The following is a 64,267-nucleotide window of genomic DNA, read 5'->3' as shown; positions in this document are numbered from 1 at the left end:
GCATTTCTTTCTAAAAGTTTTTTCCTAGCATGTTTTTTTCTTTTTTTTACTGATGAAGAAAACTATATTTTTCTCCTTTTTTTGCTTTTCTTTTCTCGTGTGTTTTTTTGCCTGTTTTCTTGCATGTTGTTTTTGCTTGTTTTTTTCGAATGCTTTTTTTCTTTTTTCCAATACAAGAGAATATATGACGAAATAAAGCCATATAGTAGTTGGCAAAAAATCAATGATCCTATCCGATTCAAGCATCCATTAATTTAGCTTTTTTCTGACAATTTTTTTAAAGCGATTTGTTTTTAGTAGACGGTGTTTTTCTTCTTGTGCGGTTTTTTAAAACCATTTTTTTAGAAATGACGCGTTATTTCAGACAGGTTTTTCCTTGCATGTTTTTATAAAAATATTTTACCGACGATAGAAATAATTTTTCTCGCGCGTTCTTTTTTTATTATTAAAGATGGAAAACCTTTTTAGCGTGTTTTTTTGGTGTTTTTTTCTGACTTTTGCCTCACGCATTTTTTTTGAACCGTTTTATTTTCTCGTACATTTTCTCTTTTAAAATAGTTAGATTAGATTAGAGATAGAGAAGAGATATATACTGGTTAGAAATCGGATTTTGTTTCACCACTTTTTTAGGGAATCGGACGAACTCTTTTAGATATTTTTTTAGAATTTTTTTGGCCTTTATAGGAATCAGACTTTTTTTCCGTTTATAAAGGAATCGGATCTAGCATTTTTTTTCACCACTTTTTTTTTTGCCTTTTATATAAATCAGATTTTTTTCCGTTCGAATCTACAGTTTTTTTCACCACTTAGGGGAAAAAGACTTTTGTTGTTGTTGTTGTTTTTCTTTATTTTCTTTTTTGTGCGGCTTTTCTTTTTCTTTTAACGCACCTTTCTGCCTTTGTTCTCTCTCTTTTATTATTTTTTTAACAAAAACGACCTCAAGTACCTTATTGCAAGATTATAGGGACTTAAATGTAAATATAAAAATTACAGGGACTTAAATGCAAAAGTACAAACCAAAAATAAAATTCATATAAAAATGGAACGCTCTCGACACATATGTTCCGTTTTTGCAAAAAGATCTTCAATCCAACACATCAGTTTTTTTCACCAATGTAGAGTTTGGAATCGGACATATTTTTTTCACCCTCCTTTTGCCGCGTTGACAGAGTTGGATTCGTTTTTCTTTTCACTTATTTTCGCCCTTTTTTTTTTTGGATCGGACCGATTCGGTTTTTTTTTCTTTTTTCGGTTTTTTTTCACCCGTTTTTTTGGATCGGACATTTTTTAACGCCTGGTTTTTATTGACGTTGGTTTTTCTTTTCTTTTTCCGGTTTTTTCGCCCGGTTTTTTGATCGGATAGATTCGTTTTTTTCCGCCCGGTTTTTTTGACGGACAATGGAAGCACTCTTATTTTTTAAGTAGTAGAGATATGCCACTAGCTACCCCTTCAAAATATTTGCAAAAATTTTAGGACCAAACTATCCCTTATCTTCTTCCTCGTTCTCTTCTCTCTCTCCCATGTTCTATCTTCTCTCTCCTTCGTCCCTTCTTCTCTCGAAGCAGCAGGTGCTCTCGTACTTGTGCAAGGCGGCTGCGAGTCGCACAAGGCATGACCGCCAGCGATATTTGCTCACATGCACGCATGCTTGATCTTCGTCGGGCCAAAGGTGGAGTGGGTGGTCCTTGTTTCCTTTTTCTTTAGTACAAATTCTAGAGAAACAAAAACGAGAAAAAAATAAACAGGAAGTTGTTGATGATGGCTCGATGTCGTTGCTGGACCTTCCTTTGGGTGCGAGAGTACATGAGTGGCCTTGCTTAGGTTCAAGCGAAAATGGGTGAGTAGATGAGGAGGAGAAAGATAAGCTGCCAGTATCAGATCCAAATCCAAAAAGAAAGAAAGGAGAGGAAGAAGATGGACAGTAGAAAAAGAAAAGGGTAATTTGGTCTAAAATGTTTATTGGATGCATCAGATGGGTATGTAGTGGCATATTTCAAATAGCTAAAAAATTATAATGGTATGGTTCTAAATATGTGAATAGTAATGGCATATTTCCAAACCAAATAATTTATAATGGTATGGATCTATTTAACCCATTATTATATGGATCTGACTCGTTACAAGGCATAAACATAACATTCTCTGTAAAAACGGAGTCGTACTTCTTTCCTCCCATAACGTATAGGCAGGGGTAGATCTAACTTTGAATTTGGAGGGTTTGCTCTGATTCTCTCCAGTCTTCTTCCTCCCCTTTCTTTTCTTATTCTCTATGGTGATCTAGCGGGATAGAGAGACTTGGGATCGAGATCCTCTGACTTTAAGTCACTTAAGACTGTGTTTGTTTGGCATGGTTGGGAACCAAACTCCTCCGCACGGAAAACGGAGCAATCCATTAGCACGTGATTAATTAAGTATTAGCTCTTTTTTTTTTCAAAAATGGAACAATATAATTTTTTTAAACAACTTTCGTATAGAAACTTTTTGCAAAAAAACGCACCAAAATAGTAGTTTGAAAAGCGTAGAAGGGAGTTGGGAACCAGGGGAAACGAACTGAGCTTAAGATATGGACTTTCTTTGCTATGGATCCATGTACATGTCAGTGACTTTAAAGTTACTTGACTTAAAATAGAGGACCTCAGTCTGAAGACTTAGCCCCAGCTCAAATAGAAACGATTAGTTAAAGAAAAAATATTAATGGAGAAAAATAGAAAGAAAAAATATTGATGGAGAAAAATAGAAAAAAAAAGAAACGGTTAGTTCAGAAAGATCATGTGCTTTTAGGATATATGACAAATTTACGACTAACCCACTCCCAATAGTGTTGGCCGTGCAATGCATGGCATATTTAGTTATTTACTGGTCCAAATAAAAAGAGAGTTAAACGCTCATACACAACCAGTGCAACAAAACGAGAAAAAAAAAAGATTGCAACACTTAAAAAAACGGATATGCTAAGAAATCGTTGACAGTTTTTTTCACCAAAACTTTTCAAGTTGTAGACTATCGGATGCATTGAGATTTGTGCAAAAAAGGGTGAAAAAAAATATTTCACGTCACACGCACAAGGCAGGTACAAAACCCATGAACATCTTCGGCGCAAGCATGCTATACTAGCCTACTACCTAGATGTAATTTTTAGTTGTGCATACTAGTTGCATGCACATAATTTGCAATGTAATTATAATGTTATTACATTCTAAGCATACTATACTTATATTTTGAAAGTTTTTTTTTTCAAAACCTGTCAAATTTTTATATAGCTACTAGAAAAATGATATCTATTATTTAAATTATTTTTATTAAGTTTAATATGATAACTTCCTTCCCAGCTTAATACAAGTATCCCTCCGGTTGATATAGGTACTAAAATCCAGTCCATTAATTTCATAATTTATTTATTATATCTAAAAGGTTGGAGATATTGAGCTCGTTTGTTTGAGCCACTTTTCAATCAATCGTGGTTGTGGCTTGCTACAGTAAAGTACAAAGCGAAAGCCAATACAAAATGGGTTAATTAGATCATACCATTACAAATTATTCGGTTTGGAAATATACTTTTACTATTCACATATTTCCAAACCGTATAATTTAAGATTGGTTAGGGGGGATAAATCAAAATTAAAATAATGATACTATTATGGTTACCCGCACATGATGGAACATACGGAAGGAGAACGAGAAAACAAAAAGATATGACACCAGTTGTTCTAATTACACCAGTTCTAGAGATGTTGCATGCTGACAATCTGACATAGACCAACTCATGATTTTTAACAAGCCGAACTCACCTGTCTAAACGAATCTAACAACGGAATCAAATCTTGCAAACGTACTCCGTACATGAATAGGATGAATTCATCTTCTGGAACAACTCAAGGGGACTAACAGCACACAATCACAAGACGAAACAAAATTGAAAAAAAAAAAACCTTGATAATGCAGTCCATATAGTCAGGTAAAAGATTTGATTTACTAGTAAGTAATACACAATTCTGTGGAATACAATGTACAGGCTGAACTTTCTTTACCCTATGATATATGGTACAAATCACATGTACATACATTTTTGCTAGAAGAGTGTTAGTGTACACACTAGGCAGGGCAGGGCCTTCACCCCTCCTGCAGGTTACAGCTACGCCGAGCTTCCAAGGAAATATTTGCTGAAAGCTTCTTCGTCCTTGCAATGCTCGGACATGACCTCGTAGACTTTAATTAGCAGCTTTGGGAATCGGCTTGAGAAATACTGAACAAATCCCTCCGGCAGCGACCCAAGTAGCTCCTGGAATTTTATTAACATGAATATGTTAGCGTCTGGGATGATGATTGCATGGTCACAATCTGTAAGTAGTATCTCAAACTTGATAATATTCTTCAGAAAACTGAAAATGTATAAAATAGTATCTCAAACTTTTAATATTCTCCAGAAAACCGAAAAGGCAGAGATATATCCTAACTCCTAGGAGGAGGTCAGCAGTAGTGCCCACCCTTGTGAGGAAGATAAGACTGTAGAATCAAAATCATCACAAACTAGCACACTACATAGTTTAGTTGAACCTTACATAAAAGAAGTAAACTAAGAAACTATCTAAGATAATACAGAAGCAACTAATATAACATTCATGACTGCAACTAACTACTTTTCCTATATACTACATTCATGCACAGCAACTAATATGAACATCCATTGAACACACAACAGCATTCATGCATACTACAGCACCACCTCTTGTTTGACCCATAGTTTAGCTGTATGCAGGAAAACTAAAACAAAGCAAACAAAACAAGAAATGCAGCAACAGACCTTGAGATCATCTGAAAATTCTCTGTAATGTCCTGATTTGTTTCTGATCAATCTTAGAAGGTCACGAGTGGACTCAAAACTATATTTTCTATAACGTCCCATGTCTGCAAGCAGGGCAGCATCTAATTTCTCTCCCCAATTTTTACCAAATGCTTCAACATTTATGCCTTCCAAAGCATCTATGAGATCAGTTTCACTGGTTTTCTCAATTCTGTCACTGGTATCTCGTAGAAATGAAAGGCACAACTCAGGGCTCCAAAAGAAAGGATGATGCATCACATACACGGCCGTTGGTCTGTTAACATTAATAAAAAAATGCATTCAGAAAATCAGGAAGCCTTTTTAAATGTTCAGGGCATTAACGATGTCAAAATACCAAATTATTCTTACCTCTTCTCTGGATCTGGATCTAACAGTTGAGAAATAAGATGCACTGCTTCTGGTATGTGATCCACTATGAAGAGATCAAATTGATTGTTTATGATTTTCATGTCCCGTTCATAGTACTCACCAAACGGATGCTTGCCTTTAGTAATGCAATAGAATATAAGGCAGCCCAAACTAAATAAATCTATGGCTCGAGTCTGACGACCATGACGAAGCTGTTCAGGTGCTTGCCAACCAGAGCTTCCAAATCCTGCAGTAAGTTGACAGGGATGAAATGGCTAGTTAGAGAGAGAGAGAGAGAGCATTGCAATGACTAAAAAATGCACTTAAGAAAGTTGACCTTTACAGAAAGTAATTTCTCATATTGCATATTCGCAAGCAACTTTGAACCTTACCAGTGCCATGATGACTAACAGAAGTCATATCCTCCTGCAAACGCTTACTGATACCCATATCTGAAAGTTTTGCTCTGAGAGGTCCTTCCTTGCTTATCAAAACATTCTGAGGCTTCAAATCACGATGTATAATTCCCAAACTATGCAAATGCACAATACCAGCAACAACATCTCTGCACATGAAAATTCACAAGGGCAACATCAGTGGTGGTCTGGTGGACACGCTAGCAACAATACCAAGAATAGGCAGGCAAATAATATCAGCCATTAAGGAACTTTGTAATAGCAAATGGTGGATGTTGGTTGTTGGCAAAGTGTTCTTAGCAAAAGGGCATCAAGTTAAGCTATGCATAAGCGTGACCTTAGTCAATTAATCTCAAAGTAAACAACACATGCATATACTGATAGACATGGTGTGCAACATGAAAGGGCACCAGTGACCAGTTGTCACATACCTCATCAGCTTTAGAAGTTGTGCCGAAGGAAGTCCATCCTGCCTCCAAAGTTCAATGTCTGTTCCCTTAGTATTTGAAAATGGTGGTACCGAGTGCAGTTGGATTAGATCAGCCAAGCTGCAGCGACACCTCTCAAGGGAGATATAAACAAAATCATTGTCCTGCTCAAAACCATACATTCGAACAATATTAGGATCCTGATCAGATGCAATCAGATTCTCAATCTCTTTCGAGGCTATATCATTGTGAGAGCGCAGCAGACGTTTCACAGCAACTTCCCGACCACCATAGGAGCCTTCAAAGACAACTGTACCATTGCTCCCTTTACCAATTTCTTTACTGTAAACACAAAGCTTACCAATCTGACGCCCATTGAGGCCATTAGGGAGTTCCACATTTGTTGAATCATGTGCTTTATTACTTTGTGCCTCAGTTGATCCACCAGTTCCATTCCCCTCTTTATCAGATGCTGAAAAGATCTGAGTGCTATTGATAAGTCCATCTTTCTTCCGCACCTTCCTTCTTTTTGATGTTCCCTCTGATTTGCCTCTTGGGTCCATCAATTTCTCATCACGCATAAATGGCTTCAAAAATCGAATCACAAATTGCCTGCAATATTTGCTTGCATCGGCCAATTTCACTAGACAAGCCATGATCAACAACATGAGAAACGTGGGGAATAGCCATCTGTAAGAAAATTTAGTGACACTGTTGGTCAATTCAGTGTCAGCAGGCACAAAATGACCTAGGGCAATGTCAGCAGTCTGGTTTTGAGCACTATCCAAGGCCACATTAGACTCGCCAGCAGGTTGTGGTAACTTCTTTGGAGGTAGAAGTGGTTCCAGAGCATCCACAGCAGAAACTTCGTTCACAGGTCTCAAGACAATTGCATTATCTGAACTTGAATCAGGTAAATAAAGTTTAATTGGTGGACCCTCAGTCCTAATGCATGGAATATTTCCTCGCAGACAGGACGATTGGGCAAGCATGTCTTGGTGGCCATACCTCGCATAGTAATTTGCAGTGAAGGAAGTTCTTGTCCAGTTGAACAAATGTTCCCCAAGATCCGATGCACTGATAGAATAATCAGTTCTCACAACCACTATGATATTAGCACTTGTACCACTTCTAGCAGCATCTAACTTGGATGGAATTTCCTCAACCAGGGGGCCACCTACCTCGTTCAAGGCCACTGGCAAGCTATGCTTGTAAATGATCTCACCGCTATCAGCATTGACCACAAAAGTAGTTGAAACCTTTGATCCAATCGTAACAAAAGAATCCCGTATATATGGAGTCTCAGCAATAAACTCCTCCAGTTTCCAGGGAAGTCTCTACAGGAATAAGCCAGTGATAGGTGAGAAACAAAGCAAAACTAGACAGGATGTTGAGAACTAACGCAATTGTGCAAAGCATACCACACCACTGCCATTATGAACTTCTATAAGGTCCGATGTTTCTGACCCATCAAGGTATATGACATAGTTCAAATCAGGTTTCGAAGTAGTGATATGCTTTGAAAGAGGGGGTCCGGTGGAGAACTGCCACCGAGGCAATTTTGATAGAAGGTCCACTAGTTGAATTGTACCATTGTCGTAAAACTGGAGTTGGGAGCTGTTCACAATAAAAACAAGCAAATAAGTTGCAATTTCAAATGGCGGGACAAAATGGAAAGTACACACAAGAAATGAACCAAACAGCTCAATTTGAATCATAAGTAGCACCTCTTATACTAGGAATAGTAAGTGCAAAAGCTGCTCATTTCCATAAATTAATTCGTAACTAATACTAAAATTGAAGTGCAATGCAATCAAGCAAAGTCATGTCATTACTAATGCTAGTGAGAACTACCAAAGCAGCAAGAAGATGCTGTTCCAACCATGGATCATGCATGACCTAAGCAGCTAGAGAGCTCTCTTTTCCCCGCATTTCCCCACTCCATTGCAGCACGAAAGCAAGAAAGTGACAAAGGAACCTAGCAAGCCTCCCTAACTACAAGAAACCCTCTTTAACACTTGGCGGGATGGGAATCCATTTCGCTCCTCCAAAAGCCAAGGATAAGAACAGGAGGCAAAGCCCCCCCCCCCCCCACCCTGTCCCGCTGCACAAGCCAATCGATCCACCTCCTATAGACTCCATAGCCTCCTCCTGAACAGCATCGCAACTGGAAGAAGACGGAGGGAGGGGGACCAAGAAGCTCACCCGAAGTCGGCGGCCGGCTGGACCACCGCTCTCGCCGGCTGGGACGTGCTCCGCGGCGGCGTGAACAGGCCGTGGCGCCCCGGCCACGGCGCGGCGATGATCTCCGTCGAGGCCCCCTCATCCCCGCCGCCGGGGAGCGCGAGAGTCGGGGACGGCGAAGGGAGCTCGAAGAGGTCTGACAACCCCTGGGCGGCGGCGGCGGAGTCGGCGGCGTCGTCGAAGCGGACCCCGCGGAAGGCGACGCCGGCGAGGAGCACGAGCTGGAGGAGGACGCGGCGGAGCGACCTCATCGGGGCGGCATGTGGATGGATCTCCCTAGGGTTTCGAGCGTAGGGGAGAGGGGAGGGGATGGGGGTTTGGATGGAGTCGGGATCCGGAAGGGGTTGGTTGCTTCGCGGGGAAGGAGGCTTCTGGAAGCGATCTGATTGGGGGAAAGGGAAGGAAGACGAGGGGAAGGGGGATCGATGCGGCGGCGGGGGGGAAGAAGACTAGTGAAGCCGGATTCGCTGCTTTGCTTTGCTACGCGCCCACGCGTGCGTGCGTGACAGCCAAAGTACAGAGAATGCCAAAACGTTTTTTTTTTTTTAGAGGTTGAAAACGGTACATCCGAAAATTTTCGGATACTTCTGAAAAATCTCGGGGGTATAAAATCTTCTTTCAATCCGTGGGTTTTTTTCTCTCTCTTTTCACTCCTTTTCCTACAGGTTCCTCCTGCGACTCCGCTCCTCTCCGGCGACCAACTCCTCTCTGGTGGCTCCCCGGCGCTCCTCTTCACTCCATCCTCGTGGGAGCAAGTTTGGGGCACTTCTTGGAGGCTAGATTGTCGTTCTTCACCGAGCTCTTCACGTGTTCTTCGTGTTCTTGAGGTATCCATCTCAAAATCAAATCCCCTCGAATTAAATCTTGTGATTTCCTTCGGTGGAGTTGTTCCTCTAGTGCCATAAGACTTGTAGATTCAATTTCACAACTTTTTGTTGGAGGATTTGTGCGGGATCTGAGTTGTAGTGTTCGGCTAGGCATTTTCGGAAACTTCCGAAAATTTTCGGAATTATTTTCGGAAGTTCCGAAAATTTGTGTCTGAACCCTCCAACCTTGGTTTCGCATGATTCTTGTCTCAAATTGCTTGTATTTCATCTCATTAGCCTCCTTATTCTTATTGTCATTCTTTTTCTTGACTTAGGATGCCTGCACGCAAGTCCCTCACTCACAAGTCCGAACGCGCTCGGGATCGGTCTCCCACTCCTTCTCCATCCTCCGCGGAGGACTCGGACCATGCTTGGTCCAGGAAAGGGGAAGAGGAGACCGGCCCTCAGGTAGCACGTGTTCCTCGGGGTTCCACTCAGCCTCCTCCCACTCGTGAGCGTCCCTCTCCTATGGCTCGTCGTGAGCCGTCTCCCTTATTCCGCATTCTGCGAAGTCTCTTTGACCTTTGCGCCGCGGAGGCCAAAAAGAACCGCAGAATGCGGAATGGGATCAAGAAGACGGCTCGGCGCATCAAGAACATACAGGCGCAACTCAATGAGCATTTTCACGTGGATGTCCCTCCCTCCCCACCGGGCTTTGAGGCCGAGCCCGATGAGCCTAAGGAGGAAGAGATCGAGGATCCTTTTGCTGGGATACCTCTGGACTACGATTTCTTTGGTTTTGGCCATGGCTATGGCTATCCTCCTCCAGAGGATCCTCCTCAGGCGCCCTTCGCTTGAGTCTTTGTCTCGTCATCCTTCCTTTTTGGTGCTTCGATGCCAAAGGGAGAGAATACCTATCTATCTTATTTAGCTTTAGCTATCTTAGTCGAACATGGTTGGCTTTTTTTATGAGACTATGTGTGGATTTTAAGTTATTGCCATATTATAAGACTTTATTGTTTAATTATGGATGTGTGAGATGTAATGACAATTATGTGTTATATTCATATGGTGCAAATGTTCTTATTTCCTTCTTATATTGTGCATGTGATGAATGAGTCATGAAATGAGATGTATGTGCTATGAAATGATTTGTATCTCTTGAGCTTAAATGTGGATGCAAAGATTTAGGGGGAGCTCTCCACTTTCTTTAATGCACACTTCTAGGGAGAGCTTTCACTAAACCTTTGCACCAAAATCATCTATTATATTCACTCTCTTGTAATCTAATTGTATTGCCATAAAGCACAAAAAAGGGTGAGATTGAAAGTGCATATAGGCACCAAATGATTTTGATGATTGATTACAATTCGATTAGGGAGGACTAACTTTTCTATTCAAGTAAATGTGAAGGTTGATATGTCCTCGACGTGTTGTAATGTGATGCATACCCCGTTGAATGCGATGTCAGGACGTAATACGACAATGATCAAATGGTATATTGCATATTTTACCTTGCATTGTGTTATAGGAAAGCCATACTATTAGGGGGATGATGCATAGACATATAAGGAGTGATGCGTGTGCTCAAAATCTATTTTTCTTGGAAGCATTTCTTTGTTTGGTGTGTTCTGTAAATTTTCGGATGTTCCGAAAAGCATTTTTGGAAATTCCAAAAATACACAGAACAAATTTCAACCTTCAGGAAATTTTCGGAAGTTCCCGAAAATGTCTGCGAGCCAAATATGCTCCTGGAAATTTTCGGAAGTTTCTGAAAATATTTTTCGGAAGTTCCAAAAATCTATATAAGGTATTTTGGGTTCTGGATATTTTCAGAAATATCTGAAAGTACTTTTCGGAAGTTCCGAAAAATTGCATTGACTTTGTTTTTCTCAGATTTGGAATTTTTGAAAGTTCCGAAAATGATTTTCGAAAGTTCTGAAAATCACTTTTATTGCGCTCTAACGGACAGAATTTGTGCTGTGGCTATAAATAGCCTCACCTCTCCCCTTGAGAGGGCTATTATTCCTATTGCAAACTTGTGTGCCCTTGCGTTACTTCTCTCTCTGAGTCATTTGAGCCTTGTGAGTACTGTGTCTGCTAACTAGCCGCGGCCGCGGCCGCTGGCCGCAGCTAGATGAAATGAACATGACATAATAGGATAGGCCTTTATCGTCCCTTTTTAAAGATATGGCGCTACAAAGGTCTATCCTTTTACAAAATTAAGTTTATATACTCTCTCCGTTCAAATTAATCACACATATGTATGTGGAACTTTCAATAGAATTTTAATAAGACCAAGAATATACCGTTGGTTTCCATCTCTTCGAGCGTGTGTTAGGGGCATATCTGTGGGTGCGTGAATGTGATGTTACGCCTGTAATGGTGTGTGCGTGTATATACTTTGTGGAATAAAACAAATTATCTCTTAAATAAATATTTAAAGTAAATTTCACTTTGGATCACCTTTTATTACTAGTGTTTTACTTTGGATCAACCCTTTAACCATTGTTTTTATTTTGAATCGAATAATCTCACCTTTGTTCCACTTTGGACTACCTGACTCTTTTATCAAGCATATAAACAATTTCAAGTAGATCGGCTCCTACTCATCGATGAACTCCCACAGCTATACTTAAACAATTGACTTAACATATGATGAGTTGATGCATATGGATAAAATAGTTAAATGTGGTATAAAGTACCACAAAGTTAAATTTACCCGGTTCAAAAGTAAAAAAAAAACATTCATTAAAGGGTACTCCAAACTAATATTTACCTTTTAATTTATTATAATAGAGTAGATAATCCTTGGTAATAATTTGCTCAGTGATGCAAATCAAACTGGGCCTTACCCTGCCGTAGGACTCGTTTGGGCTGGGGGCCCAGTTACCAGCGACCATTCCAAGCAAGCATGTTCGTCCTCTCACGGAGCGCCACCACCACAACACCTCGCGAGGTCCCCCGCCATCGCCGGCGGCCTTTTGCCCCATGAGGAGGTAAACGCCGCTCGCCGCCACCGCCGCCGCCGCCGCCGACGCCGTCCGCTGGCCCGCCGCGATGATCACCCACGTCAAATCGGCTCTCCTCTCCGGCCACCGCGGCCCGCACCACCTCGCCGCCTCCGCCGCCGCCGCCGCGTCGTTCCACTCCACCCCTCCCCTCCAGCGGAAGCGCAAGACGCAGTGGCACCACGTAATCCGCCTTCTTTCCTCCCTCCCCTCTCTCTGTTGTGTTTGTTAGCGGATCCTCGTCTCCGTTGAGGAAAAAAAGATTGCTCCCTTTTTTGTTTTGATCTGCCGGAAGGTGTGGGTTGGGTTGGTCGGTAAGGTGTTCGATGAAACGCCTGTGTGTATTGGGGGGGTGGGGGAAGCCTTGCGAATTCAGTCGTTTTATTTCTCGTGCGCTCGTGATGAATTTTTGCGCGAGGAGATCTGTGAGCTCGCGCTGTGTAGCTCCTGCGTTTCATCTGCTGGGATGGGTTTTGGATGTGGAACTGATTGGCGTTTGAATTTGATTCTCGTTATAACTGACATGCAGGGGATAATGCATGCGAAAATTGAGGAATTTATTGTCAGTGCTCGTGTGTGTTCCCATGGGTAAATTGTTAGGCTGTTTTGTGTATTGCTCAGTGTTCTTAGAAAAATGGTCTACAAGGTTGCATAGATTGAAGGAACGGTTGTCCTGACCTAGTACCACCCCTAAGGTACCGCATGAGCGCTATAAAGTGGAATGCCTGAAACAAAACATCGCACTACCTTTTAGAACATTGATATTGCGATCTGCACTTTGTACATTTTGTAATATGATACTCCCTCCGTTTCAGGTTATAAGACTTTCTAGCATTGCCCATATTCATATAGATGCTAATGAATCTAGGCACACATATATGTCTAGATTCATTAACATATATATGAATGCGGACAATGCTAGAAAGTCTTATAATATGAGCAAGTCTTATAATATGAAACGAAGGTAGTAATTTGCTGACTTTGTTAGCTAATTGTACTTGATTGCAGAGGCTCGAGCGTGGTTAATTTTCTGTTGTGCTTATTAAAATGATTAGTTTTCCTTGATGCTATTTTTAGTTTGCTTGTTTCAGTTTGTCTGGTCATCACGTAATCATGCTTTAAGTTTTACTATCCTCTATCCCTTTGTTATGTTTGATGTTTAAAGTAGCAACAATTGACAAGGGATTATTGTTTTTTGTTGCAAAGTAGTTCATGTGATGAATAGAGCTAACATTTTTTTTCTTTTGCTCCCCCACAGAGGTTCAGTTATTATGAGAAGCGCAGGAGAAATAGAGAATCAAAAAGGACCATGCTACGGAATATGTCTGAATATGCTGAGTACCTCTTCCAGGTCAATATAATTAAAATTTTGACACATCTTTTAGCTTTGAATTTTCTTTTCGGTGTAACTGAAGTAAATAGATGAGGACTTTTAGCCATCACAAATCCTCTAAATCTACTGGTCTTGTGGTTACTAAATTTGGATCAACACATTATTACTATCCTTTGTTATCAGAAGTCCTATACCATTATTACCATTATCTGATTTTTTAATTCCATCTTACGTAATACAGAAACAAAGCTAAAGTCTAAAGAAATGGTTCTGGAAAGCATAAGAACAATATAAGTGCCATGTGAAACCCTGCAATATTGTTTGGATGTTATGAAGAAGATTACAGTGGATAAGGTTTTTATGTTAACACTCTACAGTTTAGACTAAGCTTTATGTGGCACGCAGGATTTTTTTTCTCTCGAAAATGCAGGAGAGCTGCATTTCATTTCATTAAGGGGAAGAAAAAACAAAAACAAAGATATTTACAAAGTAGGAGGACCCGAGCCCTCCTACCGAGACCCACACACCCAAGACCACCCGGAGAGCTTAGCTGCCCAGGTTTGCCGTCCCACTAAGGAGCTTTTGAAGGGAAAAAGCTCCTGCAATACACCAAAGATTACCCTAATTTTCTATCACTTGCAAGACTGTCGCAACTCTAGGATTGGTGCCATTAAAAACACAGTCGTGGCACGCAGGATTGAAAAAAAAAATCAGATAATGGTATAGAACTTCTGTTTTTCTTCCCTTGGCATTTTGGAAGGAATTAAGGATTATAAGAACTGAATTGGTTACTTGTATTTTTCTGTGGTTCTGTCACCATAAGTCGCACCATTTCAGCTTTGGAAAAGTCTACCTTACAACATTTAACTATTGCAAAGTCTGAACTACAAAAGCATTTTATTACATTAAACTGTTATAAAACCATCATTTCTCATCCATAGCCGCTAGTTGTTTTTGCCACATTAACAGACAACACATATTTTCAGCTGTCATGGCAGCCCATTTAGTACAAGTCTCCACTACCTTTGGTCTTTTGTTTTGCTGTAAAATAGACCTTTTTCTTCAGCCTTTAATGCAATTTTCCTTTTCACTTTGTTCTTACTGTAATGTTGGTTACAGTTTTTTAATCCAATTGATTCCCATAATTAAATGCTGATGTAGAATGCTCTTGACCACAAATTTATTTATATCAATTTTCAGAGTTGGCGGGATGAAGATGACAAAAATGATGAATCAAGTGGACCTTCTTGGTTCAGGGGACACCGTTGGGTCAGGAATCCAAAGAATAATGGTTTCCGCCCACATGATTTTTATTTTGGAAACTTCAGAAGCAGGGGTACATTACTTCATTCATTTTCTCTATCTTATTAGCAAATTATTGTCCTGTTTAGCACTTCTATTTTCAGAATTCACATATTTTTAATGTAGTCTGCTTATGTTATAAATATTTCAGTTACAAGAAATATTTTAGCTGGATATGACACATGCATAATGCATAAGGTGAACCTTATAGAATTTTGTTGTTTCTTGTTTCGAGAACAGGTGGATTTGAGTTTTGCACAAGTGATGAAGATGAACCGGAAACGGTGTTTCGCAATGCTTTCCGTGGGCAACAGACATTTTATTGGTCTTTTGATTCTGATGATTTTTGTCGGAGAAATCACAGACGTTCTCATTCAGAAAGTTCCAGACGTTGGAGTTATGAGACAGATGATGAGGATGAAACACCCGCACAGACGGAGGTATCTTTGGCACGGCAGGCACTTGGATTGAGTACTTCTGGTCCACTGAAACTCGAAGATGTTAAAAGCGCGTAAGATCTTTCAAGCTTTCAACATTTTCCAAGATTTATGTGTTTTTTTGTGATATTAGACCATGAAGCCATGAACCTTAGTAGATTTCACTTATTTTCCTTTTCAAGATTATTTTATCCTTTATTTATTTTTGTTTGTTTTCATACTAGATACCGGACATGTGCACTTAGATGGCACCCAGATCGTCACAATGGCTCAACGAAGGTGAACTTGTCACATCTGACTTTATTCTATTTTTCTCTTTGCATGTTTTTTGTATGCCAGGCTGTTCGGTGAATAATACACTTGTTTAGATAGTCTTGCCACAAGTATCTCGAGTTCACACAAGATAATTGGATATGATTATATAAATTGCTGGAATGGAAATTGCGGACCAAAATCCCCTATATCTTCAGTATTTCATTTGCATCTCCAACCTTCATATGAAGGATTGGTTATTAGCTCACACAGAGACAAGTTTACCAGTTTCCACCATCTTCCTTTCTTTTTTTTTTCTTTCTCTGAACGTACCTGTATCTGATTCAATAGAAGGCATGGTATGAAATTATTGTTTGAACGAACAGATGCAGTTCTTGGCAATGGAATATTGTCTTTTTTGATGTTTTGAGCTTATATCTTAAAACTACCAGAATCACTTATACTGTTACACCTATTTGTTTATGTAACTCATGATTTTCTTAAATGGACAGGCTACTGCAGAGGAGAAATTCAAGCACTGCAGTGCAGCATACCAAACATTATGTGATAGTTTGGCCTCTGCATAAACAATTGTGATAAAATCCTTGCTACTGTGGTCTCGTTCATCCACAGATTAACTTTATACTGGCAAATTCCCTGGACGTTTTGTCACCCGCCGATCAACATCAGCCTCCAAACTCAACTTGCTACCAAGAACTGCTTTGTTCTTGAACAAAACGATAGAACCAAAAGTTGATCAATAATGGAGGAAACTGTACCATGTAACATTTTTTACACAGGGTCATTGTTGTATTTTTAGAGCTAGGAAGAAACTATTTGTACCACCCAAGATTTTTTTTTTTATGGCTGGGTTATGGTACCCCAATTCAGTTAGTTTATTTGGAATATTAATATTAGTTGAGTACACTACAATCATTGTTGCTGATGCAGAAGTAATCAAGCTTTTTTGGTCAATCTGGAATCTGCGATTTTCTTGTCACGCATCCACCTGTATATTTGTATACTGTGGACGTTTTCTTATGCCTGAATGCACTCCTGTGTACACATGAACTTAATTTGCTTGTAGGTTCTGAACAATCTCTTGTTACGATATAAGCATTCTTAACAGTTTCCTCATGGTTTTTGTTGACTGATTAATGAGCACAGGCAGCTGCTACCCTTATCAAATTCTTAATTAAATCAGTTGATATTTATATAAAGAACTGAGTGAACGTCCAAGCCAATTGCAAGCAAAGGTTTCCAAAATCAGAAATGCAGAACCTTATTCTTATAATATGTATTATCATGGTCATCACCAAAACATGTGTAATGTCGTATCATTGGAGAAAAGGATTGAGCATCTGCAAACCTCATGCGAATCTATAATTACAGGAATCTTACTATTGTACTGGTAGCGGTCAACTACAACGTGTACATCTGATCATTGAATCCAAAGATTCTCAGTGATGAAGTCAAGCGATTTCTTCATAGATCCCTACATTTTAGTTTTATGTTCTATTTGCAATGCGTACATGGACAAGCTTGTGTTGGTTAATATTGGATATCCTTATCTTATTGTCAATATACCTGCATGAAATTTCACAAATATCAGACAAGCATCAATTCTGTTTCAGTTGTTGGAATGTGAACCCAAACTTACAATATTTCCGTGGCAAATTCTCCTCGAGCATCCAAGGGAAACTGCAACCCACCAGCTTGAATAGCTCCTTTATTTATGGACAAGTTAAAGTTATTGCCATCCTCCATTTTACTGCAAGTTTAATAAAGAAAATACTTAGCTCGCAAGCTCGGTATTGAACAAAACACCACATGAACAGTCAATTTGGTAGTTGTAGTAGTATTGTAATAAAGATAACAATCAAGATCCAATAGGAAATTTCAAGGAAGTTAAATTTAGATTAGAAATTGAGGATTTACCCTCTTGAGCCAATGACATGTGGGGTCATTTAAGGTCACATGTGGGTCAGGAGGGTGAATCCTCAAGTTCAATCCAAGGAGAGGGTATATGATCAAAATTTACAATTTCAAGAGTGTAATGTGGATTTTTATATGTAGATAAGTAGGTGGTAACAAACTGTGTTCTAATATATATGGTCTTGTTTCCTCAAAAAAAAAAAAAGGTCTTCAAAGCTGTAAACTCTCCCAAACAGGAAGTACAGCATTCATACAGCTCTTCGAGCTTACCATATGTTGCCACTTGCATTGAGGCTGACACCTGGAAAGGGTCTTACCAAATTCTTCAATTGCCCATCTTCTTTTATGATCTGATTGAAAAGCCCATATCATTTGTAAGCCATATCGTGTGCAAGTAAAAAACCAGAGTGACATTTCATCTTTTTGCTCAGTCTTCAGACAAATCCTTCAGAGGTGGTTCTGAAACTAACCTGGACACCCTTCAGACCAGCAGATGCAACAAATGACCAGCTTTCATCTTCGGTCTGCGCATACAAATTTGGTTATAGGTCCCGTTCGTTTCTGCTATAGGAATTGGATGAAAAATTTCATCTTCGTGGCACGCTGTGGTATTCTATTTTAGTAACGCTTGAAGGTGTATGCAGGAATAACCATTTCTCATTACATTTGCAGCAGCTGTCAAGTCCTTTCACAAACCAGAAAAGGATCTGTTTTGTTTGATGCTGCCAAGAGTCCTAATTTCCTTTCCATAGAGAAATACTTCTCCCAGTCAGATTTTATATAAAACAGTTGATAGTAAACCTAATATAAATAATACTAAACAAAATATAGAACTGTGAGATGCCTGCCTGAACGATTAAAGCCCAGGTGGTTGGCATCAGAACTTGTGCAAGATAAATTACAGGGAAAGAAGAACAAATATACATAAAACATGGTTAGTTGCGCAGGTCTGATCTAGTACTGCCATGTGGTTGATTCGCACGTCAAATATTTCACAATATAACCAACCATTGCTCAAAAACAATATTGCCAAATGATGCATAGACATTAGAAATATGAAATATTGCTTGGCGTTGTTTATGAAAATGTAAATGCTAACCTTTGAGGACCATAATAGCTGCCATTCTCCCGCTAGAGTGTTCAGATCAGCTTCAATTCCTTGTCTGCTTGAAGTGAGATCATCTATAGCCTTTTTAGCAAGCAAATATGTTGTAAATACCACTTTGTCAAATACTCAAAGTACTGCCACAATGGACAATTCAAGCTATAATAACATACCTCTTTTACTCCTGTTCCTGCAGATATAGCTGACAACAGCAATTGCCGTTGGTCTGCACTTTTCTGGAGAACAAATGTGGTTCCCTGCACTACAGATTGTTTTGAAAAGCTAATGAAGTACAAACAGGTTTGGGAAAAAGCAAAGATTTCTACAAACTATAAAGATATTACAATTTTCTGTACTGTAGATTCATAAAAAAAGAGAAAATCAATTATACAATTCAAAATTTTAAATGCGTTGCTGCATGGTTTCAGTTGTGAAAACCTTACTGCAAGTTAGGCAGTAAAATAACATCAAGACTATGTAGCATGTACCTTGTTTCCCCTTGAAATACGTATATTCCCAGTTTGAGACAAGTACGTAGTGTCAAGCCAACCCTTTGCCTCATCTCCAAGAAGCTTGAATGGCACTGGGTATGGAACCTTAAATGGCAAAAACTTGAAGTTGAATGCTGCTCGGTCAAAACGAAAAAGAATGCGCTTTCCGTCTTCAATAGTTGCTTCTGCCTGGTATATTTTAAATAAATCTCATCATAAAGTCATGTAGAACATTGTAAAAGCACTATAAATTTAGCAACTAGCAGTAATCGAAGTTAGTTGACTAGTAGAAGTATTTATCCCCCTTCATACAGAATAAGCACACTGTTCTGTCAACTCTCTTTAGGAGTGTAAGAGACTGCTCTTACCAACTTATTCCATGTTTACTATGGAATGGATTAATTAAACAATGAAGTCTCCCAAAAGATAAAAATGCCAATGATGTTTCTGATTTCGGCTTTACCAAGTAGTCGGAGCAATGTACAATATATTGTTCTTCAATATAATGCCCAGCCCTCCAGAACTATCAGTCTTAAGGTCGTCAGGATTTTTGTTCCCGACAAGATAACTACTATTTATTAGATGATAAATTAAATGGCTTGAGAAGAAATGGAGCTGGAGGAGGGCACACTATAAAATGGGGAAGCAATAGGCAATTAGAGGATCACTAGAGAAATAGAGAGTGTGCTATAGATATCTAGTTGGAAGAACTTGTTACTGATGATGACCCACTCTATTTATCTAAGTGTATCCCTAACAAGAGGAATGCAACAGTATGTTTTTTTTTATTTTTTTTAGAGAAGGGTAATATTTTACCTAGCCTCTACATCCATCCGGATATATGCAGCCATTTAAATTGGGAACTTAGCCCCGCAAACAACTCAATCTGAAATTCACTCCTATGGATATTTGAACCCAGGATCTTGGGGTGCTACTTAGGTCACTGCAACCATTAGGCTACATGCCCTTTCGCAAATGTAGGCAGATTCCTATAGGATGCAACAGTATGTTGGGCATCCTGTAGTGTGATGGTCTTCTCCCAGAGGTGCATGGTGACACTTCAATGGTTACACGCAGCGGCTGAGACAGAACACTGGTGACAGAGACAACTCATTGGCAGGTATCAAGGAAAGGGTGAACAGGGATCAGTGTGACCTGTCGAACTTCCCAGTAAAGATGGCTGAGGTGGAGGTGCTTCGGGACAGGGTAGCAATGTGCGGTCAGTGCTGGCGAAGAAGACCAGTGAGATAGCAGTGCTCTTGCGAGAATCTGAAATTGGGTGAGGTTTTTCTTGTCCATGGAGGTGATGCAACGGAGGATCTTCATGGAAGTTAGATGAAGTTGCCTGGTCAGGGAGGATCTCAGGGTACCAACCAAAACAATCCTCAGGCAGATTGAAGGTAGCAAACAAACAAGCCCCAAGTAATGCAACTAAGACTCTACCTGCAAACATATCCACACTTGAACAACCAACGAGACAACCAGAGGCACTGCACGAGTCATGCTAAATGTAGACTAAGAGGACTTTATTATTGAATTGGACTCTGTTCATGCACGGTTCATGCCAATAGCTTTGTTCCAGACCAGTCATGGCACAATCTGATGAGTTGCTGGCGCTGTGTGCTGGCTAGGTTAATCCATGGGCACAACATTAACAAACAGGAGTGGTCAACAGAATTTCTGTTTGCTAATCATGTGTCTCTTTTTGTCATACTATTGATTCAATCATTCCTAGTAGTGTATCTCTTGCAAGTTTACTGTAGGCTAATCAATACCTCTACTTTCAGTTCACCAATTGATTCTGAAAACTTCACTACATTAATCACCCTGGGATCATCTGTTCTAAGGTATACTTCCTGAAAGATCTTGAAAGAGTCAACTCCAACAAATGTTCTCTGCAGGCAATGTGAATGAAGAATAAAATCAGTCATTTATCTATATGTGGTCGGCCTGAAAATCCAAAAAATAATAGAGATAAATGGGAGACTGAACATTATTTTCAGTGGGGCATGCTGCTGGTATTTTACCTGAATGGGGGATGCCGACCCTGGTCTTGTAGTAAATATGAGCTGCCAACTACCTTCAATTAGACTTGAGTTGGTCTGCATATGAACCATGAAAGATAAGACGACAGCCTTTGTTGCATAGAAACTTTCCAGCTACGTCAAATACATGTATGATAATGGGAGCACTAGCTATGTTCAATTTTGTAGATAAGCCAATCATATCAAACTTTGATAAGAACATACTTTCCCATAGTAAGTAAAAGTAACACCCTAACATCATCACATTTATGGAGTTTCTGACCGTAAGTCCAAGATGCCATCTAGCTCGTTCAGCAGAAAGTACTTTCTACTATGCTCTATGAATCACTTCAATGGCAACTGGCAAGCTTCACTTGTAACATATTTATCATATAATCTTACGATTCAAACTCCAGAAGTTCTCTGTTTAGCTTCAACTTATTTCAGCAAGAAACTCAAGCTTACCTTGCACTGATCAAGGTGCAAAACAGCTTGTTTCTCAATTAAATTCAGATCGTTAACTATTGAGATGCATGCACCTCACCTAAAATCTTCGCCTTATAAAATCGTTAATTCAATATTAACTACTGCTATATTCTCTAGCCACCCAACAATTACCTAGTTAAATACTAGTATAATTCAGACAATACAAATGAAAAGAAAAGGCACCGTGCACCCACCGGATCGGGCAAACCTCCCAGTGCTTCCAGAGCCTGAACAGCGCTCTCCACCTCCTGCGCACACGTAACAACTCGAAATGTCAGCAACACCGCACAAGCATTTCAACAAGCACCTAGTGCGCTCCATGCTTGCCTCGAGCTGGCGCGGCGCGACGCCTCGCCCGCGGCCCTGGACCCCGGCGAGAGCATCGAGGAGCTCCGTTTCGGCGCCCGTGTACGCCTCCTCCGCGGCCGCCACCGCGAGCGGCGGCGGCGCCCGCCGCCGAGGCTGGCGGCCCCGCGCGCACGAGGCCCCACGAAGGCGAGGCGCAGCGCCAGCGGAGGGCCGCCGCGACGGCACGCGAGAAGCCCCCAGGTGCAGGAGGCCTCCGGCTGCTGCTGCTGCTGCGGCGGCGGCGGCCATGACGGTGGCCGGCGGCGAGCGAAGAGGTGAGAGAGAGAATGGATGAGCGGTGCCGATTCGTGGACCAATAGGTGAGTGCCACGTGGATGGAGGATAGTTTGGCGACCGTTATCCCCTCTAGCCTCTGTCTGGTCTCTCGCCAACGCGCCTGTTAATTTGCACTTCTGTGGCTGATCCTTGGCTTGGTTGGTTTTCTTTGTTTCTTTCTTTTCTTTTGTGAGGACAATGAGATTTGGAAATTTCAGATATTTGGAAATATTTTGAAAATCTATGCTGACTAAGTGCAAAAGTTTACCCAGCAAAGCTATAAGAAAAAAAAATATGTGTCTTCTTATAGACTAAATCGTAGGAGTTTTGACTAGGACATGTTAGAGTTGTTAGTTGATACATACATCAGTTTTAATTCGACTATGTGCCTAGTCAATATAGACATCATAGTTGGGAAACTTCATTTTATCTAAAAAATAACCCATTTACCTTTTTAAGAGACCTCATTCCTTATAGAGGGGACGGTCACTTGCTATGTTGGAGAATCATGTAAAGTTTAGAAGTTATGCATAAGTATATTGGGTATTGATCACTCTAAAGTTGTCTGAATCTTGAACATATGACTGGTACACTGCAACAAGGACCCATGTGATAGTGAGTGGTGGTCCACCACCACCATTGGAGTCTTTTAGAGTGGTAGATCATATTTTCTGTACCATTAAACAATGTATTTTCTGATAAAATATATAAAGTTTCTTTACAAATAATTTATTTCTAAATTTATCATAATTAATACTCGATTAATCACATGCTAATTATTTATTAAGTATCACATGCCAGTAAAAGTTTTCGTCTATCTGCCCAATAAAATTATGGGTCCTTAATATCAAGATGACTAAATGATACCTCGTGCGTTGTTGTGGAAATTGTAAGAACTAAGAAGCAATCATGATAAAAGTTCTATTTGTGACATTTTGGGGGTAAAAGAGCTTTTATAAATTATTTCTTCGGTCATATTCAATGATGAGAAATCACAAATTAAATAAAAAATTGATTGTAGCCAACCATGCAAGATGTAATGGTTAAAACCTATAGAGAAGGAAATAAAGAGATATGGAATATAATGCACACAATATTGAAGTTGTAACCAATATATTTATTAAATGACTGTCAACCAGAAAAAGAGAGAGAACCTTATATATATCTCAATATAACAATACCTTTGGCTTTATGTGCTTCACACGCATGGTGCAACATACCTAAGCAAACATCCGTAGATCGAAAACTTTTCACATTATTTGCATATCGTTTCTCTCTTTGACATCTCAACCAGAAGTGCTTGGACAGAACCATGGCTAACAGCAAAACACTACTCAATCATTATTAGGTTCCAAATTGAATAAAGTCATCCATAATAGAATGGAGGCACAACATAACTATGTCGGAGTCAAGTCTTTATGCCTTGAAATAGCATAATTGAACGCTTAATCCTGATCACCTTTGCAGCGGAGGAACATCACAAGGGATTTAAACTATTCCCTATGAAAATGCAATAAATTCTCATGCATTTCAAAGGAGACCATAATATATCATGACTCTCAAGGTTTTTTAGAAATATGAATATAGCGTCGTGTAAACGTCTTTTGATCTAGTTGTTGGAAATCAGTTCTTTAGATTCCTGATTAAACTTTATACAAAGTACCTCACCGGCCTGGTCATGAGTCTAGACCATAACTTGCAATCCATCATGAACTGCATGATGGCTTGATAGGTGGCTCAACATTAGGCATTCCACGGATCTGCGCCGAGAAAGAAACAAACATCCACGTGTCTCTCCATTGGCGCGTCGCTCCAGGGCTCGCCATAGCGCGCGCGCTCAAACCCTCCCGCAACCGAGCTGTCTCCTGAACGGATGAGCGGCGCTCCAGAGCTAGCCACGAGTTGTGCGCTACCCTTAGCCAGCGCTGCACCACGCGTGGTGCGCGCTACGGCCCCGCCTACCGCCGATGGAGAGACCGAGAGAACCAACCGCCGCTGCCACTCTGACTCGGGAGGAGGAGACTGTTAGATTAATGGGCTAGGCCCAATAATCCTAATAAATTCCATTGGCCCATATTAAATGCTATGGGTACTAATACCATTTTGGAATTCTAAGGGAAGATGTCTCAACTTAAATATAGAGCTAGTGGAGAGTCCCTATTGACCGGTTGAGATGGTGGGCGATCAGCCATACGCGCACGCGAGCGCGCCGAGCCGGGCCGACTCGGCGTGGCGAGGCGGCGGCTCTCTCTCTTGTTTTGTAACTCCGCAGAGGGATGGCAGTTCATCAGTTATTCCCATAGACTCTTGCACTTGCACGCATACAAACTCCGCCGTAGACTCTTGCACTTGCTCGCATACAAACTCTGCAGAGGGATGGCAGTTCATCAGTTCTTCCCGTAGACTCTTGCACTTCGGGTTCCTCCTACTCCTCTATTCCTGCGCTGCTACTGCTTCTTCACTGGTATAACAAACATGATCAGAATTTCTCCTAGGTGGAAGTTCAACTTAACTGTCTCCACCGAAACACTGGTATAATAAACAGGATCAGAATCAAGAGCATTTCCTGTGAGCCATGAAATTTGGTGGGGATTGTTACATTAATGGGCTAGGCCCAATCAAATCCTAATAAATTCCATTGGCCCACATTAAGTGCTATGGGTAATAATACTATCTTGGAATTCTAAGTGAAGAGGTCTCAACTTAAATATGGAGATAGTGGAGAATCTCTATTAACCGGTTGAGATAGTGGGCGGATAGCCACATGCGCGCGCGAGCCGAGCCGATGAGGGCGAGGCAAGGCACGCGGCGGCTGCTCTCTCTATCTATCTATCTATCTATCTATCTATCTATCTATCTCTCTCTCTCTCTCTCGCTCGTTTTGTAACGGACGGCAATAAACACAGAGATCGCCGTGGATTGATTTCGTGTTAACGAGCTGTTGATGCAAAAAACACACACTGGCCTGGGAGATCTGCTTAGCTCCAGTGCAGGTCCAAATCTTGGTGAGGTGCGGGCGTGCCAGTCAGTTTGATCCTACAACTGACAAGACCAGTGAGCTGATCGAGCCGATCGACTGACAAGCCGATGAAGTAGTCCAGCTGATATCGATAGGGTTTTGAGCTATCGGCTATACATCCAATGTAGATTTTGACATGATGTAAATAACAATATAGAGGCAATCGCTCGGCTGATACTGATGTAATAAAATAGCAATATAATCAAGTAGAAACCAATCGGCTAACAATGATATGATAGAACAAGTATTGATCTGAAGATTAAAGAATACATCGGCTGGAGGTCCGATGTCATAAAATCCACATATTAGATTAAATGGTGAAATCTTTGTTACCATCGGCTAAATCCAACTTATATGCAATCCTTGTAAGCCAATGCAACGTCTAGATACCTCATCAGCTGAAACCCCGATGAAACCCTTATTAGCTGTCAGAAAGCAGGCTAGGGATTATGGTTCTAAACACAACTTAGTAGATCAAACTTAACTGATGCAGTACTAAGTATAAAAAGAAACACAATATCTAGAGAATCAAGCCGTTGACTGATTTTTAGGGTGGTAGATGCCTTGGCTAATCTAATCTAGTAAAACAATTTAGCCGATACCGGTAGAAACCCTAAAGCGAGAGACAACCGATAGAGCTAAATTGAGATACTAAGACTAAATTAACTAAGACATATGATAAATAGGCAGACACATATATCATCCAAATCGGAGCAATCCAAGAGGTCGAATGTACTGATGCAGCCCTGAACGATGCCGACGTAGACGAGACAATTGCTTGGACCAACGGAACATTGGACTTACCCCTTCGCCGGAGATCGAACGCCGATGCAGCCCCACGTTAGGTGCTAAGTCCCGCCGGATGATAAATAAAAAGGTAGAAAAGGTAAAAGGTGGCGATGCGCCGAATTGTATTGATCGTGGATATATTTTACAATGACCACGGATATACATATTTATACCCATGTGGAGATACTAGTCCTCGTAGGATAAGAAATAAACTTTCCTAAAAGATAAAAGGAGAAAATAAAGTCCTTATAGGACACTAAACACACTTTCCTAAAGATAAAACGAAACTAACAAATACTGCCTAATTAATAGATAAACTGCCATGCCGCATCCTCCTTGAACTCAATCACTTCTAGATAAGATTCCTTTAACATATTAATTTCCTTAACCAAATATAGCAGGAATCCGGCTATTGGCGACGTGATAATTCTCTTAGGGGCTTACCAAATTTCACTGTTAACATGAGCGCGTTGGTTACGGAATTAAACAGATCCGAACGTTACTCTCGCTCGCATACAAAATCCGCAGAGGGACGGCAGTTCATCAGTTCTTCCCCCAGACTCTTGCACTTCAGGTTCCTCCTACTCCTTTGTTCCTGTGCTGCTACTGCTTCTCCGGTTCCGTTCACCTGCGCGCACAGGTGTACGTGCTTCCAAAACTCCGTCCGCTTGAGAACCTGCACGGGTAGGCGGGCGATCAAGTTTTTGGGGAGCGCTACGCGCGCGACTGCTCCTACTGTTCGTTCTTGTTCGTCTTCGCCTGCTCTTGTTCTTCCTCTGCATCAACATGTTGAACACCGGAGACAACAACAACACTAGAGATAAGGAGAAGGAGGTTTCCGTCAATACCAACGGAGGCAATACTGCCACAAACTCCAGCGGAGGGCCATTCTCGGGGTATAATCCTTTACTGTTACTGTTCGTTCTTCGTTTCCTGTTATTGTCAGGCGCAATGTTATTGCGTTCTCATATCTATGTTGATGCTTATTTTATATTAAGCATGCTCAAGTTGTTTACATCCACCACTGTCACTAGATATACTCAAATTGCAAATGCCATGTTTATTGTCTTAATATTTTGGATAAAAATATGCCGAATTATGACCAAATTTCCAACAGAGACCCCACCGAACCCTATATCCCTCACTATTAAATTGGGCCGCGATGGAATGAGATGGGCTTCCCGTGGTCGAAGCTATACATGGGTCTCACATGGTGGCTGTGTGTGAGATGGGTTGGGTTGTGTTTAATCTGATCATATGCTGTAGTTTTCCATCCAACGGTTTAGAGCCGATCTAATCTACCTATCCAACGGCTGAGAATTGACGATGATGTGGAGCATTGATATTTGAGCTTTAGGATCATAATTACAGTTAGTGGGTGATAACTTTATGTAGTATGAAGGGATATATAAGATCCCTATAGCCATAAGGGGTAATATCACAACTGTGTTTTTGCTACACCGTACTCTTTTGTTGCTATAATTTTGATGTAGGACGTACACAGGACTATTTTGTTGGTACGTTCTGTACTGTTGCCATTTTTTGAGATGCCAACATGATAAGATTATTCCTGGTGCCACCCATTCTCTGCCAAGCAAAAAGCTAAGAAATTAATTCTCCTAAATTCACTCATAAAAAATAAAAAGTCTAACAAAGGAGAACAGCACAAATATGTCCATTAATTAACTTGTGTGCGGTCACGACTCACGAGTATGCAGTAATATTGGCTAAGCTTTGGCCCGGCTTTAGCTTTCTTTCTTCTGTGTTCCCTTTAGGAGTAGCAAAAGACAGCACATAAAGAAATACTGATAGTATACCTTACATATAGCAGCTGGCTATTCATTTTGTGTACATATATAATTTATAATTAACGTGTGGGGAAAAAGTTAAATATGTAAGTCGCAAATATATAATTTGGTGTGGTACTAAATAAAGGTTTTATTTTTTTTGCAACCCGCCGCTCTGTTTGACAGTATTTGGGTATAGCTCATTGTGCACATAGATTGATCAAACTCGGCAAAGAAGCATAAAGTCGAAGAAAATATTAATGAGAAAAGACGATAAATAATCCTATTGGGCATATGTTCGGTGCAGCTTGCTACAGCATCGGTACTTCATGCAAGCAAAAAGTGAGGGCTGCCCCATGAAAACACGCCCATTACAACGAAATGAATGTATGTGTGACTGAACAGGATGATCCATCCCCACCCATCCCCACCGTTGCAACTTGAAAGCAACACAAGAGAGTTCTTCAACCATGCATGATGCATCCTTCCGGTCCTCTCGAGTAGTTTTTAGCTATGGAGGGCAGCAAATGACGCCCTAAGTTCTCTTCTGTAACTAACCTCGAGCCACATCTTTTTTTTGGTATGTATTCCTATCGCCACCCATTCTCAACTAAGTGTCGGTTCATGCTGTTTACCCAGAAATGTTATTTTCTATAAGTTTTTCTGCAAACATATAGAGCTGTAAGAGAAAATAACACCAAAAGGTAATTATGATGTACCGCCTCTATTCGTTTTAGGCTGTTTTCAATATTAGAGATACAACTATGTCTATCATCACTGGTGGAGAAACCATCTTTCGTCGGTCAGGCTAATTCCACAATAGTCCCGGTTACAACAAAAACCGGGACTAAAGATGATCTTTAGTCCCGGTTAAAAAGGGTAACGGACATATTTGATCTTTAGTCCCGGTTGGTGATCACGTCTCGGTTCAAATGCTGTCAGGGCCTGTCAGGCCCCCCCGGGATCTTTAGTCCCGGTTAATAACACCAACCGGGACTAAAGATCGTAACTTTAGTCCCGGTTGGTGTTACCAACCGGGAATAAAGATCCCGGCGATCTTTAGCCCCGGTTCCTAACACCAACCGGGACTAAAGTCCCACCCCTATATATATATATGTCTTCTTCCTCCTCCAGCCCAAGCAAGCTTCAAAATTTCTTCAAAAAAGAGGGGAGGTCATGCCAAAATTTCTAGTGAATTTATTGTGTTGATTATATACAAATCGGAGGTGCCTAAAAGGTTAGCAACTTCATCCTCCAATGTTTTCTTTTTCATATTACATTTGGAGCTATGTTTTGCACACTTTTTTGTCTCCAAAATTTTGTTGTTAGTTGATGAGAGAGAAAATTTGTGTGGAGAAGAAAGAATATATAGAAATTTAGTTTATTTGGTAAAGAAGGTTTTATAAAAAAGTTGAGAAGGAAAATACAGTGAAAGTTAATCTCGAATAATAGAAAACAAAGTAAAATGAAAAATTAAAATAAGTACAACACATTAATATTAGTTTAAAATATATAATTATTCGGTGTAATATTTCATAATATTTGTATGAATAATGATATGTCATTATTGTGTGACTGTTGAAAGAGTTTGTAATTATTTTATAATTATTGTATGACTGTCATTATTGTACGAATAATTATGTGTGTACGATTTTTTTTCATGTCATGTAGATGGATCGGCAATGGATGTACGCTGACCGGCGGTCCAAAGAGTTTATTGACGGCGTGCATTATTTTTTGAGAGTGGCCGAAGCTAACAGGTAAAAGGATTTTATTTGTTGTCCATGCAATAAGTGTAAGAATCAGAAGGAGTATTCTGCATCCAGGACTATTCATTTCCACTTGTTTGAGTCGGGGTTCATGCCAAGCTATAATTGTTGGACATCCCACGGAGAGCAATGTGTTGAAATGGAAGAAGATGAAGTGGAAGACGACAATATTCCGGACTTTGCTTAGTACGCTGGATTTGAAGGAAATCAAACGGGCGAGGAGGAAAGGGATGCTGATGGTAACAACGTTGCGGATGATCTTGGTCAGATGTCGCAGGACGCCAAGGAGGATTACGAAAGTGAAAAGGGGGCCCATAAATTGGACAAGATGTTAGAGGACCACAGAACGTTGTTGTACCCAGGTTGCGAGCAGGGGCACAAAAAGTTGGATACCACTCTGGAGTTCTTGCAATGGAAGGCAAAAAATGGTGTTAGTGACAAGGCATTTGGCGATTTATTGAAACTCGTCAAGAACATTCTTCCGGAGGGAAACAAGTTGCCCGAGACAACGTACGAGGCTAAGAAGATAGTGTGCCCTCTAGGACTGGAAGTTCAGAAGATTCACGCATGTCCGAATGATTGTATCCTATATCGCGGTGAGGAGTACGAGAACCTAGAAGCATGCCCTGTTTGCAAAGCGCTACGATACAAGATTAGACGAGATGATCCAGGAGAAGTTGACGGGCAGCTAACGAAGAAGAGAATTCCTGCTAAGGTGATGTGGTATTTCCCTATAATACCACGGCTAAGGCGTTTGTTTAGGAACAAGGGGAACGCTAGAATGATGCGGTGGCACGCTGAAGAGTGTCAACAGGACGGGATGCTGAGACACCCCGCCGATGGTTCGCAGTGGCGAAACATCGACAGAAAATTTAAAGACTTTGGAAAGGACGCACGAAACATACAGTTTGGTTTAAGTACGGATGGCATGAATCCTTTTGGAGAGATGAGCAGCGGCCATAGCACTTGGCCCGTTACGATGTGTATCTACAACCTCCCCCCGTGGCTATGCATGAAGAGGAAGTACATAATGATGCCGATTATAATTCAAGGCCCCAAGCAACCTGGTAACGACATCAATGTGTACCTAAGACCACTGGTCGAAGATCTTAAACTGTTGTGGAAGAAGGAAGGTGTCCCCGTGTGGGATGAGGACAAACAGGAGGAGTTTAACCTACGAGTGCTGCTGTTCGTAACCATCAACGATTGGCCTACACTTAGCAACCTATCCGGGCAGTCCAACAAGGGGTACAAGGCTTGCACTCACTGTATGGATGAAACAGAAAGTACGTATCTTAAGCACTGTAGGAAGGTTGTGTACATGGGTCATCGTCGATTCCTTGTAGCAAACCACCCGGTATGGAAGAAAGGCAAGCACTTTGAACATAAGGCGGACCACCGTACGAAGCCTAAACATCGCAGCGGGAAAACAGTGTTTGCTATGGTTAAAGATCTTAAAGTAGTGTTTGGAAAGGGGCCTGGCAGCCAGCCTATAGAGAGCGAAGATGGTCACACGACGATGTGGAAAAAGAACTCTATATTTTGGGAGTTACCCTATTGGGAATTCTTGGACGTCCGCCACGCAATCGACGTGATGCACCTCACTAAGAATCTTTGCGTAAACCTTCTTGGCTTCCTAGGTGTATATGGAAAGTCGAAAGATACACCGGAAGCACGTAATGATCTGAAGCATATGGAACAACGCGGTGACCTTCACCCGGAACCAAAGGAGAAAGGAAGCCATTACTTGAGTTCAGCCAGCTACACTCTTAGCAAGGCAGAGAATGAAAGTATGTTTGAATGCTTGGAGAGCATCAAGGTACCGTCTGGATACTCCACGAATATAAAGCGAATAATAAGCACGAAGGAGAAGAAGTTCACAAATCTAAAGTCTCATGACTGTCACGTGTTGATGACACAGCTGCTACCAGTTGTAATAAGGGGTGTCCTCCCAGATAATATCCGGGCAACAATAACAAAGCTATTGTCACGCCCGGAATTTCTATCCAAAATTCCAAACGCTTACATGTGTGTGAACCCTCGTCCAGGAATCAGCCGAGGCACACAATAACAAATTGATAATAGAGTACAATTATTACTCTAATTAATAAGCGAATAAAATGTCATTACAGAGGTAGATAGTTCCTCTCAATCAATAAAGATCTAAGCAGCGGAAAAATAAGATAAATGGCGCAGACGACTCCACTCCACAAGCAGCTTGACCAGGGTTACACCTAATCCTCCACACCATCAGCATCAGTGTAGAACTCCTCCTCTGATGGATGATTGCAAGGTGAGTATATGACATACTCAGCAAGCCACGCAGCAATTATGCAAGTGCACAGGATAACAAAGGATGGCATAGTAGGGTTTCATTTGCATAAACAGCATTTAATAAACATTTCAGAATTTAATAAAACAGTTAAGTAGTAATTAAACAATATTAATCCAACACTATACAACATACCCTGTTGCATAGGCCCAACCATTCTGAACAACCATCCCGGCTGCACAGTTCTATCTCCAAACCAGGAATATACCATTCGAAACCAGGAGCTAATCAAATTATTACCAGTTACAGCATCTTTTATTATGGTGACAAGTGTGAAACTAATCACGAAAGACATTGTTAGACCCGCCCATAACCGCGGGCACGGCTATTCGAATAGTTTTACTCTGGCCAGAGGTGTACCACTGTACCCACAAGACACAGCCCCACGACATGTCACCATGCGCCTCGATACCACCACGGTACCTCGGAAAGGAGCTGTGACAGTACCCCTCGCACAACACAATCCACCACAGCGCACCGTTCCTGGATCATAATCACCCCCTTATAAACAAGGCATGGACTCCCCAGCGACCCACGTGGGCTTATCTCCGCCACTTCTCAGTCTGGTGCCCCGCAATGAACCATGCTATACAAAAGGTAGAGCCGTTGCCCACGCTGGCTTGTGGTTGGCACGGTTAATGTTTCACAACCGAAACTCGTGAACCGGTCCTTAATTGTCATGAGTACGACCAACAAAACCATGTGCTCACAACCCACCATTATCAGGTTTTAGTTGGCGAATTAATTAACCAATCATGATTAACCATCATGAGCTATCATTAAGCCAGCGTTAAATAATAGTGAGTCATAAGTTATCCCAATAGTGTGCTAAAGTTTCTAAGCATGGCTAAGCAATCACATCTAATATCTAGCTAAACCAATATATAAAGCTCAACTAGTCAATTTATAATAACCCAAGGTATCAAGGAATAAAGTAATCAAGAACAAAAGGGCTATAACAAACAATAGGTTAATTCCACCCAATGACATTCGAAAATAAATGCAATAGTTGAATAGAAACAATAGCTTTAAACAGGATCAACATGCTCAAAGGGTTGTTTGGGATCTATGTGACTTGCCTTGCTGGCCTTGGAACTCTTCAAATTCTTCTCCTGCAAACTCAGACTCTCCGAGAACGTCGGAATCTAAAGAGAAAAGAGCAAAAACACCAAAACAGCACATAAACAAGCATGAACAGTACATGTGGATATTTTTAACATGTAGATCTCAATTTTAGAAAAATTTAGAAGCTTGAACGAACTAAATCCGAGCTAAGATGAATTAGTTATGACTTTTTAAAGATTAAATCGGATTAAAACACTTATATGGATTTTAATTGAATTATGACGCAATAATGAATTATTTTTGAAAAGGAAAAGGGAATTATTGCGTCAGCGGCTAGGGTTTGCGGTGGACCGGGTGCACGGCAGCGGTTCACGGGAACGGACGGCCGAGATCTATCCAACCAAAACGAACGGTCGAGATCGATCGGATCTACCGTGGCTCACGGGAAACGATGACGATGATGTCAGCGGTGACGTCACCACCGGCGGCGGCTCGGGCGTGCCTGCTCACCGGCGAAAGACGGCGCGGCAGCGCGAACGGAGAGCACCTACGGGTAGCGGACGACACGGCGAACTCACCGGTGACCAAAGCAACGGCGGAAGATCAACGGACGGTGACGGCGTCGAGGAAGAAGCGGCGGCGACCTCCGGCTTGACGACGGCGACGGAGTTCCGGCGGTCGACAGCGACGGCGGAGGGGCGGACGAGGATGGCGACGCGACGGCGACCACGATGGCGACCTTCCCGAGCAACGGCGACGACTGGAGCGACGGCGGCGCACGGCTGGAGCGGCGGCGACGACGACGGCGCAAGGCTACACGGTGCTAGAGCTCTACCGGCGACGAGAGGCGAAGGCGAGGGTGGCGGCGGGTAGCGGAGACACCGGGGGTCCTTTTATAGGGGTTGGAAGGCGGCGGCGAAGGCCCACGGCGACCGGCGACGCGAAGGAAAGTCTAGGGTTCGGGAGAGAGAGACGAATCCGATTCGAGATCGAATCCGTGAATTTCCAAAGCGATTTAGACGATGATTCCAAAAGGGAAAAGGTAGAGGAGATCCCGGGGATCCTTTCCCCTCAATTGATTTCACCGAAGAAGGAAAGGGAACGGACGGCCGAGATCTATCCAACCAAAACGAACGGTCGAGATCGATCGGATCTACCGCGGCTCACGGGAAACGACGATGATGACGTCAGCGGTGACGTCACCACCGGTGGCGGCTCGGGCGTGCATGCTCACCGGCGAACGACGGCGCGGCGGCGCGAACGGAGAGCACCTACGGGTAGCGGACGGCACGGCGAACTCACCGGTGACCAAAGCAACGGCGGAAGATCAACGGACGGCGACGGCGTCGAGGAAGAAGCGCGGCGACCTTCGGCTTGACGACGGCGACGGAGTTCCGGCGGTCGACAGCGACGGCGGAGGGGCGGACGAGGACGGCGACGCGACGGCGACCACGATGGCGACCTTCCCGAGCGACGGCGACGACTAGAGCGACGGCGGCGCACGGCTGGAGCGGCGGCGACGACGGCGGCGCAAGGCTACACGGTGCTAGAGCTCTACCGGCGACGAGAGGCGAAGGCGAGGGTGGCGGCGGGTAGCGGAGACACCGGGGGTCCTTTTATAGGGGTTGGAAGGCGGCGGCGAAGGCCCACGGCGACCGGCGACGCGAAGGAAAGTCTAGGGTTCGGGAGAGAGAGACGAATCCGATTCGAGATCGAATCCGCGAATTTCCAAAGCGATTTAGACGATGATTCCAAAAGGGAAAAGGTAGAGGAGATCCCGGGGATCCTTTCCCCTCAATTGATTTCACCGGAGAAGGAAAGGGAACGGACGGCCGAGATCTATCCAACCAAAACGAACGGTCGAGATTGATCGGATGTACCGCGGCTCACGGGAAACGACGACGATGACGTCAGCGGTGACGTCACCACCGGCGGCTGCTCGGGCGTGCATGCTCGCCGGCGAACGACGGCGCGGCGGCGCGAACGGAGAGCACCTACGGGTAGCGGACGGCACGGCGAACTCACCAGTGACCAAAGCAACGGCGGAAGATCAACGGACGGCGACGGCGTCGAGGAAGAAGCGGCGGCGACCTTCGGCTTGACGACGGCGACGGAGTTCCGGCGGTCGACAGCGAAGGCGAGGGTGGGAAAAGGTAGAGGAGATCCTGGGGATCCTTTCCCCTCAATTGATTTCACCGGAGAAGGAAAGGGACGGCCGGATTTGGAAGGAGACGGCGGCTCGGCTAGGGTTTCGGCCGGGCGACGGCACGACGAAGACGACAGATCCGACAGGTGGGCCCACCTGTCAGCGAGCGGGAGTGCGCGCGCGCGAGCGGCGGCTCGGCTTGACTTGGGCCGACTTGGGCCGAGGAGGAGAGAGAGAGGGTTTTGGGCCGACTTTCGGCCCAAAGCCAAAAGAGACTTTTAAAAACCTTTTTCCATTTAAATTGTTCATTAAATGCAATTCCATTTATTAAAAATACTTCCTTAGCTCAAATAAATCCCAGAAAAATCTAGGAATTATAGAATCAAGCAAAGTATTTAATGAAATTTTATCTGGCCCCATTTTATATTGGAATTTATTATTTAAAACTAGATCTTCTTTTCAACGCTTTTAAAATCAATTCTAATAATTCCAATTAAACAACAATTTACATATTTAGGATTTTTAGGGTGTGACAGCTAGGTGCTTTCATGAACGCAATTTCGCAGAAGGTCATCGATCCTGATAGATTAGAAGCCCTGCAGAATGATGTGGTGCAATGTCTTGTCAGCTTTGAGTTGATATTTCCACCTTCATTTTTCAATATAATGACGCATCTGCTTTGTCACCTTGTCAAAGAGATCGGTATTCTCGGTCCTGTGTACCTACACAACATGTTTCCTTTCGAGAGGTACATGGGCGTTCTGAAGAAGTATGTTCGTAACCGTGCTCGTCCAGAGGCAAGCATCGCCAAGGGGTATGGAACAGAGGAGGTCATTGAATTCTGCGTAGAATTTATCGAAGCCCTTCGCCCAATCGGGGTACCTAAATCACGCCATGAAGGGAGACTACGGGGAAAGAGGACTCTCGGAAGGAAAGCAATAATGACGGTAGACAACAATTTATTCCGTAAAGCCCATTTCACGGTTCTGCAACAATCTTCCTTGGTGGCTCCCTACATCGAAGAGCACTTGGCTCTAATTCGCGCCAAAAACATCGGTAAGTCCGATGCATGGATTACAAGGCATCACATTGATACTTTCTCCACGTGGCTGCGACAACATCTCATGGGTAACGAGACGATTAACCAACAACTGGCCTTCCTGGCGAGGGGACCATCTAGCTTGATCGCGACATTCCAGGGATATGAAATCAATGGGTACACATTCTACACGAGGGCCCAAGACATGAAGAGCACGAACCAGAACAGTGCTGTTCGTATCGATGCCATGGGACACGATGGTACGACTGGCACGTATTACGGTGCCATCGAGGACATATGGGAACTTGACTATGGACCTCTCAAGGTCCCTCTGTTCCGGTGCTAATGGGTTAGGTTGACTGGTGGAGGCGTAACGATTGATGACAGTGGGATGACAACGGTTGACCTTAACAAGGTTGGATACTCGGACGAACCTTTTGTCCTTGCCAATGATGTAACCCAAGTTTTTTACGTCAAGGACATGTCTAGCAAAGGAAAAAAGGGCAAAGTGACTGACGAGCCGAAGCGCCACGTGGTTCTCCCGGGAAAAAGAAAAATCGTCGGAGTAAAGGACAAGACTGACTAGGATTACGATTAGTTTGATGGGCAACCCCCTTTCAAGGTGACAATTGACCCTAGCATCCTCCTATCAAATGAAGACACTCCTTAGTCACGTAGCGATCACAAGGAAGGAACAATAGTGAGGAGAAAGTACGTCCGGTCAACCGTCACCGCCGATGTATTGCCGTAATTGTTCTGTACACGATGTAAACTACGTTGGATGTACCGAATATCTATACTAATCAATTGTTGTATGGCATATGTAAAATATGTATGATTATTAGAATTTTTATCAAATTGAAATCATCCAGATGCTAGTTATATATGATTATTAGATTTTTTGTTAATTATGTATGATTATTAGAATTTTAATCAAATTGAAATCATCCATATGCTACATATATATGATTATTAGAATTTCTAAAGGTTTTAAATCATGCATGTGGTATTTACATATGTTAATTAGAATTTTTAACAATTTAATATCATGATATGCTAGTTATATATGATATTAGATTTTGTATTAATTTTAAATCATGCATGTGCTATTTACATATGTTAATTAGAATTTTTAACAATTTTAAATCATTCATGTGCTTATTATATATTATCCACGTATTCTACTACGTACAACAATAATTTTTTGAAGGTTTTATCATTAATTGTTCGAATTTCAATAATTATAATGCATTATTTACTATTTTAGAAACACATATGCAGAACTGCTATTATCTTTACTCCTGGTTCCTAACACTAACCGGGTTTAAAAAGAATTTGGAAATAGCGGGAAAAGATCTTTAGTCCCGGTTGGTGAGAACAACCGGGAGTAAAGATATCTTTACTCCTGGTTGTTGACAACAACCGGGACTAAAGACTAAAGATCCGAGGGTATATATATTCCGGTTGCGCCCTCGTCTTCTCCACCAACACTTAGCCGTTTTTCGATCTCGGCTTCTCCTTCGCCGCCACCGTGCCTAGGGCAATCCCGCGCCGACACCACCGTCGTTTCTCGCCGTCGCTCGGTGGTCCTCGCCGCCTCCGCCGCAGACGTCGCCGCCGCACTTCTTGGGTGAGAGCCGCCGCTGCCTCTCTCTCTCTCGATCTCGATCTCTCTCTCTCTCTCCACGGCCGACGATCGACGCGGCCGCCGCCGCCGCCGACGACGTCGCCACTGCCACGAACGCCGCCCCCCGTCGAGCTCGCCACGCCGCTGCGCCACGCCGCTGGGCCGCTACGCCACGCCTCCGCGATGCCACGCCGGCCGTCGCCACTGCGCCACTCCGCCGCCACCGCCTCGAGGTCGCCACGCTGCCGCTACGCCACTCGGCCGCCACCGCCTCGAGCTCGCCACGCCGCCGCTACGCCACGCCGCGGCCGCCGCGCGCCGCCACCGCGCCCGCACGCCGCTGGTCCCCCCGACGCCGCCGTCGCGCCCGCATGGCGCTGGTCCCGACGTCACCGCTGGGCCCCCACGCCGCCGCCACCGCCGCGCCCGCACGCCGCCGGCCGGCCCACGGCGCCCCGACGCCGCCGCCACTGCACGCCACTGCCGCGCGCGCTCGAACGTGACCGAACGCGAAGAACGTGAACGATACGTGCACGACCTTTGAACGAACGCGAACGAACATGCACGAAACGTTAACGAACGCGGACGAACGTAACGAAACATTAACGAACGCAAACGAACGTGAACGATACGATTACGAAACGTTAATGAACGCGAACGAACGTAACGAACGAACGCGAACGAACGTAACGAAACGTTAACGAACGCGAACAAACGTGCACGAAACGTTAACGAATGCGAACGAACGTGCACGAAACGTTAACGAACGCGGACGAACGTAACGAAACGTTAACGAACGCGAACGAACGTGAACGATACGATTACGAAACGCGAACGAACGTGCACGAAATGCTTACGAACGTGAATGCACTTGTACTAAAAGTGTTAGAACAAACGCGTTTCTACTTATACGATTTACTGGTAATACATATATGATTATATATGTAACTTGGCCCATTTAGACTAATACATTTTCCTGGTAATGTTGCAGAGAAGACGTCGGCGTCGTCCCTCAAGCCGAAGTGGTAGCTAGCCATCGAAGGAATTCGCGCAGGCAAGTGATGTAAATAAGTGATTGTTAGAGATTTAATATAAGATTGTTAGTCTTTATATATATAAATGATTATTACAATTTTAATATGAGATTAGTAGCCATTTAATATAAGATTATTAGACTTAGCATATATATATATGACTATTACAATTCTAATATAAGATTATTAGAGATTAAATATAAGATTGTTAGAGATTTAATATAAGATTGTTAGACTTAGCATATATAAATGATTATTACAATTTTAATATGAGATTAGTAGCCATTTAATATAAGATTATTAGACTTAGTATATATATATATATGACTATTACAATTCTAATATAAGATTATTAGAGATTAAATATAAGATTGTTAGAGATTTAATATAAGATTGTTAGACTTAGCATATATAAATGATTATTACAATTTTAATATGACATTAGTAGCCATTTAATATAAGATTATTAGACTTAGCATATATATATATATATATATATATATATATATATATATATATATATATATATATATATATATATGACTATTACAATTCTAATATAAGATTATTAGAGATTAAATATAAGATTGTTAGAGATTTAATATACGATTGTTAGACTTAGCATATATCAATGATTATTACAATTTTAATATGAGATTAGTAGCCATTTAATATAAGATTATTAGACTTAGCATATATATATATATATGACTATTACAATTCTAATATAAGATTATTAGAGATTAAATATAAGATTGTTAGAGATTTAATATAAGATTGTTAGACTTAGCATATATAAATGATTATTACAATTTTAATATGACATTAGTAGCCATTTAATATAAGATTATAAGAGATTTAATATAAGATTAGCAGAGTTTCAATATTACAGTTAGCAAATACATCCTATATACCTAACAAATATTTTTGTATGCATAGATGGCTGATCGCGATGAGGAACAGATACTATACGATACAATCGCAGAGGGAAGCAGCCAGTACTGGAACGAAGAAGAGGGGAACAAGGATCCAAACCAGTACTTGAACGAGGAGGGGAACGTGGAGAGGGATGCGGAGGGGAACGAGAAGGGGAACGATGCGGAGGAGGCTAGTGGAAGTCAGCCCTCTGCTGGACAGAAGAGGGCACGCGGACAACGAGGTGCCGCGAAGAAGATAGAGGGTCGGCACATCATAACTGAGGTGGACGAAGACAACCGACCTAGTGCACCGGCAGAAGCAGCCAAGAATTTTGTATGCCACAGCGGTTGGGTTGTGAGGGACAACGTGCCTGTCAGCACGGTGTACTGGCGCAAAACAAGGGCACGCGGGGATGATGACAGCTTTGTCCCGGACTCAGAGAAAGAGATGTTGTGGACCACAATGCTCGAGACGTTCACGCTACCCGCGGGTACGGATAACTTAGTGAAACAGTGGACTCTGAAGAAAATGGCAGAACAGTTCCAGAGCTTCAAGGGAGATCTCTACAAGAAATACATCCTGAAGGGACTAACACCGAACTTCGACGTATTCCCAAAGCTAAGGGATCATTGGGACGAGTTCGTTGCTTACAAGACAGGGCAACAAGGGCAAGCGATGATGGCCAGAAACAAAGAAAATGCTGCCAAGAAGAAGTACCATCACCACTTGGGGTCAGGCGGATATAGCGTCGCGAAGCCGAAGTGGGAGGAGATGGAGGCTAGCTTGCTTGAGAGGGGTATCGAACCGGCCACCGCTAATTGGCCGGATCGATCGAATTTCTGGTACTATGCTCACGGTGGAACGCTTAACCTAGTTGATGGCTCCCTTGTCTTCAGCGATCAGATACGCGAGGCTACCAGTCGACTAACGGACGCAGTGGTAGCCTCTTCTCAGGGCACATTCCGACCCGATAGAGAGAAGGATGAGCTGTCACTCGCCCTACAGACTCCCGAGCATCCAGGACTAACACGAGGGAAAGGCGTGATTCCCTGGAAGATTGGATTTACGGAGGATATCCACACGTACAGGAGTCGGATGAGGAGCAAGAGAGATACCGAGGCGAAGATTGCAGATCTTGAGTATAGGGTATCGAGCTACGAGCTCAGCATGCAAGAGGAGGTGGCAAGGAAGGTGGATGAATGTATGGCCGCACATCGGTCCCAGGATCCCCAGCCGTACATTCATCCTGCAATGGTCAGCCCATCAGGCAATCGTAGTAGCTGCGCCTCAACCGGGTAGGTCGGATCACAGAGCATGGACGCCATGCAAACCCAGGACGAAACCTCCTGCCCCGTTGATGAGATCACGCAGCGGACACCATGTGAGCTGCATATTCCCTTCATGAACTTATCAATCAAGGTATGCTCGTAGTTTGATGATTTTTGACTTGTACATTCCGCAAGTTGCTGCTTAGGTTGATTACTAATAGATAACCTCTCATCACGTGAAGGTGGCGTCGGGAATGGCCATCCCAACGGACCCTTCCGGAACTTACCACTGCAGGCCGATTCCAGCAGGATACTCGAGGGTCGAAGTTGAGCTGGTGGAAGCCGCGTACGAGGACCTCGAGTTGGACTACCCAGGAGGGGACGGTGAGACGCATCTACGAGACACAAGCCACGCCATCATACTATGGCGCAAGCGGTACATCATCCTTCCTGGGCGACAAGCGGCATTTCGTGCACCATCTCCTCCGGCTCTGCCATCTCCTCCGGCTCCTCCGCCACCTCTTGCTGCACCATCTCCTCCGGCTCCTCCGCCACCTCCTGCTGCACTGTCTCCTCCGGCTCCTCCGCCTCCTCCGCCTCCACCGTGTCCGCCTGCACCTCCCAAGACAAGGTCTCGCCAAGCTCCACTGCCTGCCCGCACAAGGGCAACGAAGAAGGCGAAAGTTGACGCCACCAAAAACAAGGAGCCACCATACGATTGCAGTCAAGAGGAGCTTGATGCTTATGTGGCAGGAGAGGTGAAGAGGCAACTCAAGCCTCGGAGTCCTGAAAAGAGGATACCTATTGACCCGAGCGTGAAGAACTTCTTCAAGGGAATGTCCAAAACAAACAAGGAGGCATTACAGATATCGGACTATGACCGAACACTTCAGAGAGCCTATCACAAGAAGTCCAAACCAGTCCCTCAGCTTGGAGAACAACCAAACCAAGAGGTCGAGCCGTTGGTGACTGGCGAAGATTTTGGCATAACGGATTTCATTGCAGACACCGGTCTATCTGTGGATCAGTTGGTTGGAGCCGCACCAATCCCGAAGGCGGAAGTGGCATATAAGTTTGTACTCGGTAAACCGCTTGTCAAACCTGAACAGCTGGAGTCCCTACCGACACAGATGTACAAATTCCATGAACGGTACATGGAAATGAGCGCCAACGGTAGAGAGATGTTTGGGGCGAGGATCAGAAACCCCGACTTCTTGCAAGGAGACGATGTTCTCTGGATCCATTTCAAAGATCTCTTCAATCTGTACCAGTTGGACGCCCTCGACGTTTCTCTCCTGAGCGCATGGATTTTGTGAGTATCTTTGAGTTCGATTTGTTTCGTTCAATCATTAGCTCCTGACATATATGTAAGCAATAATACTTTCCTTTCATCGTTGTAGAATGGAGATTCAAAGGGCCCGACGGCGGAGGGTCTACGATACTGGGTTCATCGACCCTCGGAAAATCAACACCGAAATGATCGACAAGTACGAGAAAGACACAGAGGACAATCTCGTCCATCTCCTAACGCAGCAGCATTTCAAGACGTACATACTACTGCCGTACAACATAGAGTGAGTTTTTATTGTCGTTCGAACAAATTTCATTCCCATACATATGGCATGTACATTTTCGATCATATATATCTCATCTCACGCATATTCCAAATTCCACTGGGTCCTGTTATTCTTCGACTTGGATGCATGCAGAGTCACTGTGTATGACTCAATGAATAAAGAGGAGAAGATTTTTGACAAGGTCTTCAAACTGATAGACAGGTAATATAATGCTATCTATTCCAAAGTCGCGGGGAATCTATTGCTATTATGTTGATCTCAGGTAATAATTAATTAATCATAGCTTGCAATTGCATATGTAGGGCTTGGGATCGGTTCCGTCAATTGGTCCGCGGGACTTGGAAAGAAAAACTTGGACGGAGGTTTCATTTTCCAGTGAGTACATGCATGATCCAAAATTATATTGAATTGAATATCTAATTACAGTTAATATAAAGAGTATATTAAATCTCTCTTCGTTTCTCATGTAGTGTGCAAAGCAGGAACAGGGAACTAACTTATGCGGCTACTACGTATGCGAGATCCATCCCGGCCGTTCGTTTCGTCTTAGATCGATCTCGGCCGTCCGTTTTCGTGAACCGCCGCCGTGCACCCGGTCCACCGTAAACCCGAACCGCTGACGCAATAATTCCCTTTTCCTTTTAAAAAATAATTCATTATTGCATCATAATTCAATTAAAATCTATATAAATGATTTAATCCGATTTAATCTTCAAAAATTCATAATTAATTCATCTTAGCACGGATTTAGTTTGTTCAAGTCTCTAAATTTTTCTAAAATTGAGATCTACATGTTAAAAATATCCACATGTACTGTTCATGCTTGTTTATGTGCTGTTTTGGTGATTTTGTTCTTTTCTCTTTAGATTCCGACGTTCCGGGAGAGTCCGATTTTGCAGGAGAAGACTTTGAGGAATTCCAAGGCCAGCAAGGCAAGTCACATAGATCCCAAACAACCCTTTGAGCATGTTGATCCCGTTTAAAGCTATTGTTTCTATTCAACTATTGCATTTATTTTCGAATGTAATTGGGTAGAATTAACCTATTGTTTGTTATGGCCCTTTTGTTCTTGATTACTTTATTCTTTGATACCTTGGGCTATTATAATTTGACTAGTTGAGCTTTATATGATGGTTCAGCTAGATATTAGACATAATTGCTTAGCCATGCTTAGAAACATTAGTTCACTATGGGGATAACTTATGATTCACTATTATTTAATGATGGCTTAATGATAGCTCATGATGGTTAATCATGAATGGTTAATTAATTAATTTGCCAACTAAAACCTGATAATGGTGGGTTGTGAGCACATGGTTTTGATGGTCGTGCTCATGACAATTAAGGACCGGTTCACGATTTTTGGTTGTGAAACATTTACCGTGCCAACCACAAGCCAGCGTGGGCAATGGCTTTATTTTCTGTATAGTATAGTTCATAGTAGAGCACCAGACTGTGAAGTGGCGGAGATAAGCCCACGGGGGTCGCTGGGGAGTCCATACCTTGTTCATAAGGGGGTGATTATGATCTGGGAACGGTGCACTGCTTTGAATTGTATTATATAGAGGGTATTGTCACAATCTCTATTCGGGTACTTGTCAAGTATCGCGACGCATGGTTGACATGATGTTGAGGTTGTGTGTTGTGGGGTACAGTGGTACACCTCTGGCCAGAGTTTGAACTATTCGAATAGCAGTGCCCGCGGTTATGGGTGGGTCTAATAATGTCTTTCGTGATTAGTCTCACACTTTACACTCTAATAAATGACGATGTTAATGACTTGATTAGCTCCTGATTTGGAATGGTTAATTCCTGGTTTGGAGATTGAACTGTACAGCCGGGGTTGGTTGTTCAGTATGGTTGGGTCTATGCAACAGGGTGTGTTGTATAGCGTTGGATTAATATTGTTTAAATATTATTTAACTGTTTTATTAAATTCTGAAATATTTATTAAATGCTGTTTATGCAAATGAGACAATATTATGCCATCCTTTGTTATCCTGTGCACTTGCATATTTGCTGCGTGGCTTGCTGAGTATGTCATATACTCACCTTGCAATCATTCATCAGAGGAGGAGTTCTACAGTGATGCCGATGGAGTGGATGATTAGACGTAGCGCTGGTCAAGCTGCCTGTGGAGAGGAGTCGCCTGCGCTGTTTCTTTTATTTTCCGTTGCTTAGAACTTTATTGATTGAGAGGAACTATCTACCTCTGTAATGACATTTTATTCGCTTATTAATTAGAGTAATAATTGTACTTTATTATCAATTTGTTATTATGTACCTCGGCTGATTCCTGGACGAGGGTTTCTACACATGTAAGCGTTTGGAATTTTGGATAGAAATTCCGGGCGTGACAAATTGGTATCAGAGCCTCCTTGACCCTAGGTTATGCCAAATGGTTACCTATAGAAGCCCTCTAAAAATATTGGAAAAGTAGCACTGTTCTCTCCTCTTTCTCTTTTAGTTAAACCAAACTAATGGCACATGCAATTCATGACCTCTTTAATTGTTCTCATTCAAAATTTATTTATTTTTCCTGTGTTGTTAGTACTGTACATCTATTACCGTACTAATGGCCCATTTACCATCAAAAGTTTTATAACATTGCTTTATTTAATTTTGCTGCAATGAACTAAGCTTAGTATAATGATTTTATAACTCTCTTTTATTTTATTTGTTTTAAAACCTGTTATTCAAAAGTGCAAAGTTTGTGAACCTGTTTCTAACTGTTTCATCTTATCTTGCAAGTTTGTTTTATTTTATTTATTTACCTCTTACTTTGATTTTCTAATTTTTATTCAAGCTAACCCAAAAACTTGTGCTATTAACTGGATAAATGACTTAACTCCCTCCTTTCACTTGTCTTAGATGCCGCGATACAAGCCTGAGTACTTGTTCGGTACCGAAGGATTTGTCCAAGAGTTGCGTACGATGTCCTTCCTCATAGGATTTGGGATTGCTCCTTTGTATGCCCAGATCCCTCATGATCGTGATGAAGAGAAGTGCCGGGTCAAAGTCACCTTGAACAGTAATCGTGAAGATATTCCATCAGTAATGTTCGAGGCTGGAGGAGGAAGCTACATTCATGCTTGTCAGGAGGTGGCAAGGATCGCCATAGGAGAGCTCCGTGAAAGCTACAATGACTAGTTGGCCGACACCGAGTATCGCTACCATCCTCGTCAACCCCAGGGAAGTGACTGTGGCAGCTACCTTGAACCTGCAGGGATCGAGAATGATGCTACCACAAGGCATTTGGTTGAGATGCTGTGGGCTAGGATGAAACCCGCGCTGAGATTGTGATAGCCGCTCAAGACCGTGAAGACCAGAATCGCGGCAAGATTTGCAAGCTAGAAGACAAGGTGGATCGTTTGGAGAAGGAACTAGCTGCATTGAAGGGAGAAGCACCACCGCAGAAGGCCAGAGTTCGTCTTACCGCAAGGAAGAGAGCTCTATTCGTCCCTCGCTACCAGTTGGCACCAAAGGTTCGGGTTGTGGAAAAAGAAGCTACCCCAGCCACAGCGGATCCTCCGGTCGTCAACGTAAGTGATGATGATGAAGAAGAATCCAAGCGTACCCATTCCAAGATCGAGTGGGGACCAACTCAAGATGATGGGGACGTGCCGAATGAGCCTTCAATCAATTCCGATGCCCGGAAGACCTAGACCGTTTTGCTAAGTCGTTGCCTTAGATCGTTGTGTTAGTTTGCTTGCTTAAGTTTGGTTGTGTGTGTGGGTCTTGCATGTGTTTACATCGTTGGTGGGATGTAAATGCATGCCTTTGTTTGCTTTCGAGTGTTAGGAAGTTGGTGAGTTAGGTGGTGTGAGAGGCTTCAGCTTTGTAATAATGAAACTCAGTTAAGATCAATAAAAGTTAAGTTAATCAATTTAATTCCCTGTCCTAAGTAGTTTTCCCATGTTTCTCTTCTTGTGCTCCTGTCTATGTCAGATGGTGCTCACTCGCAGCAACGGGAATAGCCCCAACCCCAACAACAACAACAATGCAGAGAATCCCATGCTTGCTCAAGTCTTGGCTCAACAGGCACAGTTGATGAATTTGATGATGCAGCAACTCCAAAACCAGCAGAACCAAGGGAACAATCATGCACCTCCCCAAAACAAGCTGGCAGAGTTTCTTCACGTGAGGCCACCTGTTTTCTCTAGCACCACTAATCCTGTTGAAGCTGGCGATTGGCTGCACGCCATAGAGAAGAAGTTGGATCTGCTTCAGTGCACAGACCAGGAGAAGGTCTCTTTTGCTTCACACCAGCTGCATGGCCCTGCATCGGAGTGGTGGGATCACTTCCGCCTTAACAGGACTACTGCTGAACCTATTTCTTGGCTTGAATTCACTGCTGCTTTCCAGAAGACGCACGTACCATCGGGAGTGGTGTCTCTCAAGAAGAAGAAATTCAGGTCGCTCACACAGGGTTCCCGCATTGTCGCGTCCCAAATCGACCCTAAAATACATCCTCTAAATTATGCCTAGAATAATTAAAATGCTTGTGAAAGCCTTCAAAAATTAAAATGTGCAAAGTTAAAAGTCAAATAGGGCTTGGAGGATTTTTGTATATTTCCTAAAAGCCTAAAATGTGTAAATAAATTTTAGTGGAATTTTCAGAGCACAAATAATAATTATTAAGAAATAAACAAAGTTAAAATGATTTTATAAAAAGAAAAACCCTAAAATCCCTCCTTCTCTCTAATGGGCCGGATTCGGCCCATCTCCCTCCCCTCTCTCCTCCTCCCCGCGGCCCACTCGCCGCCTCCCCGCGCGCGCGCCGCTGACGGGCGGGCCCGCCCGCCACCCTCGCTGACGGGTGGGGCCCACCCGTCATCCCCTTCCTCCCGCCGCTCCCGCCGCCTCCCCGCGCCCTAGCGCCGCCGCCGCCGCGAATCCCGCCGCCTCCCGCCGTCCCCGCAAGCAATAAAGTGGGGGGAATCACTCCCCGTGATCCCCTCTCCCTTTCCCCCCATTTTTCCCTCTCTCTCTCGCGTTCAAACGGGCGGATTTGCCCCCGCAAATCTCGCCGGCGCCGTTGATGGCGGCCGGGTCTTCCGCGCCCATTTCCTTCCCCTCCGGCCGCCCTCTCTCACTCCCAACCCTATATAAACCCTCCCCGAGCTCCCCACCACCGTTTCCGCCACTCACCGCCCTCTCTCCTCGCCGGAATCGAGCTCGCGCCGTCGCTCTCTCTCTCCGCCGTCGCCGCCGAGCTCCGGTCCGCCGCCGTCGTCGCCCCGGACCACCTCCCACCTCGGGGCCGCCTCCTTCGGCTTCGCCGCAACCTCGCCGACCTCGTCCACCTCTCTGTTTCGGTCGCCGACCGCCGGAGCGCCGCCGACCCCGTCGACCCGAGCCGCGCCACCGCCTTCCTCCGCTCCGGTCGCCGTTTCCGTCGTCGCCGTCGCCCTCGGGGTGAGCCGTGGACTGCCGCCTCCTTTCCCCCTTCCCTCCCCTCTCTCGGCCGCTGCTCCGCCGTGCCGGTGGTCGCCGGCGGCGACCATCGGGGCGCGGGCAGGCGCTGCCTCCCGCCGGCCGCGCCGACGTGGCCGCCTCCGGGCGCGCCTAGCGGCTGCCGCGTGGGGCCCGGCCGTCAGCCGCCCGCGCCCTCGGGTGCGGCTGACGCGTGGGGCCCACGGTGCCGGCCGGTGTAAGCCGGGTGCACCCGGTCCACCGTGGACCGTGAGGCTGCCGCGTGGGGCCCACTCCCGTGGACCCGGTCCGCGCGCCCTCTCCCCCGGCTGACGCAATAAATATATTTTTAAATTAAAATTTAAACGAAGAAATTCGTAAATATTCATTTAAAGAGCATATAAACTTCAAATGGCCATAACTTGGCCATTTGAACTCGGAATTGGACCGTTCAAGTCTCTAATTTTTCCTTAAGAAGTCAAGAACCCATTTTTGTGCTTTGTTCCTGCTTGTTATATGGAGTTTATTAGAGTAAAAGCCCTTTTATTTTCCGTTGGTCGTGTAGACGCTGCAGCTTCGGAAGATCCGCTCTTCGTGGAGGTTGAAGCCGACGTTTGGGAAAGCGAGCAAGGCAAGTCACATCATTCTTTGAACATATTGGATCCTAGTTTATAAAATTATTTTGATTTAAATTATTGCATTATCGCTTTATTTAAATTCCCGCGTTATCACTGTTTTATTTAGCCATGCCTATTTACCTTGGTTATGACCTTATTATTGTGGTTATTGTTATTATTACCTTGTTCACCCTAGAATAAACAAAACCCCAGCTAGTGGGCACTCTATTCATGGCTCCACTAGTATGAATTTAGGTAGATGCTTCGCTGATTAATTAGGCAACATTAGGTGGTTTTATAACTCTAGACTTTGGGAATATTCATATCACTTGGACACCATGGAATGGTTGGATTATTGTGGAATTGGATTCACACCTCTCCCTCTATTCAAAACCCTCAAAATGGTTTTAGGCTGGGCTCGGGGTGCATGGTTTTGATGGTAGCACCTCGGCCATACAAGGACCGGTCTTCGGGCCTCTGTTGCAAAGCACTACCGTACTTCCACATGTCTAATGGGTAAGGCTTAGTTTGTGGCTCAGTCTGGCTATAAACAAAAGTACACGGATGGAGATGGACGAAGTCGGGGGTCGATGGACATCTCTAGGGCAAATGAAGGCTACACGAGCTGCGGCCCGGTAGTCGAGATGTCATGGCGCAGGACCGGTGTCCTGCTGCTAGGGGCTCAGTCCTGCCTACCTGTCCCGGGGGTTCCGGCCGTAGGTGGGGTTGGGTCGGTACTCTTGTCTATGGCTAGGATGGGTTGGAAACTATGTCACGTCTTCCGTCCATATACCGTGGTGGTATGTGGCACGTGGTTACGCGTGAGGAAGATGTGTCTTGTGGGTAAAGATGTACACCTCTGATCAGAGTATAATCTATTCGAATAGCCGCGCCCTCGGTTATGGGCAAGCCGAGCAATGTACCCAAGTTAGTGTTTTAATTCTTAAAACCGGCTTAACAACTAAAATGTGGAATGGTTGGCCTGGGTTGGCTTGGGACGAGCTGGGACCCAGGGTCGGGTTGCCAGTTCGGTCTGAATCATCGTAGGCCTTGGGTTAAGGCAGGTTCGTGTGGGTTCACGGCCTTGGTTAATAATATTGTACAGCTCTAGAATCGTGTTTTAAATTTAGCTTTGAGCAACTAAGGGTCTTTTAAATGCTGTTTATTGCAAAACCTAACCCCTATATTATAACTCCATTGTACTCCTTTGCATTTATGCTGCACTTGTGGGTGTGTCTTGTTGAGTACGGTGGTTGTACTCAGTCTTGCTCAATTTTTCCCAAACCCAGAAGAGGAGCCCCTGGATGATGAAGGCTTTGGTGTCTAGCTCGTGCCTGCCGTCAAGCGCCTGTGGTCGTCGCCTTAGTCTTCCGCTGTTTTTCGTTGTCTTTGAGTGTGCTGGGCCGTCGCTGCCCATGTAACAATTAACTATTTACGCTTCCGCTTGTTAAACTCTGAATTGTATCAACTTTTGGTGTACCTTGCCTCCTGGGACAAGGAATAACACACGCACGTAAGGAACGCCCGTTGGGTTATTTCCGGTCGTGACACGCATAGTCACTGAGTATCTGCACGAGTTCAATCGTCTGGCTCGTTATGCTCCGGAGGATGTGCGCACTGATGAAGAGCGCCAGGAGAAGTTCTTGGAAGGACTTAATGATGAGCTTTCTTACCCACTCATGACTGGGGATTATCATGATTTCCAGAAGTTAGTGTATAAGGCTATTCGTCAGGAGGACAAGTATAACCGCTTGGAGCAGAAGAAACGCCGGATCGCTCACTTCAAGGCACAGCAGGGAAATAGTCAGAGGCCGCGACTTGCTTTGGGACCCCATTCCATGCCACAGGGAGGTTCTTCATCTGTTGCTCAACCGCAGCGTCAGTTCCTCAACAACAACATGGGCAACAACAACCGCAATCAAGCTCCACGCCCTGTTGCAGCTCCATCACAGCAACAGCCTGCCAAGAGGGAGCAAGGCAGCAAGCCTAGTGTGTGCTTCAACTGTGGAGACCCAGGACATTATGCTGACAAGTGTCCGAAGCCCCGCCGCGCGAAGGTCGTCCCTGCTCAAAACAACTCCTCCGCACCAGCAGCCAAGGCTCGTGTCAACCATGTTGCTGCCGCAGAAGCTCAAGGTGCTTCAGATGTGATTTTGGGTACGTTCCCTGTTAACTCAGTTCCTGCAACAGTGCTTTTCGATTCTGGTGCTACGCATTCATTTTTATCTATGAGTTTTGCGGGAAATCATGGGATGGAGGTAGAAGAGCTTAGACGTCCTTTGATGGTTAGTACTCCGAGTAACCAAGCACTCTCATCATAACGTAGCTGTAACACCCTGAAAATTCGACCAACAAAAATCAAAGTTCCAAAAATATGGGCCTTCAAAAACTTTTTACATAAAATTGCATCATGCCGATTTTGTTCGATTATTTTATTGGATTTTGATTTCGGAGTTTATAAATCGCGAATAATGGATAATTAGTTAGGAATAAATCCTAAAAAGTAAATTGACCAAGTAAATAATTAAAGTGCAATTTAAAATAATATTTGGTGAGGATAGAAATGAGTAAAATATTATTACGACTATATTTGTATCAATTAAATTTGGTGAGGATGGACCCATTGGTTGGAAAAACACAAATATTGAGTGAACTTCATTTGTACAAAATTTAGGTTTATAGAATCAATTTTAAATAAATGAATAGGCTTAAATCGGGTTAAATAGAAAACGGCACTATTCATTGCGCTATAGGTGTTCGATCGTGTTCTCTAGCCCTAACCCGCCGCCTATCGCCGCGCGCCGCTGCCGCCTGCCGCACCGTCCCGTCGTCTCGCGCCCCGCGCCGCGCCGCTGCCGCCTGCCACGCCGCGCGCTGTCGCCGTCGCCGTCGCATTGCCGTGCGCCGTCGCCATAGCTGTCACATCGCGCGTCGCCGTAGCTGTCGCGTCGCCATGCGCCCCGTGCCGCGCCGCGCGCCGCCGCTGCCGCTCGCCCGTCGCGTCGCTCGCGCCGCGCCGCCGTCGCGTCGCCTCGCGCCGCCCGCCCCCACCTCGCGCCCCGCGCCGCCATCGCGTCTCCCCTCTCCCCTCTCCCCCTTATCTCTTCCCCTCCCCTATATAAGCCCCACTATTCCCACTCTTTCCCTCCATCCTCACCTCCTCTCCTCTACCCACTCCACCACGCCGCCGCCTCCACGCCGCCGCGCTGCCGCCTCCACACCGCCGCGCCGTCGCATAGAGCCGCCACGCCGCCGCTACGAAGCCGCCGCGCCGCGCCGCGCTTTGCGCCGACGTCGCCACCGTCGCCGTCGCCGCCGTCGGTAAGCCGCCGCCCCCCCTTGCATCCATCGTCGTCGCCGCCCAGGAGGGCAAGAAGCCGAGAGAGAGAGGGAGAAAGGAGCAAAGAGGGAGAGAAGAGAGAGAAAAGAAAGAGAGGAGAGGAAAACGAGAGAAAAGAAAAGAGAAAGGAAAGAAGAATAAAAGGGGAAAAAGAAAAAGAAAGAAAGAGAAAGAAAATAAATAGGCGTTTGAGTAAAATTTAGAAGTTTAGAAAATTCAAAATAGTTAAGAATTTAATCGTAGGTTAATTATAGTCGTGAAATTGGGAAAGTTAATTATAGGATTAATGAAAATATAGTTAGATGAATTCTTACTAATTAAATATCTAAAATACTAGCATTTAATTATAGTATTAACGAAAATATAGTTAGATGAATTCTTACTAATTAAATACCTAAAGTACTAGCATTTAAATATAGGATTAATGAAAATATAATTGGATGAACTCCTATAGATTATAGATTAATTTTAGTAATCTCCCTAAGAAATCAATTTCGCGGTAATAATTTACATGTGATTAAGAACTTAATAATTCGATGAGTCTTAGGACATGACTATAAATTACAAAATATCTTAGGGAGAAGAATAATTCCACTTCGCGAATAAAGTAGCCTATATAGAATTCACCTCCCGTGCTCGTTTTTCAATTCGGTCATTATTTGGATTTTGTTTGAATTCTAATCGAATTCAAATTGTTCTTACGCACGTAACTATAGAGACCGAGGGAGCCGCGGATCCGGGTGAAGGCCAAGACCCACAAGACCTAGAGCAAGGCAAGTCATCACTATTCTTTGATCACGTTGATCCCAATTGCGAAATTAATTTTTGTTTACAAATAAGATTGCATGCAATGATGAACATCCTATTTGTGATTATGCCATGCCTTGTTTATTGTTCACCTTTAAATCCTTGTAACCATAATTACGGATGAGTCCCTAGTCAATTATGACACTTGCTTAGAGATGCCACTTTAGAAGCTTGCATATTCATATTTATCAAATATTATATGCTTGGGCAATTACCTTTGGGAAGGTAATTGAGATGCGGCATGTGGAGACATGAGCACCACATTGCCATGATAATGGTGACATGAAAGGAATTAAACATTTGTTTTAGACCGGGGCGGATAGTGGATTTGGGTGGTATCCGGGAAAGGCTAGTACCGTCCCCGGTCAATTAAGGACCGAGCCATGAAGTTAAGCATGAAACGACCCCGTACAACCACATTTCTCCAATGGGGATAGACCTAGCGGAGTAAATAACCGAGCGGAGGCAGTATCCATGTATAGTGGTTTCTCATGTGTAAGGCAGGGGCTCTACAATGGTGTCGCCATTGCTAGGACTGTCGTGTGTTGAGTTGAACCTAGTTATAACTTAATTACATAGGTGTAAAACTTCCCTTCCCGGGTGCGCCAGAACTCCTCTCACTGCTAGAAACTGTGTACGCCTAGAGTGCATGAGGATGAAAAGTTCATGGAGCGGGTACTGCCAATGCGAGGTTATCGAAAAGCTTTGCCGTGACGCGTCTCATGTGTTGAGACAAGGCTCATGTGTTGGGCAGTCGCGGAGTGTGGGTAAAGTGTACATCCACTGCAGCGTGAGTAAACCAAATCTATTCGAATAGTCGTGCTCGCGGTTATTGAGCACCGGGACATGTATTGCACTTGGCTAGTCTCTAAATTATTAACTTGTGTGGGATGGGTTGTTGCATGATGAATTTTTATGCTGTTGGAGCCACTTCCTGAGAAGAGGGAAGGTGGGCGTCCTCAGAAAACCATAACGACTCAATGGCGGGAAGCTATCCTTGGGATCACAATGGATGGTGGACAGAACCGTCGTTGTTTAAATACAAACACTGGTACTAAAATTTGATCAGTCAATGCTAGGTCTTAGGCTTGTGAAAAGAATTACAAAACTTGCTTTGCGCAAAAGAACCATAGCCATCCTTTGAAATACCCCTTTCATATGCATTGTTGCTGTGGTGGCTTGCTGAGTACGGTTGGTACTCACCCTTGCAAATATAAACTTAATCAGAAGCGGGAGATGAAGCTCTGGAGGATCCCTATGCGTACTACTAGGAGGGAGATGAAGACGATGGCGCTCAGTAGGTCTTAGTACGGTCGTTGCCTATGGCAATGGCATGCCGCTGCCTAAATTCCGCTGCCTTATCTATTTCTGCTTTTGGATGTATTCCGGACCGCTCGGTCCGATGATTTAAGACAATGCCTAAGGGCATATGGTGTAATTATTAGCACTAGACTCTCGTGTATGTGCATTTGGTATTTCAGCTATGAACTCGTGTGTACGAGACTACTTGATCCAGGGAAATGGTACTGTTTACCCGAATGATTCCTGTTATAAAAATGGGGGTCCACAGAGCTGGTATCAGAGCCATACGACTGTAGGAAAGACCAAAAAGGTGCTCCACCCCCTTTCTAAGATGGTCAAGGGAGAAATTTCCCATTTAGCAATACTTTCAAAAATAAAAATGCTATGTTTACAAAACTTTATGTGATTTTGCACTTTACTCTTAACTATTTCCTTCACAAAACCAATTTTTATTTTCAACTGACTTTGGGTTTTTCTTAAACTTAGATGGCAGACCAGGATTCACCCGCTACCTGGGAGTTGAGCTTACCTCGATCAAAGGGGTATGTCATTGAGCTGCATCGGATGTTGAGGCATTTGCGATACTCTGGGTTCCCGTCATACCGAGTGAGACAGTGTGGTTCAGTTTGGGAGGCTCGGGTCGAGGTTCACCCCCGAGTCCCTTCCGAGTTAGACTACAGCTTTCAGACACGTCACTGCCGAGACCTGCCAGAGACCGCGATGCAGGATGCAGCCCGGGAGGCCTTCCTCCGACTCAGCTCTATCCACCGAGCTGAGTTAGCGAGTACCGAGTTTGCTCATCACCCATTCCGGGAGGAGAGCAACTCAGTTTGCACAGTTCAGGACACACCCTGCTGCTACAACCCGATGGTGACTCGGCTGTCACGATGGGCTGAGGCAGTAGATGACTTCTACGAGGAGGCTCTGTTGGAGATTGACGACCACCAGAGGCGTATGGGAGAGTTGGAGACTGAGTTGACTGACCTCTCAGTGCAGCAGCTTCAGTTAGAGGAGGAGCACCAGACTTGGGGCAGTGAGATAGACTCACTGATGGCGCAGCTCCAGGTCCATGGCGACCAGTTCAAGCAGCTATCTGATCAGTACAACGATCGCCGCGGGATGATGGACTCACTTGAGGAGCAGCTGAGAGAGAGTCAGGAGCACGTCAGCCAGCTGGAGGAGCAGCTTCGAGCAGCCACGATCAGCACCCCAGGAGCTTCTACTTCCACAGCAGCAGGACGCAACTGCTACTTCTTCCTCACCCCGCCGTACCCACCCGCGTTCCATGCCCTTCTGTGAGAGGTTGGCATGGCAGCTACCGAGTCAGCGCCCTGCCTGGTAGACACTACAGTGACGCAGCCACTTGCACCGGAGATTGTACACACTCCCCTGGTCACTGTCCTATCACCGCAGCTGGGTTCCAGTATGGAGACTCCGATCCAGATTGACTCCGAGGCAGAGGGGACCGATACCGAGCCAGAGATCGAGCCAGACATCACTGATCCGGCGGAGTATGAGACCCCCGTTCCCCGCATCACCTTCCTCGGAGGCCCCCGCACTCTCAGCACGGCCCGCAAGAGCACCCGACCCCCGGGCAAAAAGCCCAAGCCAGATCCAGAGGCCACTACTTCCGAGCCGTGGGGACTCAGTTTTGCCCGTGCTAGCGACTACCCTCTACCTGCCCCAGGATTCTGCGGATGGCTGGAGGACTAGACTGACGGACTCCTTGCAGCTTTGATCTCGTGTCAGATGGTTTTTGGATAGCATGCGAGACACACCCCCCCTTACCTAGATTGACGAGTAGATTGATGATTAGTTCGATGTATCTTTTGGATGAACCTTATTTGGACTGCGTATGTATGCAGTCGATTGCATCATGATTTATACTATTTGTGAAACTCTGTGATGTTATTTATGATATCTATTGTTGTTGTGTTATAAATGAGTTTATTCCACCATGATTGCAAAACAAAGTTCACATCAAAACAATCTCCCCTAATGGGATAAAGCCGTAAAAGATAGCTAGAGAATTAGGATACTTACTCAATCAATCAACCTGCACAGATGGCAAGCCGACGTCGGGCAACAACCAGCAATGACGAAACTGAGACACCCGACCTAACCACCCTGGCCGGAGTTATGGCCACCCAAACTCAACTTCTGCAAGCCATTGCAAACAACCAAGGCAACCGCGGAGGGTCAAGCTTCGGAGAGTTCATGAGGACCAAGCCACCCACGTTTGCTACGGCAGACGGGCCCATGGAAGTAGAAGATTGGCTACGCATCATACAGAAGAAATTGACTCTTGTCAGGGTACGCTAAGCCGACAAAGTGATCTTCGCAGTAAACCAACTGGAGGGACCCGCTGGTGATTGGTGGGACACTTACAAGGAAGCTCGGGAAGACGATGCTGGAGAACCCACTTGGGAGGAGTTCACTGCAGCGTTTTGCGAGAACTTCGTACCTGCTGCAGTGATGCGCATGAAGAAGAACGAGTTTAGAAGGCTGCAGCAAGGGAATACAATGGTGCAGGAATATCTGAACAAGTTCACTCAGTTGGCCTGCTATGCAATTGGAGACCTGGCGGATGAAGAAGAAAAGATCGACAAGTTCATAGAAGGGCTGAATGATGAATTGCGTGGACCTATGATCGGGCAGGATCACGAGAGTTTCCAGAGCCTGATTAACAAAGTCATCAGGCTGGAGAACGACCAAAGGACGGTGGAACACAACCGCAAGAGGAGGCTTGCTATGAGTCGCCACCTCAGACAGTGCCTCAGCGACTCAAGGGAGCCACTTCGTCCGGATGGAAGCCCCCTATCGTGGCGACCAACCGTCCCGCTGCATCTAGCAACTTCAACAGGCCAGTTGCAATTCAGAACCGCACCCCTACACCAACTTTGGCTGCCCCTGGAGCCAAGAAGAATGTGGACTGTTTCAACTGCGGGGAATACGGGCACTACGCCAACAACTGCCCTCATCCACGCAAAACTCCTGTCCGGACTGGCGCGAATGCAATGACTGTTCGTGGCACTACTACCCCTGCTGCCGGGCGAGGTCTATTCAAGACTCCGCAATCTAACAGGACCGCCACCGGATTTGGGCGCGGACAAGTGAACCATGTCCGAGCTGAAGAGGCCCAGGAAGATCAGGGCGTACTAATGGGTATGTTCTCTATCAATTCTACCCCGATTAAAGTTCTCTTCGATTCTGGTGCATCGCATTCATTTATATCTCTGAAGGCTAGTCAAAAGCACAACTTAACCCTAGTGGGACTTAGAAAGCCTATGATAGTACACTCACCTGGGGCGAGATAACTGTGAGTCATGCTTGCATAGACGTACCAATTCGTCTTAGGGACGTGGTGTTTCCCTCCAATCTTATGGTCTTAATACCTCAGACCCTAGATGTCATACTGGGCATGGATTGATTAACAAAGAATAGAGGGGTAATCGACTGTAGGCGTAGAGAGGTGACCTTAACCACACCCTGGGGATCAGATATGAGGACAACTATGGATCAAGATCCTAGACTGGCCGAACGTGCCGGAGGCATATTCACCATGCTACCCATGAAAGGAATGCCGGTAGTGCAACGATTTCCTGATGTGTTTCCGGAAGATCTACCTGGAATGCCACCCGATCGAGACATAGAGTTCATCATTGACCTGATACCCGGAACTGCTCCCATATCCAAGAGACCCTATCGGATGCCAGTCAACGAGTTAGAGGAACTTAAGAAGCAAATCCGAGAGTTACAAGAGAAAGGGTTTGTACGCCCAGTTCGTCACCTTGGGGAGCTCCAGTGCTATTCGTTAAGAAGAAAGATGGTAGCATGAGGATGTGTGTAGACTACCAATCACCGAACGAAGTAACTATTAAGAACAAGTACCCACTACCAAGGATTGATGATCTCTTCGATCAACTTAAGGGAGCTAAGGTGTTTTCAAAGATCGACCTTCGGTCAGGATACCACCAACTGAAAATTAGGACCGAGGATATACCCAAGATCGCGTTTTCAACACGCTATGGATTGTATGAGTTCACAGTGATGTCGTTTGGTCTAACCAATGCCCCAGCATACTTCATGAATCTTATGAACAAAGTGTTCATGGATTACTTGGATAAGTTTGTGGTAGTATTCATCGATGACATTCTGATCTACTCCAAAGATGAGGAAGAACATGCGGAACACTTACGATTGGTACTCCAGAAACTCCGAAAGCACAAGTTATACGCAAAATTCAGCAAGTGTGAATTCTGGTTGAAGGAAGTCGCTTTTCTAGGTCACGTAATCTCAGCCGGTGGAGTAGCAGTGGACCCTGCCAAAGTAGAGGCCGTTACGGAATGGAAAGCACCCAAGTCGGCGACCGAAATTCGGAGTTTTCTAGGCTTGGCCGGGTACTACCGAAGGTTTATCGAGGGGTTCTCCAAGATAGCCCGGCCAATGACACAACTACTCAAAAAGGAGAAGAAGTTTGTATGGTCAGAACAGTGCCAGGAAAGCTTTGAGCAACTCAAAGAGAAGCTGACATCGGCACCTATTCTAGTTCTTCCCGACATCAGGAAAGACTTTGTTATATATTGTGATGCATCAAGGCAAGGACTAGGAGGAGTACTGATGCAGGACGGAAAGGTTGTGGCCTATGCGTCGCGACAACTGCAACCACACGAGGAAAACTACCCTACCCATGACCTAGAACTCGCAGCTGTGGTCCATGCGCTAAAGATTTGGAGACACTATCTGATTGGAAACCATTGCGATATCTACACTGACCACAAGAGTCTGAAGTACATCTTCACCCAGTCTGATCAGAACTTGAGGCAAAGACGGTGGCTAGAATTAATCAAGGACTACAATCTCGAGGTTCACTATCACCCCGGCAAAGCAAACGTCGTGGCCGACGCTTTGAGTCATAAGAGCCATTGCAATCATCTGAGATTGGAAGAGATGGCTCCTGAGCTTAAAGAGGAATTGGCCCAGCTAAATCTACACATAGTGCCTCGTGGGCAGGTAAACACCCTGGACATTCAACCCCTTCTGAGGACCCAAATAGAAGAAGCTCAGAAAGACAACGAGGAGATCCGAGAAGTAAAGGGACGCCTAGCCGCAGGACGTGCAAAGGAATTTTCAACCGATGAAAAAGGTGTTCTATGGTATAAAAAGAGGATCTATATACCCGAACAAGGAGGACTGAGAGGATTAATCCTAAAAGAGGCTCACGAATCAGCATATTCACTGCACCCCGGAAGTACCAACATGTACCAGGATCTGAAAACAGGATACTGGTGGCCCAATATGAAAAGAGATGTGGCAGAATACGTAGCACTCTGTGACGTATGCCAGAAGGTGAAGGCTGAGCACCAGAGACCGGCCGGTTTGTTGCAACCTCTCAGGCTTCCCGAATGGAAATGGGATGAGATAGGTATGGATTTCATAGTTGGATTGCCCAAGACCACCACAGGGTACGATTCCATCTGGGTGATTGTGGATCGACTCACCAAGACGGCAAGATTTATTCTCGTCAAGACAAACTATAACAGTGCTAAGCTCGCCGAGTTGTATATGACCAGGATAGTGTGCCTTCATGGAGTCCCTAAGAGGATTATATCTGATCGAGGCACACAGTTTACCTCGCACTTCTGGGAGAAAGTACATGAAGCCCTGGGAAGTTATCTCGCTTTTAGCACGGCTTATCATCCACAGACAGATGGTCAAACGGAGAGGACAAACCAAGTCCTGGAAGACATGCTGAGAGCCTATGCCTTGGATTTTAGTAAAGACTGGGAGAGGTGTTTGCCCTACGCCGAGTTCTCCTACAACAACAGCTTTCAAGCAAGCCTGAAGATGTCCCCCAATGAAGCATTGTTTGGTCGACGATGCCGGACTCCGCTGATGTGGTCTGAGACAGGTGAACGGGCGGTATTTGGACCTGACATTATCAATGAGGCCGAAGAGAAGGTTCGCCTGATTTGAGACCATCTAAAAGTGGCACAATCACGGCAGAAGAGTTACGCCAACACCCGAAGAAGGGACCTAGAATTTAAAGAAGGAGATTACGTATATCTCAAAGTTTCTCCGATGAGGGGAACGAAAAGGTTTAAGGTTAAAGGAAAACTAGCACCAAGATATGTGGGACCCTTTCAAATCACGGCTAGAAGAGGAGAAGTTGCATATCAGTTGCAGCTATCAGAAAATATCGCCGATGTGCACCCAGTCTTCCATGTGTCTCAATTAAAGAAATGCTTACGAGTGCCGGAAGAACAAGCTCCGTTGGAAGAAATTTCACCTTAGCAATGACCTCACATATCCAGAGCATCCTGTCTGGATATTGGATAGAGCTGAGAAGAGGACTAGGAGCAAAGTGTGGCATATGTACAAGGTACAATGGAGTAATCACACCGAGGATGAAGCCACCTGGGAAAGTGAAGAGTTCTTAAGGACGGAATACCCACATCTATTCGAGAACTGGTAAGAAAATCTCGGGACGAGATTTATTTAAGGGGGGTAGGTTTGTAACACCCTGAAAATTCGAACAACAAAAATCAAAGTTCCGAAAATATGGGCCTTCAAAAACTTTTTAAATAAAATTGCATCATGCCGATTTTGTTCGATTCTTTTATTGGATTTTGATTTCGGAGTTTATAAATCGCGAATAATGGATAATTAGTTAGGAATAAACCCTAAAAAGTAAATTGACAAAGTAAATAATTAAAGTGCAATTTAAAATAATATTTGGCGAGGATAGAAATGAGTAAAATATTATTACGACTATATTTGTATCAATTAAATTTAAAAGTGTCGGAAAAAGAATTAACTCTAATTAAATTCAAGAAAATTATATAAAAATAAAATATGGGTAAAATTAATCAAGGATGGACCCATTGGTAGAATCAATTTTAAAAAAATGAATAGGCTTAAATCGGGTTAAATAGAAAACGGTACTATTCATTGCGCTATAGGTGTTGGATCGTGTTCTCTAGCCCTAACCCGCCGCCTGTCGCCGCGCGCCGCTGCCGCCTGCCGCGCCGTCCCGTCGTCTTGCGCCCCGCGCCGCACAGCTGCCGCCCGCCGCGCCTCGCGCACCGCGCCGCGCCGCTGCCGCCTGCCACGCCGCGCGCCGTCGCCATCGCTGTCACATCGCGCGTCGCCGTCGCTGTCACGTCGCCATGCGCCCCGCGCCGCGCCGCGCGCCGCCGCTGCCGCTCGCCCGTCGCGTCGCTCGCGCCGCGCAGCCGTCGCGTCGCCTCGCGCCGCACGCCCCCACCTCGCGCCCCGCGCCGCCGTCGCGTCTCGCCTCTCCCCTCTCCCCCTTATCTCTTCCCCTCCCCTATATAAGCCCCACTATTCCCACTCTTTCCCTCCATCCTCACCTCCTCTCCTCTACCCACTCCACCACGCCGCCGCGCCGCCGCCTCCACGCCGCCGCGTCGTCGCATAGAGCCGCCGCGCCGCCGCCACGAAGCCGCCACGCCGCGCCGCGCCTTGCGCCAATGTCGCTACCGTCGCCGTCGCCGCCGTCGCTGTCGCCGCCGTCGCTAAGCCGCTGCCCCCCTTGCATCCATCGTCGTCGCCGCCCGGGAGGGCAAGAAGCCTAGAGAGAGAGAGGGAGAAAGGAGCCGGGAGGGAGAGAAGAGAGAGAAAAAGAAAGAGAGGAGAGGAAAAAGAGAGAAAAGAAAAGAGAAAGGAAAGAAGAAAAAAAGGGGAAAAAGAAAAAGAAAGAAAGAGAAAGAAAATAAATAGGCGTTTGAGTAAAATTTAGAAGTTTAGAAAATTCAAAATAGTTAAGAATTTAATCGTAGGTTAATTATAGTCGTAAAATTGCGAAAGTTAATTATAGGATTAATGAAAATATAGTTAGATGAATTCTTACTAATTAAATACCTAAAATACTAGCATTTAATTATAGGATTAACGAAAATATAGTTAGATGAATTCTTACTAATTAAATACCTAAAGTACTAGCATTTAAATATAGGATTAATGAAAATATAATTGGATGAACTCCTATAGATTATAGATTATTTTTAGTAATCTCCCTAAGAAATCAATTTCGCGGTAATAATTTACATGTGATTAAGAACTCAATAATTCGATGAGTCTTAGGACATGACTATAAATTACAAAATATCTTAGGGAGAAGAATAATTCCACTTCGCGAATAAAGTAGCCTATATAGAATTCACCTCCCGCGCTCGTTTTTCAATTCGGTCATTATTTGGATTTTGTTTGAATTCTAATCGAATTCAAATTGTTCTTACGCACGTAACTATAGAGACCGAGGGAGCCGCGGATCCGGGTGAAGGCCAAGACCCACAAGACCTAGAGCAAGGCAAGTCATCACTATTATTTGATCACGTTGATCCCAATTGCGAAATTAATTTTTGTTTACAAATAAGATTGCATGCAATGATGAACATCCTATTTGTGATTATGCCATGCCTTGTTTATTGTTCACCTTTAAATCCTTGTAACCATAATTACGTATGAGTCCCTAGTCAATTATGACACTTGCTTAGAGATGCCACTTTAAAAGCTTGCATATTCATATTTATCAAATATTATATGCTTGGGCAATTACCTTTGGGAAGGTAATTGAGATGCGGCATGTGGAGACATGAGCACCACATTGCCATGATAATGGTGACATGAAAGGAATTAAACATTTGTTTTAGACCGGGGCGGATGGTGGATTTGGGTGGTATCCGGGAAAGGCTAGTACCGTCCCCGGTCAATTAAGGACCGAGCCATGAAGTTAAGCATGAAACGACCCCGTACAACCACATTTCTCGAATGGGAATAGACCTAGCGGAGTAAATAACAGAGCGGAGGCAGTATCCATGCATAGTGGTTTCTCATGTGTAAGGCAAGGGCTCTACAATGGTGTCGCCATTGCTAGGACTGCCGTGTGTTGAGTTGAACCTAGTTATAACTTAATTACATGGGTGTAAAACTTCCCTTCCCGGGTGCGCCAGAACTCCTCTCACTGCTAGAAATTGTGTACGCCTAGAGTGCATGAGGATGAAAAGTTCATGGAGCGGGTGCTGCCAATGCGAGGTTATCGAAAAGCTTTGCCGTGACGCGTCTCATGTGTTGAGACAAGGCTCATGTGTTGGGCAGTCGCGGAGTGTGGGTAAAGTGTACATCCACTGCAGTGTGAGTAAACCAAATCTATTCGAATAGCCGTGCTCGCGGTTATTGAGCACCGGGACATGTATTGCACTTGGCTAGTCTCTAAATTATTAACTTGTGTGGGATGGGTTGTTGCATGATGAATTTTTATGCTGTTGGAGCCACTTCCTGAGAAGAGGGAAGATGGGCGTCCTCAGAAAACCATAACGACTCAATGGCGGGAAGCTATCCTTGGGATCATAATGGATGGTGGACAGAACCGTCATTGTTTAAATACAAACATGGTACTAAAATTTGATCAGTCAATGCTAGGTCTTAGGCTTGTGAAAAGAATTACAAAACTTGCTTTGCGCAAAAGAACCATAGCCATCCTTTGAAATACCCTTTCATATGCATTGTTGCTGTGGTGGCTTGCTGAGTACGGTTGGTACTCACCCTTGCAAATATAAACTTAATCAGAAGCGGGAGATGAAGCTCCGGAGGATCCCTATGCCTACTACCAGGAGGGAGATGAAGACGATGGCGCTCAGTAGGTCTTAGTACGGTCGTTGCCTGTGGCAATGGCATGCCGCTGCCTAAATTCCGCTGCCTTATCTATTTCTGCTTTTGGATGTATTCCGGACCGCTCGGTCTGATGATTTAAGACAATGCCTGAGGGCTTATGGTGTAATAATGAGCACTAGACTCTCGTGTATGTGCATTTGGTATTTCAGCTATGAACTCGTGTGTACCAGACTACTTGATCCAGGGAAATGGTACTGTTTGCATGAATGATTCCTGTTATAAAAACGGAGGTCCATAGTAGCCCCTCTATCAGAATAGAGATCCAAGGTGTACCCTTTCTGGCCAACCATATTCTGTTAGAATCCAAAGATCTTGATGTCATCCTAGGGATGGACTGGTTAGCCAGATATAAAGGTGTGATAGATTGTGCCAGTAGAAAAGTAACTCTCACCAGCAATGATGGTCAAGTTGTAACCGTTCATGCATTGCCCTCTAGACCTCTACGGTCAAGCCTGAACCAAATAACTTTGAAAGAGATTCCCATAGTGCGGGAGTACCCAGATGTGTTCCCTGATGATTTACCTGGTATGCCGCCTAAAAGGGATATAGAATTCTGAATAGATCTGGTACCAGGAACAACTCCGATCCATAAACGACCCTATAGAATGGCAGCCAATGAATTAGCAGAAGTGAA

General features: G+C 44.1%; 3 protein-coding genes across 4 annotated transcripts; 1 reads left to right on the top strand and 2 right to left on the bottom strand.

Moving 5' to 3' along the window:
• Positions 1-3,914: 3,914 nt before the first annotated feature.
• Positions 3,915-8,675, bottom strand: LOC127779660 (serine/threonine-protein kinase/endoribonuclease IRE1). 2 transcript variants are annotated; one of them, XM_052306512.1, is made up of 7 exons: positions 8,242-8,675; positions 7,458-7,653; positions 6,040-7,373; positions 5,585-5,757; positions 5,193-5,439; positions 4,803-5,097; positions 3,915-4,280 (listed from the first exon to the last, which is right to left on the bottom strand). In XM_052306512.1, exons 1-7 carry the CDS (start codon positions 8,529-8,531, stop codon positions 4,134-4,136), a joined length of 2,682 nt encoding a protein of 893 aa, XP_052162472.1. In that variant the 5' UTR covers positions 8,532-8,675; the 3' UTR covers positions 3,915-4,133. The 2 variants fall into 2 exon arrangements, with proteins under 2 accessions (XP_052162472.1, XP_052162473.1); XM_052306513.1 differs by lacking the exon at positions 8,242-8,675 and having other exon boundaries at positions 7,463-7,605.
• A 3,332-nt stretch (positions 8,676-12,007) lies between these two features.
• Positions 12,008-16,403, top strand: LOC127779775 (uncharacterized). The gene is made up of 6 exons (XM_052306675.1): positions 12,008-12,281; positions 13,356-13,448; positions 14,631-14,766; positions 14,973-15,243; positions 15,394-15,448; positions 15,934-16,403. The coding sequence occupies exons 1-6, from the start codon at positions 12,147-12,149 to the stop codon at positions 16,006-16,008; spliced, it is 765 nt and encodes a 254-aa protein (XP_052162635.1). The 5' UTR covers positions 12,008-12,146; the 3' UTR covers positions 16,009-16,403.
• Positions 16,404-16,533: 130 nt separating this feature from the next.
• Positions 16,534-22,206, bottom strand: LOC127779774 (probable plastid-lipid-associated protein 12, chloroplastic). The gene is made up of 11 exons (XM_052306674.1): positions 21,790-22,206; positions 21,657-21,710; positions 20,980-21,054; positions 20,728-20,847; positions 18,950-19,141; positions 18,635-18,718; positions 18,456-18,545; positions 17,827-17,880; positions 17,627-17,706; positions 17,082-17,192; positions 16,534-17,008 (listed from the first exon to the last, which is right to left on the bottom strand). Exons 1-11 carry the CDS (start codon positions 22,057-22,059, stop codon positions 16,930-16,932), a joined length of 1,209 nt encoding a protein of 402 aa, XP_052162634.1. The 5' UTR covers positions 22,060-22,206; the 3' UTR covers positions 16,534-16,929.
• Positions 22,207-64,267: the final 42,061 nt, after the last annotated feature.

The sequence above is a fragment of the Oryza glaberrima genome, chromosome 7, assembly GCF_000147395.1.
Source record: "Oryza glaberrima chromosome 7, OglaRS2, whole genome shotgun sequence".
Classification (NCBI taxonomy): domain Eukaryota; kingdom Viridiplantae; phylum Streptophyta; class Magnoliopsida; order Poales; family Poaceae; genus Oryza; species Oryza glaberrima.
This window is presented reverse-complemented; position numbering and strand designations above follow the sequence as displayed.

Coding starts and splice junctions, on each gene's coding strand:
- LOC127779660 (XM_052306512.1), bottom strand. CDS start 8,531: ATGAGGTCGCTCCGCCGCGTCCTCCTCCAGCTCGTGCTCCTCGCCGGC. Junction 7,374..7,457: donor TTCATAATGGCAGTGGTGTG/GTATGCTTTGCA, acceptor TTATTCCTGTAG/AGACTTCCCTGGAAACTGGA. Junction 5,758..6,039: donor CAACTTCTAAAGCTGATGAG/GTATGTGACAAC, acceptor TTTCATGTGCAG/AGATGTTGTTGCTGGTATTG.
- LOC127779775 (XM_052306675.1), top strand. CDS start 12,147: ATGATCACCCACGTCAAATCGGCTCTCCTCTCCGGCCACCGCGGCCCG. Junction 12,282..13,355: donor GCAAGACGCAGTGGCACCAC/GTAATCCGCCTT, acceptor GCTCCCCCACAG/AGGTTCAGTTATTATGAGAA. Junction 15,449..15,933: donor GTCACAATGGCTCAACGAAG/GTGAACTTGTCA, acceptor TTAAATGGACAG/GCTACTGCAGAGGAGAAATT.
- LOC127779774 (XM_052306674.1), bottom strand. CDS start 22,059: ATGGCCGCCGCCGCCGCAGCAGCAGCAGCAGCCGGAGGCCTCCTGCAC. Junction 18,546..18,634: donor CAGGAACAGGAGTAAAAGAG/GTATGTTATTAT, acceptor CTTGCTAAAAAG/GCTATAGATGATCTCACTTC. Junction 17,009..17,081: donor GAATTTGCCACGGAAATATT/GTAAGTTTGGGT, acceptor AATTTCATGCAG/GTATATTGACAATAAGATAA.